Source organism: Trifolium pratense, linkage group LG3, assembly GCF_020283565.1.
Source record: "Trifolium pratense cultivar HEN17-A07 linkage group LG3, ARS_RC_1.1, whole genome shotgun sequence".
Classification (NCBI taxonomy): domain Eukaryota; kingdom Viridiplantae; phylum Streptophyta; class Magnoliopsida; order Fabales; family Fabaceae; genus Trifolium; species Trifolium pratense.
The window spans coordinates 43,152,125-43,222,569 of NC_060061.1; the positions used below are offsets into that span (position 1 = coordinate 43,152,125).

The following is a 70,445-nucleotide window of genomic DNA, read 5'->3' on the forward strand; positions in this document are numbered from 1 at the left end:
ATGTGTTTTGGCCTACCTTGTTTGATTAATCCTAAACATGCAGAATTTAACTAAGTGTAATTCTTAATCATAAACCTAATCGCAGATACTGAATTTCATGGTCTCATATAGGTTGGTTAAATTATCTCTTTGTTTCGGAGTCTTAAATGTGTCACAAGATCCACTTCGATCCTAAGTACTATCAAAATATGTGTGCATTCATATATGAAAGTGTATAAATAAATAAAGATAATAACAGACAATAAATGGATAACAATTGTAAATAGTCTTTTTCGAATCAAATTACATGTTTCAAGCAGTCCTAGGAGAGTTCATCTACTTGACCTAACCCTGAGGGATTTAGTTACTAAATACCATAACAAAACAATAAGGAAAAGAAAGTATAAAGATTACCCCTATGCCTCTGGAGCACCTTGGCCCTCTTTGCCTCCTCCTTATAGTTCTCCTAACTTTTGTCTGAATATTGAATAACTCTCAATATTTCTAAATGAATAATTGTGAAGGAGTAAGACTCTATTTATAGTTTTTAAGCTGAATTTTGGCTTTTTCTGCGCACCCATCATGGCCATGATGGCGTTAAAAATTGTTTCATTGCGGCTATGATAGATCGTATCGTGGCACGATGAAGATTTGATTCAGATTTTGTTGTTTTATTTCATCGCCTTGCATCGTACCACGCCCATTCTCATCGTGGCTACGATGGTGCGCATCTTTTTTGATGTTTTTTTTTACTTCTCTTGCTTCTTGGCCAAGTAACTTAACTTTTCTAGGTTTTTGCGTGCTTTTGGTCCCCAACTGCTCTAAAACTACCCTAAAATGATACTAAAAATATCATATAATCGATTGTCTTCACTTAATGTGATGATAAGTAAGGTGAACTTATAATTCAAAACTAGTTCTATTTATCTATATCACCTTAAGAGAATTTGGACTCTTTTGTTTCAAAACTCATACTTAATAGCTATGATCAAATTTTTATTTTTATATTTATAATAATGCACATTCAAATCCTTCTAAACTAGTTCAACAACAATAACCATGATCAAATTTCATATTTGTAATTCCCATTAAATTTGTCAAATCTCTAGTGCATAAAAATAAAAGGCAAAATTACACCGAAGGTCCTTTATCTTATTTATTTGTAACAATTTGATCCTTTATTTATTTTTGTAACGTTTAAGTCCTTTATCTTTTGTACTACGCACATATAGATCTTTTTTTTCATTTTTTATTTAAAAAATGATGAGTTGGCAGGCCATGTATGAAAATCTTATATTTTTTAATATCAAAATTTTAAAATCCAAAATTCATATGAACATTCATCTCATGTTCATCACCTCATTCATAAAATTAAAATCAATTGAGAAATAAATTCTAGATTTTAACCCAAAAACCCGGTTTTTATGGGTGGTCTGAGCTATTGTTTGTTTCTGGATACTACGTGAGTATAGTTTTGGTTAGGTGGTGCCAAGAAGGAGGCTTGTTGTTGATTCATGTTCCTGGTAAATTGTTGTTGTTACCACCGTTCACCAATAGCATTCCTCGTGATGCCTCTCTACATTTTGATATTATGTGCATTTCATTCTTTCTCTTTATTGATGATTTATTCACTTCACTTGGAAACAATCAATAATCTACCATAATGATTGATGATTTGAGGCCTATTTCTGGGTTAAAATCCAGAATTTGTTTATGGGTTAATTTTATTTTTAGGAATTTTGGAGATTTTGAGAATTGTAGGGTTTAATGAAAATTGGGGATATCAATTTTGTAGTTTAGGAGAACATTGATGTAAACAAAACGCATAGACCATATTAGTCTTTTATCTTTTCAATCTAATGGGGATTTCAATTTTGTAGAAGATTGTTTTGTCTAGAACAAAACATAGAGATTGATAATTTTGGGGGTTAGTTTTTGAGTTTAGAAGAAGACTGACTAGAACAAAACATAGAGGATATTATTTTGAAGTGTATTTGAGAAGAAATTGATTTTGGTTAAGGATAAAAATGATGAATATATGAAGATGATGAAGGTATGAAACGCACATGGATTTTCTGGGTTTTATAATTTTAATAAAAAAATATTTTAAAAAATTAAATATTCTTATGTGGCTTGCCACGTCGGTCTATTTTAAATAAAAAATGAAAAAAATGACCTATATGTGCGTAGTGCAAAAGATAAATGACATAAACGTTACAAAAAAAAAATAAATGATCAAAATGTTATAAATAAATAAGATAAAGGACCTCTAATGTAATTTTGCCAAAACAAAAATATGATGATTGAAAATTCATAATTTAATCATTGTAAAAATAATAATTTATAATCTAATTAATAAAAAATATTATAATTTAGCATGTGTTTGTTTTATCTTTAAAAAAAGTATTTTTTCTTTGTAGTTATAAAAATTATTTTTATGATAACCTAATTAAAATTAGTAAAACTTATTTGAAATCCATCTTCTTATAAATTAAAAGAGTGATTTTTATGTTCAATAATTTACATGTTAAAGATTTTTACTTAAAAAAATCACAAATTTTTAAAAAATGTATCTCTCAAAAAAAAAATTATGATCCAACAAATAAGTTTTGTATCCCCTATTTTAAAAAACCTGAATTTTTTATCCCCATTTTAAATTTTTCTGAATTTTAGTCCTCGAACTCAATTTGATCAAATCAAGCAACATTGACATTTGACACATAACACACAACACAGTAACTTCAGTATCAGCAACCTTAAAAAAATGACATAGAGTTAAGATTAGATGAGTGGACAACTTCTCACGTTAGGGTTTGCTTTTCTTCAATTGTGTTCTTTCCTCTGACTCTTCTCTTCTCTTCTCTTCTACAACACGCATCTCTTTCTATTTTCCAAGATCTCTCTCAAACCCTTCTATACGCTGTCGTTTTGATCCCCAATTTCACTCAAACCCTAAAAATCAAAAATCGTTTTTTTATTTATTTATTTTGGGAAATAATGGATGAAGCTGGTGAGAGCGGAGATCCTATGGATCAGTTTCATCGTAACGAAGCTATATCCGCTGTAGCTGACGAAGAAGATGATGATTACGAAGATCTTTACAACGATGTTAATGTTGGTGAGGGTTTTCTTCAATCGTTACGCAAAAACGAAGATTCAGGTGTTAGAAATGATGTTGCTGATGATAAGAAGGTTCAATCGGGTTCTGTTGTTCAGGATCCGAGTGGGGTTTCGATGATACCTGGTGTCGGTGGTGATGGAGCTACCGGTACTGTTGTTGGTGGTGATGAATCTAGGGTTTCTGGGTTTCAGAATCAAGGGTTTAGAGGTAGTAATTCTGGAGTTGGATCGGGGATTGGTGGTGGTGGTGGTGGGATTAGGGTTGAGTTAGGTCAAGCATCTGGGAAATTGAGTGAAATTGAAAACCAAAGGGGTAATGATGGTGTTGGTGTGCAGCAGGGGATTGGACTGCAGCAGCAACAACAACAACAGCAGCAACAACATGGTGGTGGTGTTGGAAATGAAGGTTTGGTGAGACAAGTTCAACAAGGTGTTGTTGTTGGAGGGGGTAATATTAATAGGGTTGGAGGAAATGGAGCTGGAAATAATGTGATTGCTATAAATAGTGTTAATCCTGGAGGAGGTGAAGGTGTAGGTGGTGTTGGTGGTGGAGGAGGAGGTGGAAGTACTGTATTATTTGTGGGTGATTTGCACTGGTGGACTACTGATGCTGAGCTGGAGGCTGAGCTTTGCAAGTATGGACAAGTGAAGGAGGTGAGGTTTTTTGATGAGAAAGCTAGTGGGAAATCCAAAGGGTATTGTCAGGTTGAATTTTATGAAGCATATGCTGCTACTACTTGTAAGGAGGGGATGAATGGTCATTTGTTTAATGGGAGGCCGTGTGTTGTTGCTTTTGCGTCGCCTTTTACTGTTAAGAAAATGGGAGAGGCTCAGAATAATAGGAATCAGCAGGTGAATCAAACTGCTGGAGGCGGGGTTAACCCGGGAAGGAGGGGGCCTCCTGATGTGGGGGCTAAGCCTGGTGGTAGTAATATTGCGACAGGTGGTAACTATCAAGGTGGAGAGGGGAATAATAATAATAATAATAGAGGTTATGGAAGAGGTAATTGGGGGAGAGGGAATAATCCTGGGATGGGCAATAGAGGACCTGTTAATCCGATGAGGAATAGGGGTGGTGGGATGGGTGGTAGAGGTATAATGGGTAATGGTGGAAATGGATTTGGACAGGGTATTGGTGCTGCACCGCCGATGATGCATCCTCAGTCAATGATGAATCAGGGTTTTGATCCTGGATTTGGTGGTCCCATGGGTAGAATGGGAAATTTTGGAGGCTATCCCGGTGGTCCGGCGCCTCCGTTCTCGGGAATTTTGCCCTCATTTCCTGGTGTTGGAGGTGTTGGTTTGCCTGGAGTAGCACCTCATGTTAATCCGGCCTTTTTTGGAAGAGGGATGCCTGTGAATGGAATGGGGATGATGCCAACATCGGGTATGGACGGTCCTAATATGGGAATGTGGCCGGATCCAAATATGGGCGGATGGGGTGGTGAGGAACCTGGTGGTGGCAGGGCTGCTGAGTCAAGTTATGGGGAGGAAGCTGCATCAGAGCATCAGTATGGTGAGGTTAGTCATGATAGACCTGGGTGGCAGAATAATATGAGGGAAAAAGATAGAGGATCCGAAAGGGACTGGTCCGGTTCTTCTGAGCGAAGGTATAGGGATGATAGAGATCAAGGTTATGAGAGAGATGCACCTAGAGAAAAAGATGCTGGACATGATCCTGAATGGCCAGAAAGAAAGCATCGTGATGATAGAGAGGTGGTTCGTGAACGGTCTCGTGACCGTGGTCGGGAAAAGTCTCGAGATCGTGAGCGTGAGCGTGAAAGGGGGGATCGTGATCGTGAGAGGGAAAGATACAGGGAAGATAGAGGGGACAGATATGCTGATCATCATAGGTACAGAGACCGTGAACCAGAGCATGAGGAGGAGTGGGAGCGGGGGCGATCATCCAGGACTCACAGCAAATCACGATTATCACAGGACGAGGAACACCATTCTAGGTCAAAGGATGCTGATTATGGAAAGAGGAGGCGTTTGACCTCTGAGTAATACTTTCCCTTGAGGAAGGGAAGAATAGTTACTGAAAAATCAGGATTTGTCATGGTTGTTTGGGTTTTCTCTTGGTGCTCCTCTGACCCCAGAAGTTGTTGAGCAGCTGTTTTATTTCATTCACTTGTTCTAGTTGCAACTTATCAGGAGTGTGGTTTTGCTCTCCTGTGGAAATTGGTTAGTTTCAAGACTCCATTCTTTGCTTTCTTACATATGCTTTATGTCTTTCTATTTATGCATTGTGATACCTGTCTTATGTGCTTATTATGATTTAAATAATGTAACCTGTAATTTAAAAGCTTGCAATATCTTATTCTAGGTTAAATATGAAACAAGTTTTTTGCAAGTATAATTGCATTGTAGTTTTCATTTGTTCATGTCTGCTTTTGTTTAATCTAGAATCCTCCTTGCTGAGTTGTTTTTTTGGTTCATTTTCATATATGTATACGTTCAAGGTTTACTTTCATGCTGTTATGGTGCTGTATTTTTATTTTGTCTTCCTTTGCTATGATACCATGGTTGACTTGGAGAGTGAATATTAGTATTTTCCTGATTTATTGAAGGGCTAGCATATCTTTTTGTTAATACCAGGTGACTGTTGGACTATTGATGTCTGGTAAAATTGCAATCCATAACTTTGAATGCCCCCTTCTAGAAAGTAGGATCATGCATTTATCATAGATTTTCCTTTCTTAATTAAGCAAACTAAAGGGATTTATAATCTTGAGTCAGCTGCTGTGTGTATGATCATTCTAGTTATGTAATTTCTACACTTGGGGATGCTAGTACAGTGTAGTTAAATAGCAGCATGGTGGAATGGCCTGGAGAATTTTGTGCTAGCCGTTATAGGCAATTTGTGAAGCACCACCTGTCATGGCAGGGTGATAATTTTGACCATCTGCCGTAAAATGCCATTTAACAACATTGTACTGGTAATTTTCTTGAGTATAATTACCACAGATTTGGCTGGAAATTTTATAAGGCTGCTTCCTTTTCCACTTTCCTATTTGTTGATACAGTAGCTTTCTGAATACAAAACAATAAAATGTGGCAGAAATGCACTTCTTGAATCTGTGATCATAATAATCATCATATCAAAGTCTTATTTGTGGTAACAAGGTTGCCGGACAATTCATTTCAGTTGTTATCTATCCCCCTGTATTAATTGATACCTTGGGAACTAAGCTTTGAACATGGATGTGAAAAACGAGTTGAAAACATTGTCTGCATACTTTCAAGTCATTCATGCACTTGCAAATGATGTCAAGTACAGGAGGATGAGATGCTTGGGTTAGGGCCATTCCCAGATTATTTTTATTCTAGATTTCTAGACAAAAAAGAAATGAAATGCTTTTCTGGGGTCTAAAACAACTGAGTTGTAGTTGTCCAAAGGTGTAGTTTGCTTGTGGTGTTTATGTTTTTTGGTTTACTTTACTCACAATAAAATTAATTTGATGTGCTGTTTAATCCAAAATGATATTAAACCTGCAATTGCTTCTTTTAATGCTATCTGAAGTGCATCTGTTATTGTTATGGGCTTGTATGTTATGTAGGGACATTTGTTTGAGTAAGGAAACTGTTCAATCAAACCACTCGGTTGCTTTGGGATCAAGTGCCATCAATATTGGAAAGCCAAGTCATGACAATCCTTTTTCTTACATTGAGAAGTGGAACTTTTGCTATGAAGATATTCACTTATGATTTGAATTTATGTTTTTATTAGCTCTTGATTAAACCAATGTTGTTGATGTAATGGGCTTAACTTGTTGAGAAGTCTGAATGTTGCAGACTATTTAGAACTTAATTGTTTGAATGATGTACTAGGATTTAGCAGAGGATGTTGATTATGTGCCGTTTTTTTATTGGCTCTTTGTTGTATCATATTTTCCCACATTCCAATTTTTTGTTTTCTCCCTAACAATTAGTTAGTATACCATACCGGTTGAGCATGCCAATTTTGTGTATAATGTAGAGAGCTAACCATTCAATTACTGTAATCATTCTAAGCTGGAGAATTGTATATATCACTTTTTCATGTATATATTGATATGTACTTTTCTGATTACAGTCCATCTCCAGTTTTGTTATATGCTCTTCTCTTGTTTACAACTAGTCAAATGAAATCCAACTGTTGAGAGTCTTCAAATGCATAGATTTTTGGACAGAGTATATTGTTATTCACTCATCATTAGATAAAATTAATTTACTTTTTCTTTTTACTTCTTTTTTCTTTTCCCCCACCTTTTAGTTTTGGCTTTTGAATGTAGGGATTGAATGCATGTTTGATTTGACGGTAAGTTTGGCGGAATTATGTCACAGGGATTTTAAAAAAATTACACTTTGAAGCGTCAACGAAATCATGCCGCCACCATGATTGCCAAAATTATTGTCAATTTAAACATGCATTGAATTTGATCTATACTCCATTGAAATGTGACTTGTTAGTGTTTCTGCAGTTCTCCATATTTTTGCTTTCTTGCACTCTTCTATTGAATAAATATAATCTACTTATTATGTTTTGATATTTCACTATGCTAACCTTTCTTTGCTCCTAGAATATGGATTTGGTTTTCTCTACTAATTGTTCCATGTTTGTAATGGTTTCCAATTGCTTTGCTAACATATAATAATGGTTGTGTGTTTGAGTGGTATCTTTGTGGGGTTTTACTAACAAATTTTCCTTATCTAAGTAGTGCTGCTCAACCGGTTGTTTTAAAACATTATACTATTTTCATATTCTAAATTTGGTTGGCTATTTATTTGAAATTTAATTAAACGGCAAAGTTTCCTAATATTTTCTACATTTACATGATGATTCAATAAAGTTGTAAATGCTTAGGGGTAAATGATATCATTTCTCGCATTGCTTGCTTTTGAATGAAAATATATTTTGCACTCTCATGAGTTTTAAGAGACACACCTCATGAGAATAAAGATAGATTGTCTATTGTCATCACTCATCAGCATGGCCTTCTATAGTGGATGGAAGGCCAACCTAAGTTAAATGACTATGGCTATGGCTATGTTTGGTTGAGTGGTGGCAAATATATTCTTGCTCGGTTGTCCCACCGTGGTTACAAACAGACAATGAAGTCGTGGTTATTTTGCTTTTCGAGATCAAATCTTAGACCTTTTAAAACTCTTTCAGTATTTTCTTACATACCAGCTGAACTGCTTAGACAAAACAGACATACACTATGACTTTTAGTTCTGGTGGAGGTGAGAATGAATTCATCATTCTTCATAGAAAATGCCAACATCTAAAGGATGAAATTCTAATAGATGATACACCAAGCAATCAAAAACTCTTCTCTCAAAAATTTTCATTCCTTATACTAACTCTTCATTTATCCAAAGCCCTTCACACGAAATTTCCAAATAGACTCTTCCAAGCTTGGTATAATAATGAATCTTATGTAACTGGATTTCTAGTGCGTGACATAGCTTTGTTCTGCACATATAATACAATATCCTGCAAAATAAATATATATTTTTTTATCACTTTGATTTATAGTTTTTTTTTATAAGCAAAAATTGAATTATAAGGAGTACAAGGGGTACTCAACCCTTACAATTCTTATTGGGATCATTACATGCTAATAATGCATTTTAATAGATCCTTACAACAATCTGAAAAAACACAAGAAGACTTACTAGTTTTTTTTTTTTTTAATCAGCACAAGAAGACTTATTAGCTATTTTACCTATAAAACAAAACCATGAAATATATAAATAATAATGTAAAATGTTAATAATAATGTAAAAAAAAAAACTGTAAAGTGTTAAGATTAATTGATCTAATCAAAATCAAATAAATTGGGTTAAATCGTAAAGTGAATAGTTACGCTCCAATTTATAAAGTCAAACAAATGAAATTTTTTAAATTTAACAACCTATTAATATCAAAAATTTTAAGAGTATCCATCAAAATAGTCCGTCTATCTTTTACTTTCATGTAACACTCTTAGCATTATCGACATTTTTTTTGGATATATAGAAGGTTGAAGTTCAGAAAAGAAATCACAAAATCAAGCAAGGAGTTAAACTTCAGTTAAATCAACAAAAAAATCCGACTAATGTGAATCATATATTGTTCATAAATCATCACAGTACCACAAAGTTCACATTCTATATATGTTAATGCATATGCGATGAAATTTAGCTTTGCGAGACATGTGACAGATTTCCACTTCCCAATCCATTTCTAACCAATGAAGGATATGTTTCGTCACCCTGCAAGCTCCATACTTCCTCTCCTCTTAGCTTTCAAGGTGTCAACTACCACCTTGGAGTCTACATGAAGGTCGATCGTACAAAATTCCCAAGATCAAACCAACCAAAACTCCGCATAACTCCACAACTTACGCACTACAATTTCTCAAATAGTCAAAGAAATCGCATAACCACTCGCCCTGCTCCTCCCCTTAAAAATACCACTACACCTAGCACTACCGGGACTTTTGAACTCCCCATCGATATTCAACTTCAAATTTTATCTAATCCTTTGTCCATCAATCTATCCAATCCCAAAAAAAAATTTAAAATAAAACACAATACAATTTATATCCAATCCCTTATTTTGTCTAACAAATCAAGTACATTAGTTAATTAATTTAGAATTTTATTTTACTCAAAAAATTAGTCGTTTATAATTTTATTTTATTTTATAATTATTTTGATATCTAAAATTTATTTTTCTAATCAATTGCTAGTTTATAATTTAGACAAAGATTATTAGTTGTGACCACACTCTATATTTTTCTCTCTCTTCAGTACGCACTGTTTTCATCCTCGTTTTCTTTTACTCCAATTTTTTTTTTATCTTACTTCAAACCCTAATTTGAACAAGAAAAAAAAGAGGGAAAGAAAGAAACCCTAGAATGGACGAAGGCGGAGCCCACGGTGATACCGGGGACCAATTCCACCGCAACGAAGCTATATCCGCCGTTGCCGACGACGGTTTCTTGGCCGAAGAAGACGAAGATTACGATGATCTTTACAACGATGTTAATGTTGGTGAGGGTTTCCGTCAATCTTTGCAGAAAAATGAGGATTCAGGAGTTAAAAACGACAATTTTGAAGATAGGAAGCTGCCACCACCGCCGCCACTGCCATTGCCACCGCCACCACCACTACAGCCACAGCTAACAGTTCAAAATGCCGGTGGGGTTTCTTTACCTGGTGTGGGTGGGGTTGGTGAATCGAGGGTTTCTGGGTTTCAGAATCAAGGGTTTATAGGGAATGAGTTGGGTGTCCAGAGGGGTGGAATTAGGGTTGAATTAGGTCAGAAATCTGCTACATTGAGTGGGATTGAGGAACAGGGTGGTAATGCTGGTGCTGGTTTACAGGGGATTATTGGGCAACAGCAACCACTTGGTGTTGGTGGTTTTGTTGGGGGTGTTGGAAATGATGGAGTGATGAGACAAGGTCAAGGTGAAGGCGGTGGTGGAGGAGGAGGAGGAAATGCTCTATTATATGTGGGTGATTTGCATTGGTGGACTACTGATGCTGACCTGGAAGCCGAGCTTTGCAAGTATGGACAAGTTAAGGATTTGAGGTTTTTTGATGAGAAAGCTAGTGGGAAATCCAAAGGGTATTGTCAGGTTGAGTTTTATGATTCTTTAGCTGCAACTGCTTGTAAAGAAGGGATGAATGGGCATGCTTTTAATGGTAGGCCGTGTGTTGTTTCTTTTGCGACGCCTTTTACTGTTAAGAAAATGGGAGAGGCTCAACATAATAGGAATCAACCGATGAACCAAACTGCTGTGGCTAACCAGGGAAGGAGGGGGCCTGCTGAGGTTGGGGCGGCTAAGCCGGGTGGTGGTAATGTTGGGACGAGTGGTAACTACCAAGGTGGAGATGGGAATAATAATAACAATAACAATAGAGGTTATGGAAGAGGTAATTGGGGGAGAGGGAATAATCCTGGAATGGGGAATAGAGGACCTATTAATCCGATGAGGAATAGGGGCGGTGGGATGGGTGGTAGAGGTATGATGGGTAATGGTGGAAATGGATATGGACCTGCTCCGCCTATGATGCATCCTCAGTCAGCGATGAATCAGGGTTTTGATCCTTCATTTGGGGGTCCCATGGGTAGAATGGGTGGCTACGCTGGCTTTCCTGGTGGCCCGACACCCCCTTTCTCTGGGATGATGCCTTCATACCCTGGTGTTGGTATGCATGGAGTATCACCTCATGTTAATCCTGCCTTTTTTGGAAGAGGAATGCCTATGAATGGTATGGGGATGATTCCACCATCAGCTATGGATGGTCCTAACATGGGAATGTGGCCGGATCCAAATATGGGTGGATGGGGTGGTGATGATTTTGGTGGTGGCAAGGTTGCAGAGTCAAGTTATGGGGAAGAAGCTGCTTCTGACCATCAGTATGGTGAGGTGAATCCTGATAGAGCTGGTTGGCCTAATGCTATCAGGGAAAAAGATAGAGGATCAGAGAGGGATTGGTCTGGTACTTCTGAACGGAAGTTCAAGGATGATAGAGATCATGAATATGAGAGAGAGGTACCTAGAGAAAAAGATGTGGGACGTGACCATGAAGAAAGAAGGAATCATGAAGATAGAGAAATGGGACGGGAACGGTCTCGGGACCGTGATCGTGCACGATCTCGAGACCATGATCGTGACCGTGAAAGGGGTCGGGATCGTGACCGTGATAGGCACAGGGAAGACAGGGACAAGTATATGGATCATCATAGATACAAAGACCGTGAGGAACAGCACGACGATGAGTGGGAGAGGGGACGGTCATCAAGGACTCGCAGCAAATCACGATTATCAACACATGAGGAGGAACACCATTCTAGAAAAGATCCTGATTATGGAAAGAGGAGGCGGCTTACCTCTGAATAACATTGTATGCTCCTTATTATATCTGAGTATTTTTGTTGAGTAAGGAAATAACAGTAACTGAAAATTCTGGATTTGTCATTGTTGTTTGAATTCTCTGGTTGTGCTCCTCTGTTTCAGAAGTTCTTAAGAAGCTGTTTTATTTCATTCACTTGTGATGGCTGCTTCTTGTTAGGAGCATGATTTTTTCTATGAGAAAGGTTAGTTTTATGACTTACATGTTTTGTCTGCTTGTTTTATTGGTTGTTCTTTTTGTTGCCTACCTGCTTCCTGTAGTGCTTATTATGGGAATATATAATTTAGTCAAAGCTGAGTATAGAATTTAGAGATTAGGCATACTAGAAGTGAACTATAGCTTATGAGCTACCTGTTGTTTGTTGATGTGTGATAAAAGTTCAGTGTGAAACAGATAATTTTTGTACTTTCGATATTTAATTTTTGTAGTAGTTTTCACTTTTTTTGAGTAATTTTTAGAGGCTTTTGGGACAATTGGGGTGATTCCTCTTTTGTTTTATTGTACCCTTTTTTACTTTGATGTGTTTGTTTTATGGTTTTATGTCTGATTTTACCTTTTGTTTTCCCTCTGCGTTGTGGTATGTTTGGTAGGTACCTTTATGTTTTCTTATTTCTTTAGATATGCGATCATATCAAAGTTCTCCTATTATTCATGAGTGTATCCATTCATCTCTGGTCCTGTTTATTAACAGCCTCGTTTGTTTTAACAGTCTCGTTTATTAAGCACATAATTTATTATGTGATCTATAAATAATTTGTATCCCATGGCTTTTGGAGTTGATAAACTTTGGTTTTCCCGCAAAAAGAAAGGTTACTTTCTTATATTGACACAGTGTATTATGATGTGAGGCTAAAGAGAAAGCAAGAACAAATCGTCAACCATTTAACCCTAATCAAACAAGGGAACAACTAACTTATTTAAAGACACATTAGGAATATTATGGTTTCCTATGAACATAGAATCCTTAGAAATGATTTAACACTGTTATTGTGATCTATTATGCATTATTTTCTCTTTCTAGGGTAAATATTTTGTAGACATTCTATTTCTAACATTAATATTTCCTATAACATTTGAAGTCTAAACTCTTTGTATGGTTTGTGAGGTTAATGCATTCTTTCTTATCTTCAAAATTAATTCCTTTTCTATATTTGCTTTTTTGCTGCATTTCTGTAGTATTTTGTTTCCCCTTTTTAAATGAATTATTTCTTCGTCGTTGTGTTACTGTCATCTGAATTGCAACTACTTTTGTTTTGGGCTTCAGTGTTTTGTAGGGACAATGTTATAGAAAGGCTGTTCTTTCAAATTCTGGTTGCTTTTGGATAAAAGTATCTTCAGTATTGGAGATTCAAAGACATGACAATCATTTTCTTACTCTGAGAAGTGGAACTTTACTAGCCTTATGGATTTATTAGTTTTAATTTGCATTTATGTTTTAGTTAAAGTACATGATTAAACCAACAATGTTGATGTAACTGGTTTAACTTTGCTGAAGCCTGTCATTTAGTAGACTGTTGTAGAACATTTTTGTTTGAATGATGTTGTACTAGGATTTAGCAGAGGTTGTTGATGTTGTGTCCTTTTTTTATTGGCTCACTGTTGTATCATTTTTCCCATTTTTCTTTCAATGTTTTCTTCCCAACATTTTGGTAGAGAGAGCTAACCATTCAATTACTGTAATCATTCATAGCTGGAGAATTGTATATATTGATATATATTTTTCTGATTATGGTTGTACCCAAATTGAAGTCAACAACATTTTTCATTCACAAGAGTGCCATCAACACTCTAACACACTTTTTAAAGTACATGATTAAACCAACAATGTTGATGTAACTGGTTTAACTTTGCTGAAGCCTGTCATTTAGTAGACTGTTGTAGAACATTTTTGTTTGAATGATGTTGTACTAGGATTTAGCAGAGGTTGTTGATGTTGTGTCCTTTTTTTATTGGCTCACTGTTGTATCATTTTTCCCATTTTTCTTTCAATGTTTTCTTCCCAACATTTTGGTAGAGAGAGCTAACCATTCAATTACTGTAATCATTCATAGCTGGAGAATTGTATATATTGATATATATTTTTCTGATTATGGTTGTACCCAAATTGAAGTCAACAACATTTTTCATTCACAAGAGTGCCATCAACACTCTTAACACACCTTTTAACGCACTCCTTCCTATTGGTTAAACTTAAAGAATCCAATAAAAGCCAAATCTACAGCGCACAAGTGAGACAAGTCTTTCACTGTATACAAGCTTGTTTTATGATTGGATCAATAAGTTTCATCATTGGATCAAATGAGATGCATATTGATTCAATGGTGAGAACTAGATTATGAGTCCCACATAAATTGAGTGAGACCTGCATTAATTTCAATTTTCAATTAATTAGAAAGAAGTGTGTTGAAAAATATGTACCAACTAACAAAGACTGTGTTGCTAACAACATTTTTTATAACAGTAGAGAATAGGAGGGCTTTATTTTGTTGATATCTCTTGTCTCTCTTTGTAGGGTCTTGAATGCATGTTTATATTTTTAGTTCAGAAGAGAATGCCTAACTCTTCCATTCTTCCACTCTTGAAAGAAATAACTTTTATTATATTGATTGGTTTTCTATATATTTTTCCTTTGAAAATTCAGTCTACAAACCATTGAGAAATATAGAAACAATACCACTTTGTTATTTTGTTTGCTTTTTCCTTTCCAACTTTAATCTAATGTGATGTCCAAATGATGATTGATCATGCTCTATTTTTGGGTTTTATTACTTTCAAATTTGTTTCATATGCCTCCTATGCGTTATGATTTCTGGTCTGCTTTAAATCATGCTCTTAATAAAGAGATTTTATTGTGTTCTTGTGCTGAAACCATCAGTATTTTTGTGTGACTATTGAACTCAAATGATAAGTAGAAGCTAGTTGTGTTTTGGTTATCTATCATCTTTAGGCTTCAGCATCGAAAGCATGTTACCAAGTTAGAGAGTGTCTATTTAATATTACTTTCCTAATGTAATCATAGTAATAAATCAGTGATTACTGATTAGTGGTAATCCAGGGTGGAATTATATTGGCTTTAAGCCTTATTTTTTTTCTAAGTAATTTTTTTTTGGCAAGTAATTTTTGTTATCTTTGTATATCTACAACGGCAATGAGGGGTCCTTGCTGATTCACACGGGATTCTACGTGCCCATGCTACTTGGGTTAGAATATATGGCAGTTCTGTGATGCTTTTGGCTACTGGACTTTCACCATCTAGAGTGCAATGATCATACTAATGCGAGACTTCAGCTAAAATTTTAAAACATTGCACATAACATCTACGTTTTCATCAAATGTGAAACTTCTAATTCAAAGGGGACAACAAAAAGATGGGTGCATATTAGTTTCAACCTGCTTGTGTTAGTGAGATTTTTTACTTTTGTTTATTTTAGGTTTCTCATACCATTTAAGTATGAGGCATTGTTTGGGTTGCAACTGGTATGTTTATATTCTTCTTCCCACTGTTGGTGAGACCTTTCCACATTTGATGTCTACAAAAGTTTTAACATAAAATTAAAATGCAACCAACCTTAATAATAGTAAGTGGAAACAAACATTGCTAGTCTCTTATCTTTCATATAACAAACACTGCCATATGAGTCTCAAGTTTCAACATTACTTCCACTTATAGAAAACCTAAAAATTCAACTGAAGTTCATTACATAGAAAAAGATTAGACCAAAGTAAATGTGTTACAATACCAAACACTATTTCTGTTGTACAACACTACAACAGTCAAAATTATAGTTGACTTATGAGTGTGACTTACTGTACATAATGCTAATAATCTCCAAATAATATCATAATACATTCCCCAAACCAACCTGTATCATTATTAATCAACTAATAACAATATATGAATAACTAAACCTTGTCACACCATACACATAAATCAAAGGAGCAACTTTCTTCCACCTGAAACTTTATACACCCATTTTTAGAAAATCACACATAATTGTGAAAGTATACATTCAGACAACACAAAAAATCATCATTTGTCTACATGTCTGGTGAACACAAAAATTGTATTTTTTTATGATGTGTACATCCGATGTGATTTAAAGTGGGAAAAGTTTCTCCCTAAATAAAGGGAGTTACTTTTACCGCCTAAGATTTCTTAAAAATCACAGCCATTTAGAAGTACACTTCCAAATGGAAAAAACCACCACTATTTTCTTTTTCGAAAAAGAAAAAAAAAATAGTGTGTTTTCTTTTTTCTTCGGATTTATCCATCTCGTGTAAATGGAGGGCGGGAAAAGAAACTCCTTAAATAAATGTCTATCTGGGCCTACCAGGATTAGATCCAGGCCCAGGATAACCAGGCCCACCCTTACCAATAACTTGAAACCCACCAGAACCGTACACGTGTCCTTGATGCATCATGATTCCACCACCATAACTACCACTCTCAAAGGAACTATTGTTAACACTATTAGAACCTTGAGGCGCGTCCTTGTCACGCGCCACCACAGTTTTTTCACCTTCCATCTCCCTAAACCGTTGAAGGTAACCCTTAAGAGGCTCCACGTATTCCTCAAATCCAAGCGTCGTCATCGCCCAAAGCAAATCGTCACCGTTGATTGTCTTACGCTTCTCACGTTGACACTTGTCGGAAGCTTCGCCGGTGATGAAGCTGATGAACTCTGAAACACACTCCTGAACTGTTTCCTTTGCGTCTTTTGAGATCTTCGCGTTCGCTGGAAGTGCTTTTTTCATGATCCTGCTTACGTTCGCTATCGGAAGGAATCGGTCTTGTTCTCTTGGTGACATCTCGCTGCCGTGAGCGTTCGATCCGCCGTGTGGACCGCCGGAATCGTTGTCAGAGTCCGCCATCGTTGAATTTCCGACAGTTCAGTTAGGTTCGATTCACCTGAAGATTGGAGCGAGTAACGAACTCAACTCGGATCAGTTTGACTCGGTTCAACGCGAAATCAAAGCACTTTATATGGAAGAAACACGTCAGAATTTGAATTTTGAATTTGATTTCGATAATTTGATCAAAATGAATTCGAATTTGAGAATTTGACTTCGGTGATAATAACGAGTCAGAAGCGCGAAAAGAATCGGTTTGACTCAGTTTCCGCGTGAAACTGAAGCGCTGTTTTGAAAGGTGAAGTCAATGAACGTGTGATTTTCTGTGGAACTCGAATTTGGCGTTTGGAGTGTTGCTAGCGGTGGATGACGGCGTCTCCGGCGAGGGAATTGGGTGAAACGGAACGGTAGGAGTTTGTATTTTTGGGAGGTAATGAGCAGGGTCCGTTGGATCAGAAGGGTTAATAACGTTTATCTTTTGGACACGTGGAGCTGTTTGAACCGTTGCTAGTCGATAAGTGAGAGTTTGTACGGATGAATTGGCAGCCCTTGGATTTTGTTAGTGCTCCTTCATCTGGACCGTTGCTTTGGCATCTGGCACATGTTGGGGTGTCCGACTCTTTGACTAATTTTTTTTTCCTTAGAAAAATAATAATGAATCTCCTATAAATTTTTGAAGTAAATAAATATAGAAATATTTGGATAAGGCGTTTAACTACAATCAGGAGGGGCTGAAACCACTTAATGTCAGAATTGACACCCGAATCAGATTAAGCCGGTGGTGGAAACCAAAAAACTCAACTTATAAATTTGTTTTGACGCACTCAACTTATAAATTTGAAAAAAGACTAATTGTGTCCTGATATATATTAATTAAGAAAAAAATTATGACAAAGTTATTTTGAACTTGTATAGTGAACTTTTTAAATAAAAAATGCTATTTTTATCACAATTTTTTTTTGTTTTTTCTAATTAATATCTCTGGTGCATTAATTTTTCTTTTTACGAAACTCTGGTGCATTAGTCAGCGTGGTTCTATAAATTTTAATCTTGTTAAGTTGATGATTTTTATACGAATTGGATTATGAAATTTTCTTGTTTTATATGAGTTTTTAGTAATAGTTGCCACTTTATCAACATCTTATAAAAATAAAATAGTATTTTCTCAAAAGACATCGTTTACCATTGCACGTATGTCAATATATAATTTTGATTACGAATATATTTAATTGTGTATTAATAAAAATTATAAAAATTTAATATTTAAAAATATTCATCGAAACAAATCAAACAAAATCTTATATGATAATATTTACTTTATATACTTTTAGAAAAATATGATCAAAACAAAACATATAAATAGTGCATTAAATCGAAGTGGATTTTATAAATGAGACGGAAAAAGTATTATAGCGGTGGAAAGTGTTGTATTGAACTTTATCAAAAGTTTATAAATTATTATTTTTAATACAAAATTTCTAATATTTGTTTTCTTAATTGTGATTAGTTTTTTTTTTAACAATTAATTACGATTGGTACATAGTGCACAAATGATATAAATATTGTATTGTTCACCGGTTAGTTTTCACCAATAGACAAATAAATTCCACCATCGCCACCAAAAAAAATAAAATAAATTCCACCATTACCAATAATGAATTGGTCTAAGTGTTAATGGTATTTGTCTCTTAAGCATGTGGTCATGTGTTCGATTTATAGTTCATGCATATAAAGGAAATTCGGTTGGGAGGGAAAAATCTTCCTCGTGTGTCCCACCATTACCAATAATGAATTCAGTTTCGTGACGGAGATTAGTGATCGTAATGGTGGTATAAACTTCGTACCAATCTCATGAAAACTAAAAAAAAAAAAAATTCACCATTAAATTAAATTATACTCTTTCTCTTTCAAAATATAAGCAAAAATGAGTCAACAAAAACTAATATACCTGATCTAAATTTTATACTAAATACATTAATTTTTATTGAGAAATTTATATTTTAGAATGGAGGAGGAAGTATATATTAGGACTTATTAATACACATTGATCAATTAATACAAAGTCATTTGATTTTGATTAGTGTCCTTATTGTGACATTTTTACCAAGACCAGAACATTTTTTCCTCTTTATGTTGTGTTTTTTATTATTTTTCTGTGTGGAGGGGAAGAAGTCCCCACATTTAGAAAACCGATAAATTTCATTAAGATTAACTATAGTGACCTTAGAATATTAAGGTAGTTACACAATTTTTGTCTTTATATTAAAATCTCTCGGCAGTGGACCGGATTTAGTCTGTCTCAACTATTATCCTATGAAGCACGGATACGGACACTGATATGTCGACACCGATAAAATTTTGGAAAAATAACATTATTTAGTGTAATCATAAGTGTCGATGTTGGACACGGACACGTGTCCGACACGACACGCCTAATCTGAGAAGTGTCGGTATGTTCTAGCTCTTATGTGACTAATTAAAATAATTTATAAAATAAGCAAATTCAATATTGAAATTGTAATTCCTACTCCTTACTCTACCATATGTGTGAAGATATGTTAATATTAGGAATTTGGTGGACACCACTAAAGGTGTATACATTTTGAGAGATAAAAAATAGAGTTGCTACAATGTGAGATATATAAAGTAATGGCACTTGCAAATAAGAGATAAATATAAAATAAGGTCTTGAATAAATATATTTTTGACTTTAAAGTATTAATGAATATTAAAATTTACAAGGTGTATAAATATCAGTTATTTTTTAGTGTACATTTTTTATGGTTATTCCTCCCATGTGCCTATAGCATTTAATTTGAATTTTTCTTTTGGTGCAAGCCATTTAGTTTGATTTTTTTATTTTTTTTTTACTCATTTAGTTTGAACTAGTAACTAACATATAAATTTCACAATTAATATATCTAAAATAAGAAGGTAGCACATTGTTTTCTCTTCAATCTCTGGTATCTTAATCATAATTGACCAGGTACAATTCATTGATTGATAGAAAGAAACTTTCTAACTAGTTCATAGAAGTTGATTCAAACATCTTAAAAATGTGCCCATTGTAAAGAAAAGATGTATCCCAAGAAAAGAATAGAAAGATGCACCAATCATTCTTGTAAAAAGAAATGCAACAACTCATAAATAGTTAAAATTTGCATTTTCGTTGGGAATTATAAAGTTTGAGAGAAGTTTTTGTGTTGTAAAAGAAATTACACCATGTTTTTTGGTTGTCATATGAATTCTTAGTATGATATTTGTTTATAGTATTTTAGTTGTTCAGATGAATTTCCTTTTAGTTTTTATGCAGATAATAATAATTAAAATTGAGAGATCCTTTCATCAACTTTTGCCTTGCGATGTCTGTACTAAAATCTATGTTGTCAAACTTTTATCTGCAGAGTTGCATTTTGATTTTTCAAATTTGAGCGTTTTTTTATATGCTAAGTTTTTCTCAACTCGGTTTATTTTATTGCCATAAATAAAATCTCAATGCGAGAAATGATTCCTACCTATTCAAGTTGGTTTGAAAATGGAAAGGTCCCAACATGAACCGTTCTTTCTTTGGAAGTAGTTCATGGGAGACTTATGACTAATAAGGGGACACACAAAATCAATATGACAAATGACAGTAGTTGTCTTTGAATTATATCAAATGAGAGTCCCCTCCTGCGGGTATTTCTAAGTTTATAATATTGATGGAGCACATAAGAAAAGGAATGACTTCTGAGCTTGTTGCGGATTACTTAGAGATGCTTAGGTGACTTTATCTAAGGTTTCTATCGCAACCTTGGTCGCAATAATTCTCAGGGTGCTAACATGTGGAGTTTACTTCTTTTTTGCATATTGCTCTACATCTCAATCTTTATCGTATTATTTTTTAAAACAGATTATACCATTGTTGCAATTGTTGTTCTTAATCGTTCTACTATCATCTCATATCTCAAACTTTTTTTTAGAAGATGTTCTTAATTTACTACATCTTCAAGATTAGTATATCACTATGCAACATTGTTTTGGAGAAACCAACTCATACGCCGACTAATTATTAGCAAAAAGAAGATTTGATGTATGTATAAAAAAAATTGATGTTCATTTTTGCCCATTTTAAATTACTTCTTATTGTAATTTTTTATATGCACGGTTAGTGTTGGATTATTATTAAAAAAAATTATTTTTGGCGAACAGTTTGTTTTGAAGTTTGTATTTAAATAAAAATAAACAAATATTTATTGAGATATTTATGCAAAATTACATAATCACTTAAAAAAAAATAGTATAATCATATATGTTTCCTATCATATTTATTTCATTTCTAAGTTCAAACATCAGAAACTAAAAATTAGTTTATAATTAACTGAGTTAGTCTTAACTTATTATAGCTATATAGTGAGTGTGGTCACATGCATAGTGACATTGCATATAGGCAACTTGCAAAGGTGCCAAAGGTAGCATTTATTTCATTAATTAACATTTTCAATTGCCAAGTGGGTTACCGACCAATGGACCATTGTTTTAAATTGTCATGTTAATGATGTGATATGGATGATTTTTCTTTTTCACTTCATCACTCTCTTATTTTCCTAAAGCAACTTTTTGGTATATACCAAACACGAGTCACGAGTGTGATAGCTTCATTCAAACAAGCAAAATTTTATTGCTCAGGTTTTCTCTTCAAAATAACTCTCATGGATCGCTACAACTTATAAAATTATTATTAAAAAGTAATCGTAAAAAAAAGTGATTGTATTTAAATGGTTATAAATTATTATTTTTTTTATATAAATTTAGGGTGAGAGGATGGTGCAACAGTCCAAGACAACGAAGATCTTAGGGCTCTTAGAGCACTTACAATTACAAAGGTAAAAACCTTACCTCTCTCCAAGAGCACTAGCGAGATTCGAACCCAGGACCTCCCGGATCCAAAACCGTCTTTTTACCGCTAGACCAAATCCTTAGAGTTAAATGGTTATAAATCTTATTTAAGAATAAATTATTTAGATCATTTGAGTTCAAACTTTAATAAAGGAATCTGGACGATAGGCTATAGTCAGTCGTTGATTATGGACCGTTGGTGGTTGTACCCCGTTGTGAAGGGGGTTGCTAGTTGATACTTGTACACAGTCCAACGATAAAGTCACTAAGTCAGTAGTGCCGAAGGTGAGAGGTATTTAGAATTAGATAAGAAATACTTGACCAAACCCATAAGACATGTTTATATAGGAGAACTAGGGTTTTAGGGTAACCTTCTCCTTTTTCTTTTTTTTTTTTTTACAAAAGGGTAACCTTCTCCTTAACACCTGTCTTGTGGACATGTGTTAGTTGATGGCTAAGCGGAAGGTGCCCCACATGTCCTAGTAAGTGATAATCATATGTGTTTTAGGGCGTGTCCATCGTATGATCCGTCCAACTATGTATGATTGTGATGACCTGATCCAGCTCACAGATGAACTTTAACCCAATTCAAAACAATATATACGCATAAACACAAGTGGAATAAAGAGTGATAGTAACATTCTCTTTTGATCGCTTTTGAAACTCACGTATCTACTTCCAAAGTAAAAGGTTCACATTGATTTAAACCAATTAAAGAGTGTGTGTTAGAGAAAGTGTTAAAAGAGAGTGTTCTACCATTTCTCACTTGGTACACTTAGAATCTCTCTTTACTTATAGGGGCCGTAAATTTATACTTTGTAATTTTAAAATTAAGTTGTTAGATTGTTAAAAGTGGTGTTACACACTCCCTAAAGCATGTAAGACACATTGATCAAATTCCACCTCATCTCTCCTTTGTGATGCACACTAGCATCACAATCTTCTAATAGAATTCCAATACTAAATGACTTTCTAAAATTTGCATGGCAAAATATAATAATGTATTTTCAAGCATCAAATCTTTAATGTATAGAATAGGCTTACATTATTACTTTAACTGTCCAACCTAGTGTGAAATAAATACCCTATTTAAACCTTGATCTAATAAAGTGTTTTTTTAGGTGTCATATTTAATGTCTAAAATGGGTCTAAAGTGTTCCACCATCCAAACAAAATAGGGTTCTTGTGTAGGTGTTTATAATTGGATTTGTTGGTGCTCCACTAGTCTTGGTTGAGAAGGTTTGCACCAAAAACCTTTTTGACTTGCTCCACTTACATGTGAATAATGATGCACTCCTACAATTTACGTTAGAATTAATTGACCACAAACATGATTCCTTGAGAGTGTTCTTCACTACTAACAGTTCAGAAAACAAACATTTTCAAACTCCCTTGAGTACCATTTAGGCCAAAGGCAAAGCAAATAGGGATGTCAAAGGTGTGTGATGGGACTGAAAGTCTTTAACTCATTCTCATTTATCAACTTAGTTTTTTTCTCTCTCTTTGAATACACTAATTTTACAAAATTCACTGTTCGAAATTGAAAATTATTTGATATGTTAAGCTTGGATCTCAATAACATATCAAATGATTTTCAATTTCTTTAAAAAAGAAAATTATGAATGATCTATATGATATAAACTTTTAAGTTTCAATCCAACGGTGAATATTTTAAAATTTGTATTCGTTATAATGTTATTTAATACTTGTGCACTAGACACCACTTGAGAGGCTTGTGCGTGTTAGACAAAGCCAATTTTAGAATATGTAATATTTTTTTTTTTAAGTAAATTAAGAGCATTATAAAACATCATGACTAGTAGACATCAGAGTAACATTTAGTAACACTAATCCTATGTCTCTTAGCTCATGTAGAATATGTAATATATAGAACTAAAAAACATTTTAGTTTATATTAATAACAAGAATTGCATAACTTTTGGATTAATCATAATTTATAAAAATAAAATAATTAAAATACATTTATAATATATAATATACATGTTTATAAGTTTTATTATAATTTTATAGGAGATTGATATTTAGTGTCTAGAATATGATTCCCATCCTTGCATTGCCGTTGGGGAGATATTTCTCCCTGTCACCATTCATGTCCCTACAGAGGAAAAAAATTTCACATGCAGGGCTCCAAACAGGGGAGCCCCAAGGGGATTATGACATACCCAAAAGGCCAAAAGCAAAGGATAATCATGCATGGAAGAATCAAAACTATCTTGCAAATCCAAGGATGAAATTGAAGTTGTAAACAAATAAGATAGGATAGGCAGATAGAGACATGTGGACCTGCACACTAAATGATACAAATGGGGTGTGGTAGCCTTGGCCATGACATGAATCAAATATTTAATCAAAAGATAGAGACTTAATCACCCAAAATCAATACATAGTTATCAATATGCACTGAAAGGTGTCAACTTAAATGTTAAATATTTATAAATAGACAGATTGTTGAAACTAGAAAGTAAAAAAGGCTCAACAATTGTGATGATGTGTACATAATAAACTACATGCGGGCACCCAACCAAAAGGCAGCACTAAATTATGGCAAAATACAAGTTTGATATCTTAAGATTGGAAGGATGTTAAGAACTAAGAATAAGGTACAGCCACCTCTACACAATTTAAAGTGTACATGAGAATTACAGTATGCATTGCTAAAAACCTAACACCAAGCAGTAATGTCTAATCCACAGTCAGGCTTAAGCCTTCTGGCCCGAAGACCGGCCTTCATTTTTTTTCGGCATCCTCTTCATCTTCCTCGGATTCATCTGCTTCTTCAGCTAGTTTTTCCAGCTCTTTCTGAATCATGAGCTTAATATCTGCCTTTTTTGGGGTGAGATCCACATCAAATTGTTTAGCTGAAAAAAATGACGAGCAATTTTTGTTAGTTTTCTGCCCAAAACTTATCCTTCAAAACTTTTTTCCCCCTCACATAGGGCAAACATGTTTGAGGCACAATCAAGCACTAAATGAGAGCATCTCTCCTAACTGAGATTTGAACTTTGGTGCACCATTGTGGGAGACTAAACCCAAGCTAGACCTGACCTCAGTTGGTCAAAACGTTAAATTTCACCTAAAATAAAAAACATCCCAAACTTTTCCACCTCATTAAACCCCGAGTCCCTAACCATAATAATCCTACATAATCTTTTAAATTTTATGAAATTTTCAAGAGATATGTGGCTTATTGTAAAAGAAAGATTTGTGGCTTGACAAACTTCGTAATTATTTAACATCACAAATCCATCATAAACTTTTAAATGTTTAGTAAAAAAATGTAGTTTTGCATATTGTAGATCAAAGAAAATCAATAGGACTACAGATAGAAAAACAAATTGAGGGGACTAAATTCAAGAAAAAGTATCAAGGACCAAAATTGCATACTAATGATATAAAAGAAACTAAAAGTGTAGTGCAGCCTAAAACTACATATCCTAGACTTCTAAGGAAAAGAGGTACTGCAAATTATGCCATTCAGCCAGTTTCAGGTTCAAAGGATAACCAAACACTAGAAAATGAAAAAACCACGAACAGGCACAAAAGAAGTTTGCTCTTAAAAGGCATAAATGTTGCACTATCTCATAGTTTTAACTGAAAAAAGCTACTAATATTGTGGAAAAAAATAGTAAAAAAAGAATAGAAAACTCACCGAGTAGCTTAAGAATGTCGGTAAATGTGGCCTGCAAATGAGAAAGACACTTTCAATTTTGGAAAACATAAAACATTCAGTAGATACCAAGTTTTTCAATCTACCAACAAACAAAAACGCAAATAGAAATAAAATACTCCATATTACATCATTTAGTTTTGTAAATTCCACCAATGTGAAGGAATCATATAGTTGCCAAAAATAATACAAGGTTAGCATGTAGCAAATCTGCTGCTAAATGCCAGCCTGCCAGAAATATACTGCATGTTTAATCATCCAATTTGCTAACTTTACGATATTGTCACCCCAATTACCCACATGTTACAAGTCAAGCTATATGATATATCCATACATAAATTGGTGGAAATTTAAATATCATTTGTAGTTCTAGTAACATCGAAATAGAAAAGGTAAAGGCATCTTAACCTAGGCTTTTTAGTCAAGCTATCAAGGAAAATTTTGACATCATTCTAGTCAGTAAAATAATTTATATATCAAACAGAAAAAATTAACAAGCAAAAAGTAATATTTTAATTCCAACATCTTACCGTATTGAAGTCAACTTCTTTAAGAATGTCACATATTGCATTGCGCAACTGATCGTCACTGGGACCTGAGGACTTCTCTTTCTTCTTGCCTTTTCCCTTAGTAACCTTTTCTGCTTAGTACACGCAGTAATGATGATTACTTATACAACATATCAGTTTTAACTCATGAAAAAGAAAAAATTAAAATGCTTCACTTCAGCTGAAAGTTATTACTCTCAACCGAAACACAATAGGTATTCAATTCAGAACGTTCGTAAATGAAATAATGACAAAAGGGGGAGGTGGGCTCATGGTATCTACCAGTTTTCTCTTTCGACTTAGAGGAAGACTTGGTTGGAGTTGGAGTTGGTATCTTCTGCTTTCCCCCTTGCTCATTTTTCTTCTTCCTAGAGAATACCTTTGGACTGTCATCAATGTCATCATCAGACTTTGGTCGGGTATTTGATGATTTCTTAGGTGTTCTCTTAGGTGGTGAGCGAGATGTATTTGTGACTGTAGTTTTCCCAGTTTTGCTTCTTCCAGAGGACTCTTTCTTTTCAGATGATATTTTAGAGGGTTTTTTCTTTTTTTTCACATCTTCAGATTCGCTCCCAGAATCACTTTTATCTTCCCTTTCAGATTTCTCTGGTATTTCATCTTCAGACTTCTCGTGAATATCATCTTCTGCTTCATCCTCGTTTTCTTCATCTTTCTCTTCTCTCTCTGATTCATCTTCTGTGTCAGTTGTGCTCTTTTTCTCCACTCCTGAAGAATCTTCATTTTTCTTCTGCCTCTGAAAAATATACAGGCACAAGTTCAGAACTAAGAAGAAGCTTCCAATAAAAACAACTAAAACTTCACATATTGCATACATTGATATTTTTTTAAAATAAAATGTAATACAAAGAACTAATATCAATTAATACTAATGATTACATTTAGTACCAGTACGATCACTTAAGGTTGTCAAAATCAATATCCTACGAAGGATTTAGTGTGATTTCAATATCAAAATATTATAATTAATTAAATACACTTCCTAATATTACTAAAATTCAAATATTAGGAGTTTTGAATGATGAGTGCTCCAGGGTGGACTTTGGTGAAGATGATTCATATGATGCTCTAATGAGAACTGGAGTGTTCGCATCCAGCAAGTTGTAAGGGAAGCTAACAGGGTGGCTGATGGTGGTTTCGTTATGTTGGATAATTTTTTCTTAGCACTCCCCACTGAGTTTTGGATAATCCTTCACCAGTTGGAACAGCTGTGATTTGCTGATTTGTTAGGAGTTTTTAATCCATGTTAGCTTCTTCTGTGTAGTTCTTTCTTTCTTTAGGCTTCCACCCTCATTTAATTTCAAAAGCAAAAAAAAAAAAAAATATACAGAGTAGAGAATAAAAACCAATGCAGCGGTTACAAATAAAGCCAAAAACAATAACAACAACAAAACTGAGTTCAAAAAAAGAAAAATAAGAGCCAGATGATGTGACCGAAAAAGTCATCGGTTTTGGCCTTCGCCGCTGCCAAAGTGGCAAGGATCCTACTAGTCTGCAATTGACCTACTATGAAATGGCAGAGAGGAAGAATTTTGAATGAGGAGACCAGAGGGAATTTTGACAAAAAAGGAGGGCAGACAGGTCAGAAATATTCGGGTGACCCAAGGAAAACCAGATTAGGCCAAAATAATAAGAATAGTTGTTTTTCAGATCTGGATCATGCACCCAGCAGCTTGGCTCGTGAATTGAAGGATTGACAGAAATTGATAATGTCATGATTGTACACCCTTGCCTAGTGAACCCAAAAACCCAGTAAACTTCCAAAAGATAAAGTTAAACATCAATAAATAACAATCAAAGTTAATTATTACTAATATTCAACTTAGAGTTTGACTGATATTGCTGCTGGGTCTGTGGCAGCAGAGAAGAGGTGGATGAGTTGAAGTAGCAGAGGTTAGACTTTGAAAGGTTGTGGCTGCTATGTTTTGTCGTAGGAGAGAGAACTTGGCTACTAGATTTTGTCGCATGCAGAGAGGAGGAAAAAATTGGATGAATAAGATTTAGTATCTCCTCCAATCAATTTTAGTCTTTTCAGGGATGAAAAGTCCCAAAAAAAGAAAAAGGGCTATTGTGAAGAGTATTTTTGGGTTTTTGTGGTATCATCATTGTAGTGGCTGGTTTGACTGTAATTTTGTGTATTTTGGCTGTGTTTTGGTCTCAATTTGGGATGCTACACCTGTAATGCTAAAATTCCACACAGTGGCCATCTCTGTAATGCAGCCCCTATGCAGCTATGCTGCAATTGCAGCTGATAAGGCCGCTATTGATAACATAGAGACTAATAACCTAGTATTCATTGAATACTTATGAAAAAACAAGTTACGTTAAAGCAAATGATGTCACATATATGAAATGAAAACAAAAATGGAATTTCAATTCACTTTCCTAGTCTCCACTACAAAAAATATAAACATGATTATTAACCAATACACAGACAAATTAATAATTGACAATTAATAGTACAATTATAACTAAACAAAATAACATTCAATTAATTATGGGAGGAAAGCACCTAGTCATTTTGAAACACAACGTAGAGAGCAAAACAGGCATGAAAGGCACTCCACTCACATATTAAATTTAGCTGCTAATATCACTTTTTCTGCATTTAAAGTAGTGAGATAATACCTTTGCAGAACCTCTTGGAGTATTAGTCCCAGATCTTGGTGTACCCCGTTTTCCAGAACGGTTGCGCTTCTTACTTGACTGATGCAGGTAAACCATAAAAACTATGAATATGTTGCGCCAGAAACTATATTCTTAGTAAAAAAAATTACCATGACATCAAGAAGAAAAAATTGGAATACAAGAAAGGAAAAATGTAAACCTCTTTTTCTGCAAGTAGCACAGTTGTAGTTGCATGAGGGGCAACCAAAAAGTCTATCAGCTTAGCAATAACATCTTCCTGCATAGGCAGAAATTCATTGGCAATCATAAAGGCGTGTTAAATGGTATCAGTCAACAGGGTTCTCTTTGAAGATTGGAACATATATATACATAGCATTATGAATATTATCATAAGAAACAAAGATTATTCATAACCATTATGTATACACATAACAAAGCATGAACATGTGGCAAGATTGACACATTTATTTCATCAACGACAAGAACATCAGTAATGGTAAACCAACAAACCTTTTTTATTGTTGACTTATTAAATGTTATGTCAAGAAAATCACAGAATTCCAGTAACTTCTCTTTATTACACCTGTCCAGCTTTTCTCTTACTTTATTAATTTGCTTCTCCTGTAGAAACAATATCAGGATTTTACAACCTTTGGCAGACAAGGAGTTAAAACAAAGGCAAGTCGGTAAAAGAAAATACTACAAATACAAATAAACAAAACCCTTCATTATTTTATAAGATATAGTTGCATGTGCGCGCACACACACATGATCTCAATCTTGAAAACATTGGTTATGAGTATTACATTTGGTACTTTTTGGGATAATAATATTACCTCATTATCATGCCATACAAAACCAGAAAACCTCAATATATTACTCTTGACCTGAACTGCCTGCAAAGGATAAAAAAAGAGTCACATGATGTAACATGAGTCTGACCTGTAAAGTCCATAACCCAAATATCACAGGTAAGTAAAAATGTTTAACTTTTCAACAGCACAGGCCTGCATTATACAAAATCCTGAACGATAGAACCGGAATAACACGAAAAGCAAAAGAAAACCAATAAGGCATTTTGAAAATTGTAACAGAAAGACAGATATTTAATGAACAAAATCATACCTTCCCTCTCCTTCCAAAGAGTATTGTATGGAGCAACTTGAGACTATCGTCAGTCTTCCTTCTAGATAACTTAAATGACACTAAAGAAGCAAAATGCAAGATTCAACTTATTAGCTATTCGGAAGAAGCATAGTTATGCATCCAGTGTAACAAATGTAAACAAGAACAAAAACTAAAAAATTCCCGCATGTCAACTTTCACTTAAATATATGTGTAACATGAACGCCTTCTTTTACTGCTGAATTAGGGTAAATTTGACAGTCCATTTATGTTCAGTCATTATCTCGAGTCCTAAAGATTCCAAAGATCCGAATTACAATTGATCTTCCGATGGTCCCAAAAAATCAGTAGAAGTGGATGGAATATCTCCAAGTTTTGCCACTATTACTAAATCAGTAGAAGTAAGACCCGCATTAAATTTTTGCCTTTAATGGGAAAAGGCAGGCATAAAGCCTTTTATGAAAACCCAAGAGTTCATTAACAGGACAATTTTTTATTTTTTTTTTTATAAGTAACAGGACAATTAAATCAGTGCAAACTAATGGACTTTTAATATCATAATCAACATAACTGTTTAAGCTGTAAATCTGAATCATCAACTTGTGGCAATATATATTTTATCTATAAAAGAGTAACTTGAAACATCCAGCATCTACTCTGGGAATGGATATATATAGTAATATGACAAATTAATAGCGCCCATTTAAGTGGTTTAGAGACTGGTTAAGTGGTTTCTGAGCTGTTTTCATGCTTATTTAAACGAGAGTTGACTTTGTCTCTCTGTTATATAACTTTATGCAAACATAATGCAAACTGGTACTCGGGAACCAATTTGTGATTCTCTGGCCACAGTAGCAAATTATGTGGCTATGGTATATGCCACAGCTTTGAATGGGTATAACAGTCTCGTCAAAATACAGTCTTGCAACCTTTTGATATTAAAGTTAATTTATAATAGCATTAGCATATAACACCACCATGATAGCTACAGAGCATGCTGGCAGCCACGTGCCACCACAATCAATCTAGTAGTAGAAGCATGGTATGCATAGAAGGAAAAAGAAAGAGGCATATGTAAATTTTAAAAATTAAAAATAAATAAATAAATAAGACAGCCATCTCACTTGACATGCCCTGTGTGTGTGTGTAGTAAAAATTAAAAAGAATGGACACGCACAATTATTATTACAGTAAATTTTATATTATTTTACTTGTGTTGTGAATTGACTATCAAACAATATATAGGAGGAGGAGTTGAAATGTGAAGCAAGTGTTTGTGACTTTGTGCTATACTATTTTGCTTGTACCAAGTGTTAGTGTGCATCAAACATACCCTCGGTTAACTTTTGCTTACTATAGAGTATATAAATAGAAGGGCATTCAAACACGATTACTGATAAAAGAAAAAAGAAATCAATCAAAGAGAAGTATCATACCATTGGGTATATCTTTTAAAGGTGTACCACGACCCTGCAATTTGAAAAGCAAACTGTAAACAAATTAAGTTATAATAAAAATGCATAATTAAGGATAAATACTTCAAATGTGATATTGAAAAACAAATACCTTTTCAATATGTAATTCTTTGGATGAATCTTTATCAATTAATGCCACCAACCTCTCAACTGATTTCCTTTCTCGCACTGGGCGATCACTAGTTGGAGTCTTTGGCTCTGGCTGCTTCAGTTCCTTTCTTTTATCTTTCACTTTCTCCTCATTAACCTTCCCTCTTGAACGCTTTTTTGATCCTTTCTCACCCTTACTATCCCCTGCCTTATCTTCTTCTTTTGGTTTCTCAATATTATCTTCGCCATCCTCCTCCTCTGTCTCAGCTTCAGTTTTCTCCTTTTCATCACCCTCTTCCTTCTCTGTTTCTGCATCAGATTTCTCCTGTTCATCACCCTCTTCCTTCTCCTCTGTCTCTGCTTCAGTTTTTTCCTCTTCATCACCCTCGTCCTTCTCCTCAACGCTACCCTCTACTTCCATCAAGTCTGCTTTTTCAGCTTCTATTTTTTCCTTTTCTTCTTTACCTTCTGTAGTTTCCTTAACCTCGTCATCAACATCCATTTTCTCATTCTCAGATTCAGTAACATTTTTGTCATCCTCTTCTATTTCTTGTACGTCATCTTTCTTATCCTCCACTGCTTCTTTCACACTATCAACTTCCATGTCCTCTTTTACTTCTCCCCCTTCGATTTCATTATCTTTCTTTTCCACCTTTACTTCTCCACCGTCAACTTCCTTATCCTCTTTTACTTCTTCCACACCATCATCTTTCTTCTCCTCTTTTATTTCATCAGCCTCATCATCTTTCTTCTCCTCTTTTACTTCTTCCACACCATCATCTTTCTTCTCCTCTTTTACTTCATCAGCCTCATCATCTTTCTTCTCCTCTTTTCTTTCTTCCACCCCATCATCTTTCTTATCCTCTTTTACTTCTTTCACCCCTTCATCTTTCTTATCCTCTTTTACTTCTTCCACCCCATCATCTTTCTTATCTTCTTTTATTTCTTCTACCACGTCAACTTTCTTATCATCATCCCCTCCATCATCTTTCTTATCCTCTTTTACCTCATCAGCCCCATTAGCTTTCTTATCCTCTTTTACTTCGCCCACCACATCATCTTTCACATCCTCTTTTACTTCTTCCACAATATCAGCTTTCTTATCCTCTTGTACCTCTTCCACACCCTCAACTTTCTTATCTTCTTCAACTTCTTTTATATTATTTCCTTCCACCTCTTTGACTCCATTACTCTCCAAGACTTTCCCTCCATCAGCTCCCAAGTCTTTCTTCTCAACAACTTCACCTAACGATTTCACCGGAACGCTACTTCCATTTGAATCAGTCTTAGAAACTTCAGTCACTGGTCCTTCCTCACCCATACCGATCTTATTTAAATAGATCTATAAAATTACTCTAACATAAACACACTTGCCGCTACAGTCTGTTCAATTGAAATCACTTAGCATAAGTACAACAAACAGAAAATTTCAAAGAAAAGCGGTAAAATAAGATTATACGGAATTTTTATTTTATTTTTACCAAGAAGATTATAAGAAATTGTTAAGCTTCCATAACTAGAAGTCTAAGAACATTTATAACCCTAGCACACCATTTAAAAAGTAACAGCTTTGAAATTAATTAGCATAATAAATGAATATATTTATCTCATGACAATTAATTGCAATGAGAGCATGAAAATTTCCCCCACCTCACCCCCCCCAAATCACAAAACAAACAAAGCAATGCAGTTAGCAAATCAAAAAGTCAAACATCACTATTTATTTAGCTTAAATTGAGAAACAATTAAGCAGACAGAAAACAAAAAATCTCAACTTTAAATACTCTTTTAGCATTAATTCCATAGAAAAACCACAACACCCCTAAAAAGATCAACCCTAAAAACACAAAATCCTCAACAGTAGAGCAAAGACATAGCCACAAACTATCAACAAAACATCATAATACTTCATATTTACAACCTAAACAAACCAAATATCCCAAATCAAATCTTCATAATTAAATTAAATCAAAACAAAGCAAGCTCAAAAAAATTTGGGAATTTCGTTTCAAAATTGAAAGCCCTAAAAATTTCAACACTTAAAATCCATCAACAAGACAGAACAATTGACACTTATAAACATCAAGATACAAACTTTTTGACATGAAACGGTGCGTTTAGAGGAAAACGAAGTGGAAACTTACAGATTCGGAACTTTGGAAGAGAAAGAACAGAGCTTCTTCACTCTCTCGCGTATGTTTTTTCTTTTCTCTCCGAGTCAGTGAGAGTAACAACAAAACAAGAAGTGTCGAGGTTATTAAGGTCATTTTATAGTGCGGACTTCAAATGCGGAATTTAAATGTAGTTTAATTGCCACGTTGGATATGCACCTCGTTGAAAATTCTTATCCGATGGATCACATTGGATTTTCGTGAGGTACGTGGGTAATTAACGGTTGTGATTTGAAATTCCATGCGTTGTGCATGTTTTGAAATTAATTAATACCGGTATTATCCTTCTTTGGATTTAATTATTTTTCGGTTTGGGTAAACTTTCAATTCAATGTAAAAAAAACTGGAATTTTCTTAGTGGGAAATTCTTTTAATTGATAAATAAATTGGATTTAATTGATATGCACCAACGGTATAAAATAATTTTACACTGTCAATCAATATCAACCATATTTTTCGCCACATCACTCCACTTCACCCCACTTTCTTAACATGACATGACAAAATGATGGTTATTTATTGGACGATCGTGTAAAACTATTTTACACCGTCGTTGCATATCAATTAATTTATTTATTTTTATTAACCATCTAATTCTCAAGGACAAGAATCCATTAATCAAAGTATTTGGCCGCGAAGTAAGTAAAATTTAATAAAAAATGTTCAGAAACTAAATTCGGGTTCACCCATGAACAATTCGTACTAACGGATTTTTAAAACAAAATCCAGAATAATAAAACCAAAATTCTTTTATATTTCTCATCTTCTTTTTCCCTCTTCATCCCTACCACCATGACATTACCAACAATAACAACTAAAAATTCGGAAAGACAAAAACATCAACAAGAGCAATTCATCACCATGTTGATTCCTTTCCCAACAACAACATCAACAACTTCTATAAACCCATAATGAGGGAAGATAGAACGATGGTTGAACCGAGTTGACCACTGGTTGAATGGTGTTTGAGCGGTGATTGAATAGTGGCACATGAAAGATGAGAGTTTACTATGGGTGAAGCATTTATATGGCACATGGGAACGTGAAAAACTGATAATAGAAAAGTTGAAAGTTGTTGTGTTTTTAGTTCATTGATTAGATGAATGAATAATCATTGATAATTGTTCCTGAAGATAAAGATTAAAGGAAGGGATGAAGAACATTTTTTTTTTAAAAAAATAAATGGATAATATACTTATTTATATTTCACTTATTAAATTAATCAAAACAAATTAAAAGCCACGTAAGCATGTCACTTCATTAGCTTTGTCCATTCAAGTGCCAACTTGTCCAATGAGATGCTAAAACGAGAAAATTTTCATATTACAGGAGAAACTATACATTTATTTTTTACGAGGGATAAATCAAAGTGCAAGTCTCTAAATTAACTAAAGTTAATACTTTTTTATTGAGACTTTCCTTTCTAAGGATGACTTATTTTCTAATGTGAGTTGAATTTGGATAAACTGTTATCCGTATTTGATCATCGATTTTTTTGCCAAATATCCTATTGACTAAAACTTTCACCTTAAAGTTGAATAAGTGGAGTGTTCGAGGTTCGAACCTTGACTTTTGCATATATAATGTGAATGTTCATACCAACTGAACTAAGTTCATGAGAACTATTTAATCATCAATTTTACAATTTTGCAAATCACCAGTACTCATTTATCTATCCTGAACCATCAAATTAGGTTGACTCGGACTGGTTTGATCAATTTTCATAATCTTTTTCGATCCATTTACACCCCTAACTCTAGAGACTAAAAAGTAATCAATTGAGTCGAATAAAATTAATAAGGTGTTAATAAAAGAGTATGTAACATTTTCTTCAAAAGAACAATTTGAATTTGATTAGTGGAGACTCTATTTGACGGGAAGTTCTACTCTATATTTTGTCTCATTATCTTGATTGTAAAAAAAAATTAGTTAAAAATATTTTTTATGCTGTTTTATATTTATTAGCCAATTCAACAATTAATTTTATTAAATACATCAAATTCAGTCAACCGAACTAGTTTGTCAAGGTTCTCTTGTCTATAGACGACAAACACTATCAAATACTCATACACATTTCAAATTTGAATTCAAGTAAAAATGTTCAACCGAGTTAGGCCTTCCAAATTTTTTTAATATGTAGACGAATAACACAGAGATGGTTGAAACCACTTGATGCAATGACTGACCACAAAATCAGATTAAACTGACGGTGAAAGCAAAAAAAAACTCACCTACATAACTACGATGTTCTGAATTATATTCCGATAAAAAATATTCAACCTAATAATATCAAATTAATTATATCTTACAAACTAATTTGTTACGGAACATAGCCTTCATCACAATAATTCGTTGAACTGTAAGGGAAATGCTAAACAGTGCCCCTGGGGCATTGATTAAGCATATTTAAAAGGAAATTTTATCTCGGAACTTGTGCATTCAAAACCTCGAAAATGTAAAAAGCTATGTTTTCAGTGTTAATTTTGTCTTTTATTTCTTTTTTTAGCATGCTTAACAAGTGTCTGGGGGCACTGTTTAACATGACCCTTATAGCTATAATAATTTATTTATGATTACATATAGGGATGGGCATGGTTCGGTTTTGGAAGAAAACGGAACCGAATTGAACCAAAGTGTTTTCAAAATTCATAGTAACTGAACCAAACTGAACTGTTTGTCTTTCGAACTGAACCAAACCTAACTGTTAAAGTGGTTCAGTTTTATGGTTTTAAACCAAACCATAACTAATTTTCACTAAAAATAACTGAACCATTAAATCAAATTGAACCGAACCAAACTGATAATCATCAACCGGGTTTTGCATCAATTAATCAACAAAATTTCAATGGAAGAAAATGTTCAATGCATTTCTAACTGAATTCAAGATGCAGATTCCATCATTCAACTCATGAGGCTTTACCTAAAGCTCTATCTCTTCAGATATAATAAGCTATAGTTTAATATGTACTCTATTTACAAACACCTTAAGTATTTTTATTTTCTGCGAAAAAAAGTTTTATTTTTTACTTTTTTATTTTCTTACTTGCTTTATTTTGGAATTGACCTTTCCTATAATTTGGAATTGGTGTAAGTCAAATTTTATTTTAAAATTAAATACAAGCTTTAGTTGCTCGAAACATCTCTTTAGCTGCTGTGTACTCTATTTCTTTTATACACATTACTTTCGCCGTCTCAAAATAAGTGTCACATTTAACTACTCTCTTAAGACATTGTAGTGATTATTTCACCTCTTAACTCTTTCACCTCAACCACCTGTTCTATATTTTTAATTAAATAATTTATTTTAAAGTTATTTTAATATTATATAATTATCAGTATTATTATTATTAATGATTTGTTAAAGGTGGTTTTAATTACTTGGTCAATGCACACGTTTTTTCTGTTACTATCTTACCCATTTATTCCTACTTAATAGGATTCATGATTTTAATTGAGAAAAAGGTTTGGTATGTGATGATATATAATATATATACATGGTCGTGGCTCAAGAATGAGAGCGTGTACATACATTCTTCAATTGATATATAGTTTGAGCATAATTCAATTTGATTACTTCTAATAAAAATTGAGGTATTATCTTCCTGGATTACATCACCGGTGTCTATTAATTTTTGTCAGTTTTGTCACCTCAGATATGATTCATATCCGGGAAGGACATGTTGAATCATGGGGATTTGCGCTTACGAAGCAGATAAATCCTTAAGGACAGTGCGATCAGCACGCCTCATGTATTGTTTCATGATTCACTATTTTCAGGTCATCCTTGTTTGTGACTCGGTTGTTGTTTACTATGCGGTTGACATCAAACTACTACACTCACGAGAGATAAGTTTCTATGAACTCTATTTTAATTTATTCTCTATAATATTTGTTGAGTTATTTAAATTTATGTGGTTTATTATTCTGAGTAGGTCTAACTTTTACAACACCACCAAATTACGTTGGCTCGGATGAAGAAATTTATCGAGGCTTTGTCTAACATGAAAGAGTGTTTTAAGTGGTGTATGATGCACAAGTGATGAATGAATAACACCGTAACAAATACAAATTTTACAAAATCGATTTAAAGTTGAATAAACCTTCAATTTGGTCCATGAACTATCAATTTCTCTCCAATTTAGTCGCTAAACTATGGAAATATACTAAATAGTCCTTAAACTATTAATAATCAATCAATTTAGTCCCTATATTTTTAAAATAATCAATTTAGTCCCTATATTTTTAAAATAATTGAGGGACTAAATTGATGTATTAATAATAGTTTAATGACTATTTAGCATATTTTGATAGTTCAAGGACTAAATTGGAGAGAGATCGATAGTTTAAGGACTAAATCGACGGTTCATTCATTTAAAGTTTATATAGTATGGATCATCCATATTTTTTTTTAGAGAAATTGAAAATCATTTGATATGTCAAATCTTAATAGGTCTCAATAAATAACATATCACTTGATTTTCAATTTTTCTAAATTTTTTCATGTATAATCTATATGATATAAACTTTCAATCCAAAATAATGGATTTTATAAAATTCGTATTTGTTATAATGTTATTCATAACTTTTATATCATGTACCACTCAAAATACCCTTTCACGTTAGAAGTGGCTATTTATTGAATTATCAATGTATAGTACTATCTATTTATGGAATTTATTGCAAGGATAAAATGTAGAGTACTATTAACTAATCTTTGTTCGATGAAAGCTTTTTCACCCTTGCTCATGGTGAAGGAATTAGAAGAAAGAAATGGTGTGAGGAGTCGATCAACAGAAGATCTTCAATCAAATCAAAGAAACTTTGTTTTTTGTTTTGTTTACAATGAGCGGGGGATCGAACCCAGGACCTATAACGTACTATCCAAACCCCTCACCACTAGACCAAACCTAGTGGCTTATCATTCAAGTTGTACATCACTGTCGAGGACAAATCACTCAAACAGAAGATCTTCGATCAAATCAAAGAAACTTTGTTGAATCCATTAGTGTTCATGCAACCAATGCTATGTAAATTATTCAAGTTGTACATCACTGTCGAGGACAAATCACTTAGCTTTGTGCTGACAAATATTTGAGAGAGCAATGTACTACCTTAGTCAACAAATTATGCATTATTTAGTTTAGCAACTCAAAAACACTTAAAATTTGTAGTTAACACTCTTTGGGGAGATAAGGAATTTATAGCTGATGATGGATAGAGTTCTTTTCTTGACGTAATCTCTTAAACAAAGAGAATTTCAAATGAGAGCTATTAGTTTGTTATAACACAAAAGTACTTAAAAAAAATGAAATAAACCACTAAATCGGTTTCCGATTATATAAGACACTCTAAAAAATGTAATCAAAATTTGACTTACCTCGAAAATTTACTCCAAGGTATTGCGTTATTTTGTTAGGACTACAAATAGTTTTTTACTTGCAAATTAATTTGAATACTGCTTTCGTGGGAAGTGGATTTGACACAATTTGAATTGTTCCTAACCATCTAATAAAAAATGAATGATTGAATGATGCAAAATTAACTCCACTGATCTGATTAATTGGAGCCATTAGATTTGTTTTATACAGTTAAATTTGTGAGGACACTTATAGTAGGATGCTTGTTTGCTTACATACTAATAAAGTAAAGTAAAGCTTATTTTAGTTGGTGAATATTACATTATATATATCGGAGCGGGATTCGAACTCTGTCGGTTATTCGCGGTATAATTTCTAGGACAAAACTTATGCACATTCCTTAAGTGCAGTTTTTGTTGTTCCCTAATAAAAAAACATCACCTGTATAATTATTCCAAATCACCTACTCGTTTTGTTAACTACATTTCGTCTCTCTGTTTCGTGATCCTTTTCAAAAAGTTGTGAAAACATTCAGGTTGATGTATAATATATGACTATGTGTATCGACACTTTCAATTGAAGATGTGTTGGATTTTCAACACGTGTCAGTGTTGGTGTCAGTATGCGACGGACGTCGACCCGTGTCGGTGTTAGACATTCACCCGACACCGACATATGTGTTTATGTTCAATAATTAAATTTTCTCAAATTAATATCAATGTCGTGTTTGATATGTCTAAAGTTCGTCTTACTATAGATATAAAATAGCTTATTTGATACTCTTAGCTACTTTCTTTGGTAGTGGAAAGTTTATCGGAAGACCATAACAGGTCATAGTGGCTCAAGGAGAGTGGTTCTTCTACTCCAGTTCATAATGCACAGGAAAATGCTACTGGTGCAAAGACTCTCAAATCCTTACTTGTAAATTGAATTGAACTTGCAGGTTCAACCTTTGATAATTGACAAATTTCTAGTGTTGATAAAAATGTCAATTTACTGCTCTCTTATTGTAAATTATTTTTAACTTGGATGTGCCCATTTTAGTAATTTATGCATCCAAAAGAAATTTTATTCTAAACTATCCAAACAACATCTTTAATATAAATCACTTTTAATTTTCATCACTGCATAACCAAACACGCACTTAGTAGTCGACTTTGTTGCTTATTTGTATTTTTAAAACAATGATATCTACTAGTTGGAAGATGCACATTCAAATTAGTTGGTGCACATTGGTGCAGTCTGCAGAGAAATGATCCATTAATAAACTAAGTTATTGTCTTTCTCACTGTCAAACCAATTACTTTACTCATAATAGTAGGCACTAGTCACTAGTATACCTTCCCCTACTGAACAATGATCTCAAATGCTCAATAAAAAATTAGAGGTTGCATAACTATTTTCTTTGAAGCTAAATAACAATATGACAGTGTCTAAATCTCAATTGATACACAAAAAAATAAAATAATACATGTAATTTGTAGCCGAACATCTTCCAATTAGTGTGGAGAATCATATCAGTCGGTTGCCTTGTTTCCGCCCCAAGATGCTAAGCCATCATGTCGGCTAAATTCCTATACCAACAAAAAATGTACTACTGATTAGATGAATTGGTTGTAGTGAGTACTAGTGACATTGTGACCAACATTAAAGTATTGAGTGGATGAAAATATCGAAGGACTTGGTTGAAGCTCTGTAGATGGTACCTCAAGCTCTACATTTGTTGAGTTAAACACTAGACTTTGACTTGAATGCTCTCGCCCTTGATAAGCACAAGTAGAAAGTGTCATACCCCAATTTTTGATTTAAGATCCCACCTCATATTCTCATTATCATTCCAACAAGATTAAAGGAGAAAGGTTTGTCATTGTCGTGATCATCAAAGTACATAGGTTAACATTGCTAGGGTTCCATCAATGTGACGCATCAGATGAAATCAAGTTATAAAAATTCAAGGTCATTGCAATTTATCTTTCAAAGCCTTTAAATGGTTCTCTCGTTCGAGTGAACTTCCTGTTCATTTTATATTTTCTTTACAATTTATGCTTTCAAAACCTTTTACAATTGTTTGCATTTACTCTACATCCTTTTCTGTATTTAATCTTGTCAAACACAATAAATGTTTATTTCAATGATGAACATTCAATTTTTTTCATAATCAATGCACAAAACATGCCCCAGGATTTACTAGTTGGTCCTGCAAGTAATTAATTTTAAACTAGCGGTTGTTTACCAAAATCCAGTGTAAACACATACGAGTGTCGGACACCGCGACACGCCTAATCATAGAGGTGTACGTGCTTCATAGGTTCCGCTACTTAAGTAGTGGATAGGGATATTTTTGTAATTTTGTAGGGCGCGTGAGAAAATCAATAGGATGACAAAAGTAAATCTCTTTTATTTGTTTCGACAAAGTTTCTTATTTGATCATAAGAATTAAGAAATATTTTCTTCTTCCATTAGAGAGGAGAAAAAAGTTGTGACAATATGATTAGAAGAGAGGAGAAATATTTAAAACATGGAATTTTATAGCTGAGGGTGAGAGATATAAGATTCTGATCTAAAATTAGAACATATTATTAACATGAAATTGCAATACTCACTCCAATCCAAATTGAACCCCTTTTTTATCAAGAAAAACTTTTGAATCCCTTTCAATATATTAATATTTCTTTATATTGAAATTGACTACATATTATTTTCATCTCCAACAATTCAAATAACCACATTGTAATAATAGAGAAGATGATCTTCTTGATTCCAGGATATGATAATAACATGGTGATACTACAGTACTAGACATGAAAAAGGAGAAAGAAGATGAATTTCAATTCCAAATTGGATACTCTGGTCATCACACTTGTCCAAAAAGTGGAAAAAGATTAATTCACAATGCTCTAATACCAAATTATGCATTAAAGATCCTAGTTTCACTAATGGTTCTATGAAAATAATGTCTCATTGAATGAGCCAACCACTAAAAACACAATAGCAGTAGCAGCAAGAGGCCCAAGAATGAGAATGCTATTTCTGGTTGCAAATGTAGCAACTGGTTCAACAAATATCCAGAGACAACTGGCATAAGAAAACCGGTTACCGGAATGGACAATAGAAGAATCATAGCAGAGTTAGGGGCTATTCCATTTCTTGGCAGAACATTATTTGACTGCATTTTTCAAACTATCTATCTATAACAAGATTTTGATCATAGCAGTAGGAGCAGTTGACAACATATGTGAAGTACTTAGAATCAGGAAACACTGTGTATGGTAGCAAGCAAAAATGTTGCAGCCAGAACTATATAGCTTATATATGATAGATGATTGTAAAGCGCAAATTGGAGCAAGTTCTATTGCATTATTCACTCTTGCAGTTTGTAGTTCTATCTAAGGTAAGTATTATAAAAGCTATATTAGTGAAAACAAAGTGTCTCACTCGTGAAATTAAACATATCGAAATTAGACAAGAGTGCAAAGGCAAATCTTATTCCATTTTCAAATTAGCAAACTTCATAATCTATAATAACAAAAGTATATAGACCCAATTAATCTAGTTCTTTAGAATCTTCATCTTCTACCTAACAATATTCTTGCAACTAGGGTAGCCATTAATACATACTTTTCAGCACTCTCTAGTTTCTATCCATTTAACATATATATGTGGACCATTAACCATTGAGTGGGAACAATGTAGATATTAGCATTAGGCAATATCATAAACTATAAAGTCCTTAATACTAGAGAGATAAAGCAAGCTATATATTGTAAATTAGACACATCTATAGAGAACTGAGACATAAAAATGAATGCAGAAGTGGAAACAAGAGTAGCCACTCCATCAAGCTTAAAGGATTTAAGTCACATGTGGGACAACAAACTATTTAGAAGAATAATTCCATGGACCAAGGACAACCCTGCAATGAGAATCAAAGCTAATGCAGTTCCTGCTGACAAATAAACAGTTGGGAAATAGCTAAGATATAGTTCTATTCTTTGTGCCTACTACTCCCTACAACACAGAGATAGCATGCCATTGCTAGATCCTTTTTATATCATGCAACATGAGACCCTTGAGTGGTGAAAACATACATGTATTTTACACACCGGTTGTTGGCCGATAATTAGGGACATGTAAGTATAACATTGTCCTATAGGCTATATCTTACATTTTCCGATTATTTCTTCAATCGGAGGACAACCGTTTGCATGTCAATCAGTGTGTCAGCAGAAAATTAACATGCCACCACATTTTTAATACCATGGGAATTGAAATAATATTAGAGCCAAATATGTACCAAAATCAGTATCACACAGGGACACAATTAAAGCAGGAAAAATGAAGGCTAATTAAAAATTGGAATTTAGCATACATATACCCAGAAAATATGATAACAGTTGATCTAATTGAAGTCATCAACAAGACAAGTACTGACTCAATCACATAAAGACCATTTTTCCTGAACATGCGCAACAAGACAAGGTCATGACCTAAAAGTAGCTCAAAATTCAAACCACCAAATCCAGCAGTTGGATGGTTGAAGCTAATGTAACGACAAGCAGGATGGGGACAATTTTCTATCTAACTTATATGTTATCAATGCACAAAAAGTTGACAAGTTGCAGAGGCTTTCGGGCATGGGGACAATTTCTCTTCAATTTCAGACTTTTTTTGCATCCATCCGCTCCAGACTTTCATAGTTTGTAAAATTCTTGCATTCTTCAAAATAAATGTTGGTAAGATAAGCTCACTTTGTAGGCCTCCTATATCCCGAATAGTGCAAGTTTTAAGGCATGATGAAACACATTCTGGAACTAACTCTGGTTCTTCCGCCGAATTTCCTAGTTCATCTTCTCTGACATGTCTTGAGCCCTATTAATAGTACACATAAATTAAAACAAAACATAAAGGTGTGATGACGAAAGATAAATCAAATGTGATTCTTACACTTAACAAACCTTGGAAAGTTCAAGACTTTGAAGCTTAGGGCAGTGATGGAGCATTTGTACCACCAAACCCCAACTATTTTTGAACTTCAAGTGGGTCAAATTATGAAAGATAGGAATGTCAATGTAAGTGCGCTGCCGCGGATTCTCCTAAATTATACAAAAAAAAAAAACTATCAAATCATGGCAAAACTACCAACAAAAATTATTTAATATAATCACTTGTGTGTTTGGTCATATCATATTCATAATAAAACAGACCTCATCGTCGTCTTCATCGTCTGTCTGGTCATGTGTGTTCAACTTCAATGTATCTAAGCTAAGAGACTTAACAGTTGAAAGTGCTTTCAGTGGAAAATGAGACCACAAAGTCTCCATGATTTCAGCTCTAGTCAAATTGGGTAAGGTTAAGCTTTGAAACATTTGAATAGCCTCAGAATCTTGTCTAGAACTCAAAGTTTGACAACTATTCAATAATTGTAGATCCTCAAGAACCGGACATCCACATAAAAGCAAAACAAAATTTCGACCACAACCGAAGTAAATAGTATCGAAATAAAGTGTTTTGAGACAGGGAAATCCAAATTCAACTTTAGAAACATACAAAAGACCCTCCACACTGAATCGACTGAGTTTAAGACTTACAAGGGTTCTACATGTGAGAATGCTCGTAGGCAATTGGGGTAAGTAAGCATCTCGTTCAGGATCGTAAGTATCTGGTTCATCAATGTCATGATTGAGATTAAGATGCTTCAGATTGCGTCGAACAACGATGTTGATCCATTTGACTACATGTGGAAAACTGCGACGATAAGCAAAGTGATGATTAACGTATTGAATGTCGAGATGGAAACCGTCGAGATCATAACCGGCACCGTCACGAGAAGCTAAAACAGAGTAAACAGATTCGTTAAATTTGTTATTGGATTTGATGCTATCGATTGTGATGTTTGTGAAGTTGAGATTGGGAACAGAGATCCAGAGATGAATCCATCTTTTGGATAAAATGCTTGTTGTAACGGCTTCTTTGGTGGTGAGGAAAGAGAGAATGCGGTGTAGAATCTTGTCCGGTAATTGGTTTATCCTATTCCGCCGCCGCATTTCTTCTTCTTTTTCAAACGGTTAGGGTTTCGTTTCACACTGCGTGCGTATGTACACTCCATTTTCTTTTTCTACCCTTATTATATGTGTACGAAAATTCCCGCCAACAATTCTTTTTCCCTCGCAAAACTCTCTTTATACTCCCACAATTTTATTTCTTTTTTCCTATTAATTAATTAAGAATTACTTAAATTATGTTTATCTATCTATTTATTTATTTTGACAGCACGTTTCTTTATTTGTTGTCCAGTGGTATGGGGATGTGTACGGGTATTTTTTTCAATCCGCGGGTATGGGTGCTCTAGGACCCTACCCATACACTACCCATTGTCATCCCTAATACCAATGCTAACGAGTCCATCCTTAAGACCTTAATTAGTAAGTTTTTTTATAGAATTTTTATAAAAATGCGTAAAGTCGCAATGGAGATTATAGTGTTTAACTTTTTGAATAAAAAATTTATTTAAATAAAATGCTTAAAGAGTGTCTCGAAGCACTCGTTAAAAGACCCTTAATTAAACTATATGGAGTATTTTTTATTAGTTCTGTAGTCTAATAACTAATGTTTCTTTTCATATAGTACCATTCATTACTCTTAAATTATATGTTTCTTTTGACATTGTACCATTACCATTCATTACTCTTAACTTATTTCAATTATTCGCAGATTTCTAACAAAACAATTCAATTAGTGACAAAAACAAAACCCAAATTAATCCCTGATATTTTTATACTAGATGTTAATCCCTCTATTATAACGAATCATGTATTAGTTTCTCTCCAATATGCAAATGTTAGACTAATTTGAGTCTTTTTTTTTTGCCAAAGACCGAATTGGCCGTCAAAAATTTGCGAAAGATCAAAATAAGTCGTCACTCTTATTTTAATTAATGAAGGATAACTTTGTAGAGTTAAAGACTAATTAATAGTTTAACTATTTAGTTTTAAATTAGTATTGATACATCATAAACTACAAGCCTGGATTTGCTGCAATAAAAAATAATGCAATCACTAGAATAATAGAATAGAAATGTTGGATAGTTTATCTTTATTTATCCAACTAATCTTAGCAAAAGAAATTCAGAACACAAAAACTGAATAAGCAAAGATGAAATTTAACTATAGCGACTTCATTATTTCCAGGAAACAAATCAATTACAATTAAGGATTACTAGAACAAATCAAGTACTCTATCACAGATGATGGAAAATCCAGTAAACAATTTAAGACTGTTTAGGCTTTATGAGATTTGAATCCTGTGGTCTTCTCTGTAAAACATTGCTCCATGTTGTTCAGTATCAGTAATGATGTGCAGCTGCAAAATCTTAATTTTCCACGAACAAAGATTTACACTGCTTTATGGTATCTTCAGGGCTGGTAACTGAAAAAACGACCAATATTAACGCGTGAGGTTCACATGGACAAAAAAAAATTAAGCTGCATTCATTTGGTTTAGTTTATCTATTACAAAGAAACCAAAATCTTCTCCATATGATGTTACAATATAGAGCAACATACCTGTGTGACCAACAGTCCGTTCAGATTCATAGATTTCATGGTCATTTCCACCCTGCTCAGTGAAAATGAAAAAAGTTTAGGTAATTAATTAATGTATTTCAGCTAATATCCATAAGCAATGCTTAAGGAAGCTATAAATCATTCGGCGAAATAAAATGATAAATGTCTTGCAAAGCGTGGAACCGTCCTAAACTAACAAAAAATTTGGAGGTGATGTTTCACCATTATGTTATTAATTATCTTTAGAGTCTCCTTTAAAATGAAGGGTACACTTTAAAATATAATGAAGTGCGGTAACTAAATTAAATTGCCACATACATTCTAGTTACAACAATTTATGCTCCAATTCATTTCCATGATTTTCATGAAAATGATCGTATGTCAAACCGGTGGATGAAAGACAGGTGCTAAAAAATCACGACTCCGTAAAATACAAAAAATTGCTTGCATGCAAAATGCAGGGAGGTAGAAAATGTAACAAAATATTGATTTTGTAGTTGTTAGACCAAACAAGTACTGCACAATAAAAACTTATGTACTAACCTTGTAAGTTTTGTCACCAAAAAAGTGGATTTCCTTGAAATCATCAAGGTATCTCAAGCAGTATGTTTTGTCCCAACCTTGAGGGAAAACCTGAAATATAGAAATCAAGACCTGTTGTTGGCTACTTAACCAAAAAATAAATTCACCATATTATTATGAAGATCATCACTTACATCAAAGCTTATCTGTCCTCCAATGGAAAATGTTAAGTTAAGGTGTGCAAACTTCTCGCGAAGTATAGAAACCATTGTTGAGCGGATGTTCTGAACCTGAAATCATATTGTAAATTTTCAGGATAAAATTATACCCTTAGCATTTCAAATTATTAAAGAGAGTGAAGAGTTCTAGTGAAATGGTAAACGAAAAATTAACCACCTTGTCATACTTCTCAAATTCATCTCTTTCTTCTTGGCTACAGTTTCGCCCAATCGGCGACACATTCAGCATCCCACTACGGAACTCTATAAATGTTCCCCTAAAAGTATTCATATATCAATTAGGATTCAACTGTTTCCTATGACAAACATGTGATTAAACACTGAATCTCACTAACCTCTTAATAGGGATATCCAAGTCAGCAATGTAATGAAGCGTAAAATTAATAAATTCCTGCAAAATACCCTATGTCAGTATTGATTAATCATTATTATTTACCAACAGGAAGTTTGTTATTATAATTTTTTTTATATATTAATTACATTATTCAATTTTACAAATGGAACACAAAAGTATATTCTTCTTTATTCACATATCTTCTAAGTAAGACGTCTTATAAATAAATGGAAATATGGGCATTACCTTGAGCTTTTCGTCCCCAACAAATGTCTTCAGGCTCTGAAAAGAGAAAGTTCACAATTCATCACGGGGAGTCAGACAAAAAGTTTACATTTCTAAATAGATGGAGAATGTGTTTGTGTGTGGGGATTGGGAGAAGGTGTTTTACCAAAGTTTGTATCTAGTAACATTGAAGGATCTATCTAGTAACTACTAGCTAGTAGTTTCTCTAAATACTTTTGCATCTAAGCAACATTGAAGGATCTATCCTGCAACAATTTGAGTCACAAAGCTGTACCTTGTGGTCCTAGAAATTTTAACCAATAGACCACGGGAGTATTGGAAGTTATGTATGAAAGTTGTATATTGGAAGTTACCAAGATGCTACTTTTATTTTTTCATTTCATTAGCGTATTCAAACCTATTGCTTCTGCTTTCACGTAAGTAATAAATTGATAGTCACAGTGCTTAGCTCTGCCATGGAAATTAATCATCAAATTATGTTACAGCCATAAGCTTATTGCATCATTCTAGCTACTTTCAAATATATTCTCTAACTGCATAAGTTCCTTTTAGACTCTGCATTGTTAATAATTTCTTTGTTTTTGATAGAAACATGGATCATGAAGTGGGCCTTGACTTTAGGCCCAAACCTAAGATATGGAGAGCATGGCTATATAAGTTGTTTCATAGAGAGAAAATGAGGCATCTAAGAATTCTATTAGAAAGAATGGGTCACCATCTTGGTGATTGAGGGAAGCCTAGTGCTTTTGGGGCTGATAGCTACTGCTATCAGTTTGTTATCTTTTCCATTACTCTTTCTCTTGTAATTGTTCATCCATTCTAATACAATTACAGTGTTTTCATTTCTATTCTACACATATTACTGTTTTCATTCATATTATTCATACACGAACCCATCAGTTTTATATGGAGACTTTGATGGGAACTTGAATGATGATGGAAACTATAGGAGCTTATGTTTCTTTACCTGAGTTCCAATGAGCTTTCCTTGCTTATGAGCCACAAGACCATTCTCAGAAAATACATAATCATAGTCATTGGTAACTGCAACAAGTAAATAGTGACAGGACCATCAACACTCAAGATAGTAAATTATCTAAGATTTATGTTTTTTTCGAAGTTGAGAAAAAGAAGAAAGTAGGGAATGTAACAATAATTATCAGCTTAGATTAGAACACATAATTTCATCAGAATACAACAAACAAGGACAAGAAAAAAGAAGAAGATAGGAATTCATTGGTGATGAATCTAGAAAAACCAAAATCAATTTTCACAAAGTGGCTTCTTAGTTCCTACATGATTTAAACACTGCAGCATCAGAAACCAATGTGGTACTTATATTTATAGCTAACCTGTCTGGCCAAGTTGCTCCGATATCTTCACAAGATCGGAACCCCCAACAACTCCAACAGTTACAATCTGTGTGACCAAACAATGTCAGATCCAACAACATAAACAGCAGAAAAGAACTTTAAAAACAGGTTTATGCATGATGCAGTGGATGAAAGTTGGAGATAAAAGACAACAAAAAAATAAAATGCATGTAATATAAGAAATAAAATCCCGAATAACGTACCTTTCGTAGTTCTTGTATGAATTTCAACATCTCGGGAGTAGCCCCCTAGCAATTGAGTAGGCAACAGTAAATAGATGTGATAAAAAGCCAAACAATACGAAATAGTAAATCCACATTTTCTAGTTTTGTTCAGCAAGGAGAAATCATGACATTTTATGACGAGTGAACTGATGAGTAACATTAGGTACTTAACAACAATTTTACCAATTGCGGATCGCGGAAAATAACAGTTTGTTCAAATTCCACTATGTTATTATCCTATAACGCCACTATAACCATGATTTAACAACACTCAATACTAAATAGCATATCATGGAATGATAGCGATTTGTTCAAATTCTGCTACTCTATATCGCTATAGGCCAATATTTGACAATACTGCTTAACAAACAATAGATCTAATAAGAAGTATGAACCATATGAAATTAGTGCATTGCTACATTGATTGCAACAAAATAGCTATACTAATAGATTGTCATTATCTCCATATAAGAATGAAATACCTTCCTAGGAGCAGTAAGAGTCCCATCAACATCAAACAAAGCAATGACACCAGGTTTGAGAGCAGCCATTATTATAACTAGTTAATCAAGCACCCAAACCTGCAAAATTTTGAACCTTTTCATCAAATTTCAAGCAAAAATATGTACACACTTGCAAATAAATAAATAAAATCCAAAAAGTGTTTTGCTTCATCAAACAATCAATGAAAAAAATATTAAATTATAGAAGCAGAATTGAAAGTTACCTGAGAGGAGAGTGTGGAAATAGAGGAGAAGGAAGCAGAGATGGAAGAAAATGGATCTTGAATGGGTGGGTTTATATAGATTGGATGAGGTGTGATCTGTGAAAAAGTGAAAGAGAAGGTTCACAGTGGGATCCACAAAAAAGTGGAAAATAACATGTGCTTACGTTATGAAACGTGAAAGAGGAAGATTCATAGAATAAAGTTTGAGGATATTCGGAACTTTATTACAGGATGCGTGTAACGAAGTGGAAACTTACAGATTCAAAAGTACAGTACTGTAAGTTGGAAGGAGTGTAGCTTTGCTCCTTTTCCTAATGCTCATTTTCTTCCTTTTTCTTTTTTCTTTTTATTGATTGAAGACATGTGGCAAAATTAAATTGAATGGCTGAGATTAAAACCTATAATTAAGTAATTGTTTTGATAAAAAAAAAATAAAGGGAAATAGCGTGTCTTCTTCTTCATCTTGTTTCAGAGATACAACCATCATCTCATCCTCACCTCACCACCTCTTCCTCATGCCGCCGCCCCTCCCCGGATGTCATAACGGCGGCGTCCATCCACTGACGGCTGGAATTTAAAGATTATACTTACATATTTAAAAATTAAAAACAAATTAAAACAGAAAGTCTTTTCATCTTTACCTCATCGCCATATCTCCTCCCTGTTCCTCTCGCCGTCGCTCCACCGCCGCCACTACCGTTCCTCACAGTGACGGTGTGTTAATTACTAAAATTTATTTTATGAATAGATCGATGATGAATGAGAGTGGAAAATCAGGATGAAGAAACTGGAGAACTATAGTAGATCATAGTCTCTGACAATGTGTTGCGTTTGTTACTGGTTTATTCAATTTCCAGTGGCTTGTATTTAAATGTTATGTTATTTAGATTGCTATGTTTGTAGAGATTGCGGCGGTGGAACGGTGAGGTTTGGCGAGATAGCAAGACGGCGAGTTGGTGTGTGGAGAATAATAGTGGATGGACGCCGCCGTTATGACGGACGGGGAGGGGCGGCGGCGTGAGGAAGAGGTGGTTAGGTGAGGATGTGAATGGTTGTATCTCTGAAACAAGAGGAGGAAGAAGAAGAGGGAGAAGAAGAAGACACATGGCCACACGCTATTTCTTTTAATCAATCTTAGCCATTCAATTTATTTTTGCCACATGTCTTCAATCAATAAAAAGAAAAGAAAAAAAAGAAGCCTAGGAGCAAAGCTGCACTCAGTTGGAAGACAAGAGTTCAAATCTGCTCAAAGTGCCTCTATGCTCCAGTTCTCCAGTTCCTTAAACAGATGACCGACACGTGGATAAAAAATTAAATCAACGGTTCAGAATTAAATGATTGTTTTCCAGCATTAATAAATAAAATAAAAGGAACAAACAACCCAGACGCAAACACAAAACGTTCAGTCATCTTCTTTAACAGCGAAACCCCGATCGCCGCTGTAAAACTTTGCAGATCTGAAATTGAATCTTCAGCTTAATATTAATAATATAGAACAATATCCATACTAAAGCGTCTGAGAAATTGCATTGCGGCTGCGACAAATCGAAGTAGAGGAAGCTTTGTCGAAGTTTTGCCAATGGAGTTCTGAAATACAGTGAGAGAAATATCGATGAGCAGAATAAAACTTTTGAGAAGATTTGCTTTAATTTTAAATGACGTGGCGGAAACTACATCATTATATTATTGTTTAACTCTTATAGATATGTCTGATACGTGTCCAAGAAAAATATAAACAAAGGAAAAACAAATTTTTTTTAGGATATTTGTTTGACACGTGTTGTACGAGTATCGGACACCGATCAAAAGAGTGTCAAAGTAAATGAAAAATTGAATTTTTTGAACACCGGTATGAGCTATACGACACGTTCCGTATGAATGTTATACTGTTATCTCGATTTTTTGACCATATGCATTTAATGCAAAATTAGTGCATTTTGGAAACACGTATTTTAAATGAAATAAAATACTGTATATCCATAAAATTCCAAGATGAACACATTTATTAAGTTAATAAAGGACACCATGAAAGGTGATTTATTCACCTATTTAAGGTCTATGTTTATATACTTTATTAACAAAGAGGTAAGAAAAATGATATAATTGTTTTCTTTAAGTCTTGCCTTCGATTCACATGTGCTTCGAATACTAACATTCGAAAGAATGATGTTTTTTGGACTGTTGTTTTCATTTGAGTATGAGGTTTCGACTAAAGCAGCAGTTAGATTTTGTGCAGAATTTTGAGGGACAAAATCCAAAAATTTTAAAATAGAGGGGTAAAATTCCAAATTTTAAAATAGGAGGGATAAATTCTGATTTATTCAAAATAGGGGGTAAAATTATATTTAAGCCAATTCAAAATAAGGTGAAGGTAATTTAGTAAGTTTGGGGTAAGAACAAACATCAATTTTTTAAATATAAAATCCTAGTCCCGGAAGGAAAGTACCGTTAAAATAAAACACTTTTTTGACAAATAAAATAAGAAAGAATCAATCAATCAATCAATATAAGAAAAGAAAGAAATAAATAACCACGCTTTAGGTTTGTTTCACTTTCATTATTACGCGTTTCTATTCTTCACATTCCTTCAATCTTGAATAGAAATAAATAACCACCATCACGCGTTATGTTACAAATGATTCCGACGATTGGGTAAACGTTCAGATATGACGCTTTAGTTCTCCGACGGTGGCGTTTGGGTCAAATAGGTTAACGAATGTTGGCGTGACGGTTAATTGTAGCGATCGCGATCATTGAAGAGGGATGAATGGAGAAGTGAATCGGCATAGTATTTCTTTTCGACGGTATTGATTCATTTACTCTGCAATTTTAGTATTCTTGATTATCCAATAACCTTTATACAATTTTCGCATTCTTGATTATCCAAGAAAATTCTGCAATTTTCGTATTCTTGATAACCCTAAAGAGAAGTTGTATGATATTTTTTATTGCATGATTGGAATTCTTAATGTCAGCTTCTGCAATTTTCTTGTTCTTGATAACCCTAAAGGAATTTGTTCTTGATAACCCTAAATTGTCGCTCAGAAATAGTCTAATATTGGATGCCTAAATGACCCAAAAAGGATATTATTTGTAACATCAATGTTGTTTTGGATGCCTAAATGATACTTTACTCATAATGTACAAAGTTGGATGCGATATTGATATGAATTTTTTATTCGATCAAGTATTAAGAATACTTCACTTGCAATATTGATGCCTAGATGATTCTACTGGTGCCTTGAATTTGCTTCCGATATTGGGCCTTTGTATTTGCTGATTTACAGGGAACCTACTCCAAGGGACAGTCACACACTTCTAGTGTTGTTTGTCATAAACTATTTGGGGGATATATATCCATTTAAGAAATTCTAGCTAGCAATACACTATTTGATGCACTCTTTGTTATGGAAAATTTTATGTGTGATATGATCTACTAACCTAAAAACTTAGGTCCACACTCTCTGCCCTCATATAACATTTATCTAATAATGAAGAGTGTGTCAATAGAGAGAGTATGCTAAAATGTGTGGATTTTAGCTTAAGTGGGTTGATCTTTGATATTGATGCCTCAATGACCCTAATGATGCCTTGAATTTACTTTCTATATTGTTGCCTCAATGACCCTAATGATGCCTTGAATTTACTTTCTATATTGTTGCCTCAGTGTCCCTAATGTTGCCTTGAATTTACTTGCGATATTGATGACTCGATGACCCTAATAAAATGAAGTATTATGAATACTTCACTCAAATGTAAAAGTTGCCTTATTGCGATACTGAAATGAATTTTTATTCATTCATGATGCATCGATGACCCTAACTGAAGTATTATGAATACTTCAGATGTGATATTAATGTTTGGATGATCCTAATGATGCCTTGAATTTACTTGCAATATTGATGCCTCGATGACCCTACTTGATGCCTTGAATATTCGTGAGATATTGTTGCCTCGATGACCCTGCTTGATGCCTTGAATATTCTTGAGATATTGTTGCCTCAATGACCCTAATGATGCCTTGAGTTTACTTGCAATATTGATGCCTCGATATGACCCTACTTGATGCCTTGATATGACCCTACTTGATGCCTTGAATATTCTTGTGATATTGTTGCCTCTATGACCCTAATGATGCCTTGAGTTTACTTGCGATATTGATGCCTCAATGACCCTAATAAAATGAAGTATCACGAATGCTTTACTCAAATGTAAAAGTTGCCTTATTGCGATATATTGAAACAAATTTTTATTCATTCATGATGCATCGATGACCCTAACTGAAGTATTATGAATACTTCAGATGTGATATTAATGTCTGGATGATCCTAATGATGCCCTGAGTTTACTTGCAATATTGATGTCTCGATATGACCCTACTTGATGCCTTGAATATTCTTGAGATATTGATGCCTCGGCCCTAATGATGTCTTATGTGGGATCTACTAAACTAAAAACTTGGGTCCACACTCTATGTGTGTCAATAGAGAAAGTATGCAGTCCCAATTATGCCAACACTTCGTATTTATGTCGAAGGAAATTATGGGAAGATCTTACTCGGTTGCAGTCCCAATATATTGCTCCTTGGTTATTTCTTGGTGACTTCAACACCGTGTTGGGAGCTCATGAAAAGAGAGGTAAGTGTCTGCCTCCGAAGATATCGTGTGAGGATTTCTTGCTTTGGACTAGCGCTAATCACCTGTCCCATTTATGTTATTGGAGTTCATTATACTTGGGCGAATGAGAGGTCTGGTAATGAATAATATGTTGCGCTACGCTTAGACCGAGCAATTTGTAATCCTGCTTGGCTTCTTCATTGGACTTCTGTTCATTGTTGTGCTTTATTTAAAGTATGCTCTGATCATCACCCGCTTGTTGTCAGTCAAGAAATGTCTGGTGTTTCCCATGCGCTGCCTTTTAGATTTTTTAAAGTTTGGACCACCCATGATGACTGCGCCAGGGTGGTGAAAGAGGTTTGGTCCAATCCAGTTTATGGTGCACCTATGTTCTGCCTGCAGCAGAAGCTTAAGAGATTAAAACCGGAGCTGAAGAAATGGAATAAACTGGTTTTTGGGAATATTGACAGTAATGTTAAATTAGCAATTGATGAGGTGGTCCGCTTTCAAGGTCTTATTGATGCTAATGGCAACACTAATGATCTCTAATGTTGTGATTATAACGCACAGTTGGTGCTTACCAAAGCTCTCTGGAGTCAAGACCTCTTTTGGAAGGAGAAGGTCAGAGTCCAAAGTATTCTTCATCACGACCGTAACACCTCTTACTTCCATCGCTTGGCTAAAATTAAATCCTCCACCAAACATATTATCTGCTTCATAGTGCTGACGGTCTTCTTTTGGATCCGGTTATTCTTGAGGACCATATTATTTACCTACTATATTTTGTGGTGCTTCTAGTGTTCTGCCAAATGATATGATACAAAATTGCATTCCCAGTCTCGTGTCCGCTGATGACAATGACATGCTGATACGACTGCCCACTTGCCAGGAGATTAAATCAGCCATGTTTGAGATGAATTGCGACGCTGCTCCTGGCCCGGATGGCTTTAGTGGTTATTTTATTTCTACCAGTTCTTTTGGGATATTATTCAGCATGATGTGGTTGCTTCGGTTCAGAGTTTTTTCTTGACTGGTAAACTAACTCCAAATCTTATTTTCTAATCTGCTCATCCTGATACCCAAAAATCCAGGTGCGGACACTATCGAAAACTTTCATCCTATTGAGCTGGCTAATTTTCAATTTAAAATTATTACGAAAATTTTAGCGGACACGTTGTCTCTCATTGCCCCTATAATCATTTCTAGGCATCAAAGAGGTTTTATCCCAGGTCGAAATATATCATACTGTGTTATTGTTACGTCGGAAGCAATCAATGTCTTATCCAAAAGATGCTTTGCCGGTAATATTGCTATGAAAATCGACATCAAATAAGCGTTTGACTGGGTTTTCCTTCTGGAGGTATTAAGCACATTTGGGTTTGGTCCTATTTTCTGTGGCTGGATATCTGAGATATTGCATTCGGCTAGGCTTTCTATCCTCATTAATGGGAAATCCGTAGGCTATTTTAATTGTGATGGTTCGGCAGGGAATTTAACTGTGAATTCAAATGTGGCAGATAAGATCAAGCCATATATCTGCACGGCCGCTGTCACCGCTTCTTTTTTGTATTGCGGAAAAGGTTCTGAGTAGGGGTCTTTTACGAGCACTTGAGACTGGCAAGCTTCAGCCCATGACCCTTTCTAGGGGCATTCATATCCCTTCTCATGTGTTGTATGCGGACGACATCATGATTTTTTGCAATGCTTCAAAACGTAACATACAAACTGTGCTTGCTATTTTTAAGGACTACGGCCAAGCTTCGGGTCAGCTGATCAATACACAGAAAAGTAAATTCTATGCGGGTTCGGTATCAAATGCAAGACTATTGATGCTCTCTAATCTCCTTGGCTTCAATTCAGGTGTGCTGCCATTTACATACTTAGGTTGTCCTATCTTCGTGGGAAAACCAAAGAAAATTCATGTTCAAGCCATCGCGGATAAAGTCAAAAATAAGCTTGCAACTTGGAAGGGCTCGTTGCTATCTATAATGGGCAGGGTGCAACTTGCGAAGGCAATTATACACGGTATGTTGATTTACTCGTTCAATATCTATCTCTCGCCATGTTAAGAAACATGGCGAGAGAAAGATATAATTAGTAACTAACTATATCTTTAACACGCCACAATCTCTGCTGAAGCAAATGGATACATGGATCCGCAACTTTATTTGGAGAGGTGATGTTAATGTTCGGAAAATATGCACGGTTTCTTGGAAAAAGGTATGTTCGCATTATTCTGCGGGGGATCTCGATTTGCGCTCTTTACTTGACATCAACTCATCTCTTCTGCTGCATTTATGTTGGAAATTTCTCTCCTTGGATGATGATTGGGCCAGGTTATGTCGAACGCGTTATCTCCATGGTGGTATCCCCTCCACGAGTTATTTATCATCATCCATTTGGCCGGGGCTGAAGACACATTTAAATACAGTTACGCAAAATTCTCGGTGGATCATAGGCACTGGTGAGGAGAAGATTCGATTCTGGACTGATACATGGCTGGAAGCCCCTCTGGTTGAGATGTTACATTTACCGCCTGCTTTACACGCTAGTTTTACAGCCCTGGTTTCTTCATTTGTTATCAATGGAGCTTGGCACGTGTCGGGCTGCATCAATGAGATTAATCCCGTGGTTTCACAACAGATTAAGCAGGTCATTTTGCCGAAAGCACCCCTTTAGGATCGACTGCTTTAGTTCAATTCAAAAGACGGCAATTTATCTGCAAAACAAGCTGCTGTGTTTTTATCTGTCACTGCCACTGTTCCGTGGTCTGTTTGGCTATGGAAACAGTCTGTCCCGCCATCGAATTCTTTTGTTGTATGGCGTATCATTCATAATAAAATGCCAACTGAACACTCGTTCCTTAATTGTTCCTTTGCACTGAAGATTTGGAATTGGCTAGGTGGGTTGCTAAATCATGTCTTAAATACCACTTCAATCATGGCTTTATTTGAGACCCTTCCATCTAGTTGCAGTGAATTCTTACTTGGCCTTGCAAGAGTAGCATTCATTCATGTTCTTCATACGCTTTGGATGGGAAGAAATGGAATCCGCTTCGATAATTCTATTGTTTCTGTTCATGCGGCGAAGACAAAGATTCTTACGTCTATTACTACAGCGCACCGTTGTTGGATGGTCTACTAATTCTTCAACAGAGCTTCTCATCATTTCCCGCTTTCAGATTCAGCCAAAAGTTACTACTCCGCCTCGTGGTCGTTTGGTTATTTGGAAAACCCCCACAGCTTGGTGGCATAAAGTAAATACTGATGGTTCAGTGATCAGTAAGTGTGCTTGATTTATCATTAAAAATAAGGTCTGGAGTCGGAAATTCTAGACAATAGTGAACTTCAAAGTTTGCTCAATAAATTGCATATATTCTTTTTAACTTGTTTATGCATCATAATTAATTGCTTAAACGGAATACCTACATTTTGTGTAGGAGTGGGATCAAGTAGAAAGTATCTGGCTTTGATCTAGGTGATGCAAGAGATTTTTATGCTCAGTTATTGTAAAAGAATTAAGTGAAAAAGAAAATGAACATTACTATATAATTTAACAACCAGACTCACTTTAAGCAGAAGGTTGCTTGTTCCCTGAGCCAGGCTCTTTTTTTGTTGTTGGAGTAAGCCAAGCCATTGAAACCGTCCTTAAAAGCAAAAAATGTGTGTTTAATTTGTTGTTGGAGTAAGCCAAGTTTTCTTTCTTTATTGTTTTGGATTGATGCTAATTTGAACAGGTAATGGCAGAAGAAGCCAAGGAAGCTTTATGAAACACTAAAGTGAGCCTCTAAGCCATCATATCTGAGCCGAATCTGAAGTTGAATATGTAAAAGTTACATGGAGGTAATATGCTGTTATAAGGTTTATAATAGTATCACTCACTGACCAAATCATTAATAGAAGATAGCAAATTGACTCTAAAGTGTCATTGAATAGCGAAGAACACTTGCAGCATATGGCATTAATTGTATCACCAATATAATGGTGGATGGTTCTTTAAGAACCACAAAACATGAAAGGTGTTGACAAAAAGAAAGAACTCCTAGATGTGAGTTTGGTTTGAAAAAGTTTTTTGGTTCTCCCACACTTGTATGATAATAAATCATCTTATATGATATGACTGACATTTCTAATTTAGTTTTATTAGTGATGCAAATTAGTAACTTGCGAATTATACCCCGTGCAACTCTTGGGGTACCATATTCATACATTATATATTAGGATCAACACTGTGTCAAGTAGGCCATAAACACATAATTTGACAGCAGTGTTCTTGTCAAAGAAGGAACTATCCCTTCTCTTATCAGCTCAATCTTTCAGCAGTTGTTGTACTTGTGCATAAAACGTATCTATTGTGGACTCTGCCATTTAACTCCACATTTTCTCTTATTTTCCCTCATACCATTTTCCTCCCATTTTAGCATTATTTATTTGTAATTTTAGTACAGTTGCTTAATATTTGCGAGTACAAAACACAATGAGTTTTCAGAGTCATTCTTAGTACAGTTGCTTATCATGTGATTGTCACTATGAGTTTTCAGAGTCATTCTTCAATTCTCACTGACGATGAAGGAGCAAGTATTCACTTCAAAAAAGTGGAAGTGGGAAACTACGAGCAATTCATGCTCATAAGAAGGTTGGGGAATTACAGTTGCGCAAGTAGTACCTGAATTTTATGATTTTCACTTCTAATCTTGTTTATTAATCTTCTGGTTGGACTCACACTGACATGGCTAATGGATTGCACAAAGCAATGCAGAAAGAATTTTGAGGCATATGGAAACTGAAATCGGAGTGGCATATCGACTCTGAATATTGCCACTCTGATTTCCACCCAGGTTATCACTGAACTTTTAAATTGTTTTCACATGAAATGCATTTGAGATCTCATTTAGATTATTCATGGAAGTAACATAATAATCATTTTAATATGAACATATTTATGAATTAAGTCTTCACATGCACATCGATTGGCTTCTAAAAAAACATGATGCAACTCGGAAATGCAAATCTATAGAATTATGTGTTTATTAATCGAAAATTGAGCAGAAGTGAAAGGTAAAATGTGTAGAAAGAAGTGACTCCAATCTACCCTAGAGCTACGCTCCTTAGAGAAAGAGAACCCTCTTTCTTTGCCTAACCATAATGGTGCCAAGTAAAATTTTCCATAATCCTACGCTTCCCTCACCAACAACTCTCATTTTGAGCTTTCAAATCGTTGAATCTCACAATCACACAGTTGCAAGTGATCAAATTGAGAATTTCTTTTAGGCCCACCGGGCTTCTCGGGCGCTCTTCTTGTTTTCAATTATACCCTTCCACTACTTAAGTAGCACATTATAAAAAATGATAAATTTTTGAGAAATTTTGAAAATCCCGTCCGCTACTTAAGTAGGAGCTTCCCAACATTATGATTGAAAATGGACTTTGTCTATTCTGTTTTTTGGAAACTAGCTAGGAAACACACTTCTTGCTTGGTAAATCATGTATTTCCTAACACACAATTGCGAAAACTACTCACTAGGGCCGAGTTGGACCATATAGACAACAAAGCGTTTTCTCTAAAGTTATAGGTTGAATTTGAACTCATGATCACCGGTTAAAGAGATCTGGATCATCACATCAAATTTTTGTAGGTTCAACAACTTAGGTTTGTTTTAATAAATATGAATCCAACTTAAAATATACTCACTCCGTCCCAAAATATTAGAAAAAATTGGCTAATAAAATTTGATGTATTTGGTGTAAAATTTAGACCAGATACATTCATTTTTGTTGACCCAATTTTGCTTATATTTGGGGTGGAGGAAGTCCATAAATGTTATCTGCAATGTATTGTTTGGTTTGGATTTATAACAACTGCATTTGGGGATAACATATTCTAGATTAGAGTTTCACAAAAGCACCTCATAGTTTAATTTGTAAGTGAAGAAACTTAAAAATGTCAAAAAAATGGTAAGCAAGGAACACAATCTTGCTACTACCAATTCCTCTGAATCAAAATGTCAAGATAATAGACAAACACAAAATCTTCCTTAGGAACACATTGATTTTCTAAATATTCAAAACTCCTACTTCAATCTCAAATCTTTACTATTAATGGATCACACGGAAATATCAATCTCAATTAAGTTTTGATCATCCTCATTCATCTCATTCATTTCTGCTAAAAGCTGCATGAGATCTTGCTGCTTGTAAATGGATTCTGAAAGGAAACTTGAAAATTTCGATTCCGATTTTTGCTTATTAGATTCTTCAGTTAAGTTAGACAAGTTCCTGCTTGGAAGGTCGATTTCAATCAAGCTATCCTCCTCTTCCTCCTCCTCCTCCTCATCGTCGTTATCATAATCATCTGAAGGATTGAACATATATAATTATTATCATAGATACAAATTATAGAATACTAGATACGAAGAGATAGATAAAAAATTACATACCTAAGATAGGATCGACCGAAGGAAAGTACGAGAGTAAACTGCTATCTTTGCCATCTAGATTATAAGTTGTATCTACGATCATTCCGTTAAATCCTTCATCTTGATCATCATAGTCACAATCATAGTCTTCACCATCAGTGTCAGAAGTTAAGATATCACGACTACTCATATTTTGACATCCATTGTGATCAATCTCAAAAGTTTCCCCGATGATTGACCCGTTACTTCTTTCGCTATCTGATGGAAATGAAAAATTTGATATCAAATCATCTTGTTGCTTATTTTCATAAACATTGAACTCAAAAGTTTTATCCATGACTAATAAATTTCTGCTTTCAATATCCAATTGTGCTTCATCTTCCTCCTCATGATTCTCACCAATTTCACTTTGTTGGTTCTTAAGTTCAGTCTCACTAACATCAAATGAGGGTTGTAGCTTCTCTTTGAACAGATTATCTTGAACTACACTTTTATTTTTAGATTCTTGTTTCTTTTTCAATATGACAAGAAACAAAGTGGATACAAGAGCAATTGGTATTGCAAGAAGGAAAGTAAATGAAAAGAAAAATGACAAGAGGACAAGAAGGATCAGCATGATAGGTAGAAAAGTGCTTATATTTGAACTCAGCTTAAAACATGAATTTTGCTTATTTGCCTTCATCATGATCATTGACTTGCAAGAACTACTGAGAGGAGAAAAGTATAATATATAGAACTATATGAAAGATTGAATGCAAAGTTTTATTGCTAGCTGTTTTCAATCAACATTATGTTACCCAATAGCCCTTAGATGAGATGACGCGAGTCTTTTCTAATTTAATCAAGGTTATGGGTTCGATCCAAGCTCGAGCATGCAACAATGTTAAAACTCTTAAGGAGAGTTTATCGTCCATTTGAATCTCACAAAACTCGAGAGATTAGTCTCTGCAGTTACGCACAAAGGATATCTGATGTACGGAAAAATAAAGTCTTGAAATTGCTAAATGCATGTACCAAACATATCTGACCCCCCTAACATGGCACTACATTAACCACATCAAAACAAGACAAGTATGAGTAAGACAAATCCATAATGTAGCTGAGAATTTCTTCTCATGTTTCATACTTCTGATCATTTCAAAACATGACAAGACACTTGCAAAAACTCAATATATACCAAACTTGGCAACAAATTTTTTCCAAAAGAAAATTTTTTTTCTTCCCAAAAATGTAGGCACATATTTTCTATGGAATCAAACACAATTTGAGCACTTTTATGACTATTTTTCTGGACATGATTTCAACATATACATAATAAAATACCATTGAAATCAAGGACAGGCTTTTGTGGCAACTAACTGATTGAGTATTAGTGACAGTAAGACTCAACAACGTTGGTCATGTAATTTATGAGAAATGAAAATTATTAAAATGAGCAGTGCCGGAAGTTATGATGACCCCTTTTCTATTGTCTTTAGCAATTCAAGCTCAAGCAATTACTCATTCCATGTGTGTTGCAACTTGCAATTGATTATCTCACAATGATTAAAAAAATGATAAATGAAAAAAAAAGATGATTTTACACAATTGTTCTTATTAATAACTATTAGTGTATTTAACTTTAACCCACTTGGATTGGTCTGGTATTGACTTGACCTGTGAGTGTGCTTCTCTTAAGATCTTAGGTTCGATTCTCTCTAGTGCTAATTTGGATGGACTAATTTAGTTTCTTAAAAAAAAAGTGTATTTATATTAGGTTTAATCGCAGTTTTATTCCTCAATTTTCACTCCAGTGGAAGAGGGGTGGGCTATGAAGCACGAACTCCGACATGGACACGAAGACACCGCCAATGTAAGAAATACAGGACACCGACACCGCTACATATTTATAAAAGATATAAATTGAGAATCAAAATATATACATATAAATTTAAGTTGAGCAAGTTATTTCTTAAAAAAAGTTTTAAAACAACATATGATAGTATTTTACCTTCATGTAATGTCTTCAATTCCTCATCGATCAATATTATTGTTTCGACACATCGTTAACTCTGGTAGATATCTCTGATATGTGCCTAAGGAGAGTATAAGCAAAGAAAAACAATTTATTTTGGGACACGTGTCGCATGAGTGTCTTACAGGTGTCAGACACCGATCAAAGGAGTGTCAAAGCAAAAAAAAAATTTGAGTTGTTTTGGACACCGGTCTAAATCCAACACATGTCGTATGAATGTCATATGAGTGTCGGATACCGCAACATGTCTAATTATAAAGGTTTGCCTGCTTCATAGGGCTGAGGGAAAATTCTATTCCCGGATTGGAATGGAATGAAACCCCACGTTTTAGAGTAAAATTTCTCTTATACCCCTATTTCACTTTCACCCACATGTTCTTCCACTCTAATTTTTTTTCCCACCTTCTTTATAATAATCGAAAACTGCTTGCATCATGCTTATATTCATCTTGCTCCATGAGGTGTGAATGTGACTTTCTCAAAGGCTGCATTTTTGTGACTATTTGGTAAGTCAAATAAGCGAGTTTATAGTTTATTGGACTAGTTTATAAGTTTATTTGATGAAAATGTACGTGTTTGGTAATAAGTTTATCTAATTAGCTTGTAACGTTTTTTGAGATACTATTTCAAGTAGCGTGTGAGATTATAGCTTTTTATATTTTATTCCATATTTACCCTATTATTTTCATTTATTATTATTATTTTTAAATTATAAGAACTATCCACTAACCATGTACTTTTATGTTATTTTGTACTCCCTCCGATCTCATATATAAGCAAAAGTTGTTTTTTTAGATTCATTGAAAAAATGATGTATTTACTCTATATTTTAGATTAAATACGTTCGTTTTTCCGTGAATCTACAAAAACCACTTTTGCTTATATATGTGGCCGGAGGGAGTACTTATTACAACGGTTAAATTTGTCAAACACTTTAATTTTATTTTATTAGTTTTTCAGCTAAGTAGGGATGGCAACGGGCGCCCATGGGTGCGGGTTTGACACTTACCAAACTCACACCCGAAATCATCACCCAAACCCAAACCCAAAGGCTGTTCGGGTGGCAAAACAACACCCACGCCCACGCCCATTGGGTTCAGGTTTTTTCCACCCAAACCCAAACCCGCAACACATTTGAAAATAATTTGCAAACTTAAGAAATTAAATTCCAACATAGACTTTGAATTAAATTACAACTAAAATTAAGGTCTTCTAAGGAAATTCAAACATAGACTTTCAAGAAATTACAACATAAACTTTCAAGAAATTAAATTACAACTAAAATTTAAGGTCTTCCAAGGAAATTGAGGGAGACTATGGGGATAATTAGGTAATTATAAAATATTTCGGGTGAGTGTATGGGTTTCGGGTGTGTTTTTTTATATTATCCCGTGAATAAGATTTCAACCTTTATGTTTTGGGAAACTTAATCCGAGAATAAATTGTATATATGTGAAACAAACATCCCTTTATACAATGATATGTACACTGAGAAAGAAAAAAATGTGATGGGTAAAAGTATCTTTTTTGGGGCTTAATAGACCCCTAAAAAAGTTATTTTAGGGCATAAATTTGGACTTAATTTTTAGGAACTAAGACGGTCGCATAAATTAGTGTTTAGACAAAAAAAAAAAATTGATCTAGCTTCAAAGAACATTCACAGAAGAATATACATCGAAATCCTCCAAAATAGTCCTAGTGAAATTCGAACCTAAAATCTTGCATTGTATTCATAGTATTGACCATTTTGTTTCCATTTTGTGTAACAACTAATGGGTCTTTGTAGAAATTATATTATGCAGGGGGACAGGATGATAATGGAAACGACAAAGATCTGTTCATGGATGAGCCTCCATTAGGTGCCTTCATAATCACATGTAGAAGCAAAAGTGACCCACATAGATAAGGGTTCTGATTTATTCAAAAATTTTGGGTAATGCTATTCTCCCCTCAATTTACTCAGAATTGAAATTTGTTTGAAAATATTTTTTGATAGTATAATTTTTTATTTGAAAATATATTTCGAAAGTGTAAATCTTACAAAAAAAATATCTTCCAATAATATATTTTTCTATGTTAGCAATAAAATATTTGAAAAATGTGTTATTTACCTTAGTTAATCCTTTTTTGACTCAATTTACCTTAATTAATCCTACAATAATTAATATCATAAAAGAGAGAAAATACATTTATATTTCTCAATTGTAAATAGGTGTTTTATCATTTAAAAAAAAAATCAAATGTGTTTTATTTTTCTGTTAATAAAAGTTGGTCCAATTGATAAGGACTTGACTTATATTCTACGATAATCTGAGTTCAATTCTCAGCGTTAGAATCTTATTGGTGGATAATCTAATTTGTCACCTTCGGTATATTGAGTCTTTGTAAGTGGCTTATGTTTGGTAATGAACAAAAGTATGAAACATAAAAAGGAGCGCAGCTATGCTCCATTTTGGAGAGCTCCTTTTATTCCTTTTCACTTCACTGATAGATGACATGTGGCAAAAATTGATCAAAAGGTTGAGATTTAAAGTTTGTTTTAGTAAAAAATAAAAATAGGAAGCACAAAAACATCTTCTTCCTCAATCAGTGGAGTCATGGTTGCATTTCTTCTTCCTCCGCCGCAGTCCCTCTCTGGCCATCTCAATGGCGACTTTCTTCATCCCTCCCCAAACCATCCTCCATCTTCTCCTCGTCCTCTGTTTCCTTCGCCACCTCCTCTTCATCCCTCACTTCAAGAAGTTGAAGGATCCTTCTGCAAATCCTTGGCAGATCCGTTTTGAAAATCTAACAAAAATAAGATCGAAATCCATATTCAACTAAAAATCAAAACGCAAAACATGAATTGACAAAAAAAAAGCGTGAGGGGGAGGGCATTCGACAATTGCCGGCGGCAGTGGAGGTGGTGGTGACGGCGGCGGTGGTGGAGGTAATGATGGAGGTGGTGGACACTCTATCACTTGTGGAGGTGGAGGTGGTAGAGGTTGACATGGATTTTCACACTCAGCACACATTGTGCATGGAACTTGGTCTTTTGCTACTAATGAAGAAGCTCTGGTGTTAGATGAAAATGCAAGTATGAAAGTAAGCAAGAAAGGCAAAAAATTAGCCTTTCTTTGTGAATCGAAAATCAGATCGAGATCATCCTTTGTGAAATTTGAAGAAGGAAAATGGAGTTGTCGTATATAAATTGTTTTGGCGGAGAGGGACGGTGGCAGAGGATGCGGTGGAGAAGTGGTTGCAGCTCCATGGACCATGAGTGATTGAGGAAGAAGGTGATGTTCTGCAAATATTTATTTTTACACTTTAAATCTCAGCCATTTGATATACCTTTGCCAAATGTCATCCATCAGTGAAGCGAAAAGGAATAAAAGGAGCTCTCCAAAATGGAGCATAGCTGCGCTCCATAAAAAGAAGCAATATCATTCTTAAGAATCTCAAGCACATTATGGATTTCTTTTCATTCATCACTTTCCTTCTTTCATTACCAATTGCTCTTGTATTCACTTTGTTTCTTGTCACATTGAAAAAGAAAAAAAAGGGTCTAAAAAGAAAGTGTAGTTCAAGATAATCCTACTCAAAGAGAAGCTACATCCACCATTTGATGTTAGTAAGACTTTGAGGAGTGCTAGCTAACAACACTCTATCTTACACATATTCTCTAATTAGATGAAATTCATGTGAATCTCACCATTATGTGAGACTTATTTCAAAAGTGACGGACTCACATTGATTTCAACTAATTAGAGAGTGAATGTTAGAGAGATTGTTGAAAGCAGAGTGTTCCTAACACTCCTCTACTCACTTTACACTATGAAAAATGAATTGCTCACTTTAGAGTAGCCGAATCTAAAGGGTGATATGATCTCCATCAAAATCCCAGAGGACGAATATCAAAGAGGAGTACGTAGAAGGATGAAAAAATAATCTACACCCAAGATTGATCATACCGAATGGAATAAAGTTAGTGACGACAAGTGAGTTGCATATCAAGTTATCTAAACCGTGCAAACCCTTAGGTTAGTTGAAGATAAACCCTCTTGGTAAGGGTGTATAGTTTATGAGGTTGATGACACTGATTCTTTTGATCAGGCTAGTCAACATTTGTCCCTTAATCATATCTCATGAAGTTATCAATGATGGAGGATAAATTAGAACTCAACAATGAACACATATTGAGAGAAAATGAAGGAAACTATCTTTGATTATTGAATTGAATGATGAAAATAGTGTTACAATGAGTATATATATACATAGTTGTGTAGCTAACTACTCTAACAACTTGTAACAGAAAAATAACAAACTAACTAACTAAAACTCTAGGATAGCTAAGCTAGTCTACATCACACACACTATATTTACAATGCACCAATCTCTTGTTACACAAGTAACTTGCAATGTAAGCAACAGCAGGTTTAACAATATCATTGTTACATAGGACACAAATTTATTTATTTTTGAATGGCAACATAGGACACAAATTAATAGCCTGATAATGTAATAAGTTCAATAGCCTCAGAGAATTCAATGAAACGAAATCAATTTTAACATAACAATTTCGGTTGAGGGCCTTTATTTCACTTTGTAAATATCATTATATTATATATTTTCTTATGATGTTGGAACATGTTTGAAAATGGAGAGAATTTGGTTAGAAGTTGGAAGAATAAATACCAAGTCGTTGTAACTTAGAAATAGTGAAATGTAAATTGAAAAAGTGGGATAAGTCCCACATTAAAAATGACATATATACTCATTATTAGTATTAGTAGTGTTTGTGGGTCCGTTTGAATTTGACTTATTATTGAATTTATGAAAATAAATAAATTTTTATTTTAATTAAATTACTTTTTATCCTATTCTTTATAGTATATTTTTTTCTAGTTTTGTCCCAAACAAACCCATTTTAGATTGACTTGAGTTTGAGTAAAGAAATAGAGATTGTTACTTGTTCTCGTCTTGCTGCTTGCTAATATAAAGTTGTTGTTAGGCATGGTGGAAAAATACCATGATGAGGCAGGTACGATCCAAACGTGTGCATTACTCAGAATCTGCTTCCATGACAATAAAAAAGTGTGAGTTAACAAATAATTTTATGAGTTTGCCTATTTTCAATACAATCATCATAATAAGTTGAACAGAAAGAAATAATAAGATTGATCATTCCTATTGTTATTATTTTATTAGCTTACATCTCAAGGCTCAAGAAATCAACTACAATGAATTAGCAAAGTCTCTTGGATTAAATTCTAAGCAAAAATTAATCAAATATATGGTCTAGAGTTTTCACAATTTCACCTTTCCAATCATAAATCATAATCACACACATGCATAACAATTTCGGTTGAGGGCCTTTATTTCACTTTGTAAATATCATTATATTATATATTTTCTTATGATGTTGGAACATGTTTGAAAATGGAGAGAATTTGGTTAGAAGTTGGAAGAATAAATACCAAGTCGTTGTAACTTAGAAATAGTGAAATGTAAATTGAAAAAGTGGGATAAGTCCCACATTAAAAATGACATATATACTCATTATTAGTATTAGTAGTGTTTGTGGGTCCGTTTGAATTTGACTTATTATTGAATTTATGAAAATAAATAAATTTTTATTTTAATTAAATTACTTTTTATCCTATTCTTTATAGTATATTTTTTTCTAGTTTTGTCCCAAACAAACCCATTTTAGATTGACTTGAGTTTGAGTAAAGAAATAGAGATTGTTACTTGTTCTCGTCTTGCTGCTTGCTAATATAAAGTTGTTGTTAGGCATGGTGGAAAAATACCATGATGAGGCAGGTACGATCCAAACGTGTGCATTACTCAGAATCTGCTTCCATGACAATAAAAAAGTGTGAGTTAACAAATAATTTTATGAGTTTGCCTATTTTCAATACAATCATCATAATAAGTTGAACAGAAAGAAATAATAAGATTGATCATTCCTATTGTTATTATTTTATTAGCTTACATCTCAAGGCTCAAGAAATCAACTACAATGAATTAGCAAAGTCTCTTGGATTAAATTCTAAGCAAAAATTAATCAAATATATGGTCTAGAGTTTTCACAATTTCACCTTTCCAATCATAAATCATAATCACACACATGCATTCAACTATATTAATTTATTGTGAACACACAATTCTTCATTTTTTTCTGTAGATAAACAAAATGACAATAGTCATTGGAAATTCGCAAATGGAGGAGTTAGGTTTCGAACATCGATCACAACGTAGGCCTAACAATTTTGACATTATTATCGGTTAATAAAAATTTATGAGATTATTCCTATTTTTTTTTTAATTTGGCCAAAAATATTCATTTTCTAATTAGTTGAAATTCAAATACATGTCACTAAAATTACGCGCATCTTCCATGATTTAGTGAAACTCATTTAAATTTCAACAAATTAACTCACTTGTTTTCTCTTTCCTCATGCAAGCCACAAGTCCTGAGATTTTGTCCTAAAAATCTTAAAAACCATCGGTTGATATGTCAAGCTCAAAACAAGTAAACAATGAATAACCATTAATTTGTGGGACAAATAGTAACCTAAAATATTGGCTATCTGGCTATATCCCTTTCAAGTAACAATCATCATTTATAACAAAAGCCCTGAATAGTAGGTAATCTTTGTAACTTGGGATAAAATCAAACATATGAATTATACTTCATAATAATTTGCCAACCATGGGTATTTTAGGAAATGAAAATAATAAATTCTATATGAATATCTCAAGTCTAAATTCCCCAACATTATATATAAGGAAACCTTCTTGCCTTTAAAAATACACCAAATCCCCATCTATTATAAATTATCCTCAATTTAGATCCACTTTCATTCTATACAATAAAGTGGAAAATATGAATCAACTCAATTTCCATAAAATAGCATTTTTGACTCAAAGCATAAAACCTCATAACTATCTAATTAAGCTTACTTCAATAATATTGTTAGTTTCATTATCTTTGTTTCCTTTCATATTTTTTCCTTCTTCATTAATTTCTTTCTTCCATGAATTCAACTTCTACTTCTCTACATTCTCTCTTCAACTATTTACTCACACTATAGACAAAAATTGCATGTTCCTCCTATGCAATGGTCTCCTTGTTTTTGTTGGAATAACAAGATCTTTATCTTGGTCTAGTAGTGTTGATGAATCTTCCAACTTTGATAAAGATGGTTCACAATCACTATACTCAAATGTTGAAGCTATTAAAGAGTCTATGTTAGTAGAAGAAAAAGTTAAAAATATAAATTTGGAAGTAGGAAAAGGAAGTAGCATATTAGTTTCGGAACAAGAGGAAGAAATTAGCCTATTTGATGATGGAGATGAAGACGAAGACGA

General features: G+C 34.1%; 9 protein-coding genes across 13 annotated transcripts in view; 3 read left to right on the forward strand and 6 right to left on the reverse strand.

Moving 5' to 3' along the window:
* The first annotated feature begins 2,693 nt into the window (after positions 1 to 2,693).
* On the forward strand, positions 2,694 to 7,173 carry LOC123912910 (uncharacterized PE-PGRS family protein PE_PGRS3-like). The gene is made up of 2 exons (XM_045963502.1): positions 2,694 to 5,283; positions 6,660 to 7,173. The coding sequence occupies exon 1, from the start codon at positions 2,977 to 2,979 to the stop codon at positions 5,104 to 5,106; it is 2,130 nt and encodes a 709-aa protein (XP_045819458.1). The 5' UTR covers positions 2,694 to 2,976; the 3' UTR covers positions 5,107 to 5,283; positions 6,660 to 7,173.
* Positions 7,174 to 9,839: 2,666 nt separating this feature from the next.
* LOC123912911 (cleavage and polyadenylation specificity factor subunit 6-like) lies at positions 9,840 to 13,645 on the forward strand. 2 transcript variants are annotated; one of them, XM_045963503.1, is made up of 3 exons: positions 9,840 to 11,982; positions 12,096 to 12,175; positions 13,256 to 13,645. In XM_045963503.1, the coding sequence occupies exon 1, from the start codon at positions 9,987 to 9,989 to the stop codon at positions 11,976 to 11,978; it is 1,992 nt and encodes a 663-aa protein (XP_045819459.1). In that variant the 5' UTR covers positions 9,840 to 9,986; the 3' UTR covers positions 11,979 to 11,982; positions 12,096 to 12,175; positions 13,256 to 13,645. The 2 variants fall into 2 exon arrangements, with proteins under 2 accessions (XP_045819459.1, XP_045819460.1); XM_045963504.1 differs by having other exon boundaries at positions 9,870 to 11,982; positions 12,099 to 12,175.
* Positions 13,646 to 15,574: 1,929 nt separating this feature from the next.
* Positions 15,575 to 17,532, reverse strand: LOC123912912 (nuclear transcription factor Y subunit B-3-like). Its single transcript, XM_045963505.1, has one exon. It carries the CDS (start codon positions 16,861 to 16,863, stop codon positions 16,309 to 16,311), a length of 555 nt encoding a protein of 184 aa, XP_045819461.1. The 5' UTR covers positions 16,864 to 17,532; the 3' UTR covers positions 15,575 to 16,308.
* A 6,617-nt stretch (positions 17,533 to 24,149) lies between these two features.
* LOC123912913 (DEK domain-containing chromatin-associated protein 4-like) lies at positions 24,150 to 33,559 on the reverse strand. The gene is made up of 12 exons (XM_045963506.1): positions 33,437 to 33,559; positions 31,294 to 32,675; positions 31,164 to 31,197; positions 29,728 to 29,807; positions 29,439 to 29,498; positions 29,113 to 29,223; positions 28,802 to 28,879; positions 28,603 to 28,680; positions 26,239 to 26,710; positions 25,939 to 26,048; positions 25,391 to 25,421; positions 24,150 to 24,599 (listed from the first exon to the last, which is right to left on the reverse strand). The coding sequence occupies exons 2-12, from the start codon at positions 32,611 to 32,613 to the stop codon at positions 24,469 to 24,471; spliced, it is 2,505 nt and encodes an 834-aa protein (XP_045819462.1). The 5' UTR covers positions 32,614 to 32,675; positions 33,437 to 33,559; the 3' UTR covers positions 24,150 to 24,468.
* A 9,610-nt stretch (positions 33,560 to 43,169) lies between these two features.
* Positions 43,170 to 44,925, reverse strand: LOC123912915 (F-box/FBD/LRR-repeat protein At1g16930-like). The gene is made up of 3 exons (XM_045963508.1): positions 44,025 to 44,925; positions 43,776 to 43,913; positions 43,170 to 43,689 (listed from the first exon to the last, which is right to left on the reverse strand). The coding sequence occupies exons 1-3, from the start codon at positions 44,862 to 44,864 to the stop codon at positions 43,414 to 43,416; spliced, it is 1,254 nt and encodes a 417-aa protein (XP_045819464.1). The 5' UTR covers positions 44,865 to 44,925; the 3' UTR covers positions 43,170 to 43,413.
* A 1,048-nt stretch (positions 44,926 to 45,973) lies between these two features.
* LOC123912916 (phosphomannomutase) lies at positions 45,974 to 51,109 on the reverse strand. 4 transcript variants are annotated; one of them, XM_045963509.1, is made up of 13 exons: positions 50,689 to 51,097; positions 50,048 to 50,143; positions 49,803 to 49,901; positions 49,300 to 49,344; positions 49,076 to 49,142; positions 48,691 to 48,767; positions 47,724 to 47,759; positions 47,479 to 47,534; positions 47,301 to 47,400; positions 47,099 to 47,194; positions 46,926 to 47,015; positions 46,383 to 46,434; positions 45,974 to 46,245 (listed from the first exon to the last, which is right to left on the reverse strand). In XM_045963509.1, exons 3-13 carry the CDS (start codon positions 49,869 to 49,871, stop codon positions 46,190 to 46,192), a joined length of 744 nt encoding a protein of 247 aa, XP_045819465.1. In that variant the 5' UTR covers positions 49,872 to 49,901; positions 50,048 to 50,143; positions 50,689 to 51,097; the 3' UTR covers positions 45,974 to 46,189. The 4 variants fall into 4 exon arrangements, with proteins under 4 accessions (XP_045819465.1, XP_045819467.1, XP_045819466.1 ...); XM_045963511.1 differs by lacking the exon at positions 50,689 to 51,097 and adding an exon at positions 50,305 to 50,567; XM_045963510.1 differs by lacking the exon at positions 50,048 to 50,143 and having other exon boundaries at positions 50,689 to 51,109.
* A 9,445-nt stretch (positions 51,110 to 60,554) lies between these two features.
* LOC123912917 (RING finger protein PFF0165c-like) lies at positions 60,555 to 61,929 on the reverse strand. The gene is made up of 2 exons (XM_045963514.1): positions 61,100 to 61,929; positions 60,555 to 61,014 (listed from the first exon to the last, which is right to left on the reverse strand). Exons 1-2 carry the CDS (start codon positions 61,767 to 61,769, stop codon positions 60,767 to 60,769), a joined length of 918 nt encoding a protein of 305 aa, XP_045819470.1. The 5' UTR covers positions 61,770 to 61,929; the 3' UTR covers positions 60,555 to 60,766.
* Positions 61,930 to 65,735: 3,806 nt separating this feature from the next.
* On the reverse strand, positions 65,736 to 66,349 carry LOC123915162 (WASH complex subunit 3-like). Its single transcript, XM_045966309.1, has 2 exons — positions 65,981 to 66,349; positions 65,736 to 65,879 (listed from the first exon to the last, which is right to left on the reverse strand). Exons 1-2 carry the CDS (start codon positions 66,347 to 66,349, stop codon positions 65,736 to 65,738), a joined length of 513 nt encoding a protein of 170 aa, XP_045822265.1.
* A 3,539-nt stretch (positions 66,350 to 69,888) lies between these two features.
* Positions 69,889 to 70,445, forward strand: part of LOC123912918 — a 944-nt gene continuing 387 nt past the window's right edge. Inside the window, exon 1 of the mRNA XM_045963515.1 lies at positions 69,889 to 70,445. This exon is cut by the window's right edge and continues 387 nt beyond it. Within this exon, the coding sequence (XP_045819471.1) occupies positions 69,961 to 70,445 (485 nt within the window). The 5' untranslated portion in view covers positions 69,889 to 69,960.

What these genes read in the sequence shown, in the direction of transcription:
- LOC123912910 (XM_045963502.1), top strand. Translation starts at nt 2,977, where the DNA reads ATGGATGAAGCTGGTGAGAGCGGAGATCCTATGGATCAGTTTCATCGT.
- LOC123912911 (XM_045963503.1), top strand. Translation starts at nt 9,987, where the DNA reads ATGGACGAAGGCGGAGCCCACGGTGATACCGGGGACCAATTCCACCGC.
- LOC123912912 (XM_045963505.1), bottom strand. Translation starts at nt 16,863, where the DNA reads ATGGCGGACTCTGACAACGATTCCGGCGGTCCACACGGCGGATCGAAC.
- LOC123912913 (XM_045963506.1), bottom strand. Translation starts at nt 32,613, where the DNA reads ATGGGTGAGGAAGGACCAGTGACTGAAGTTTCTAAGACTGATTCAAAT. An exon ending in TTGTATGGCATGATAATGAG is followed by an intron (nt 29,224 to 29,438) that starts GTAATATTATTA and finishes TTGTTTCTACAG; the next exon opens with GAGAAGCAAATTAATAAAGT. An exon ending in TGCTACTTGCAGAAAAAGAG is followed by an intron (nt 28,681 to 28,801) that starts GTTTACATTTTT and finishes TACCTGCATCAG; the next exon opens with TCAAGTAAGAAGCGCAACCG.
- LOC123912915 (XM_045963508.1), bottom strand. Translation starts at nt 44,864, where the DNA reads ATGCGGCGGCGGAATAGGATAAACCAATTACCGGACAAGATTCTACAC. An exon ending in ACGATGAAGACGACGATGAG is followed by an intron (nt 43,914 to 44,024) that starts GTCTGTTTTATT and finishes TGTATAATTTAG; the next exon opens with GAGAATCCGCGGCAGCGCAC. An exon ending in AAAGTCTTGAACTTTCCAAG is followed by an intron (nt 43,690 to 43,775) that starts GTTTGTTAAGTG and finishes TACTATTAATAG; the next exon opens with GGCTCAAGACATGTCAGAGA.
- LOC123912916 (XM_045963510.1), bottom strand. Translation starts at nt 49,871, where the DNA reads ATGGCTGCTCTCAAACCTGGTGTCATTGCTTTGTTTGATGTTGATGGG. An exon ending in CTCTTACTGCTCCTAGGAAG is followed by an intron (nt 49,345 to 49,802) that starts GTATTTCATTCT and finishes CTCAATTGCTAG; the next exon opens with GGGGCTACTCCCGAGATGTT. An exon ending in AATTTGAGAAGTATGACAAG is followed by an intron (nt 47,195 to 47,300) that starts GTGGTTAATTTT and finishes ATATGATTTCAG; the next exon opens with GTTCAGAACATCCGCTCAAC.
- LOC123912917 (XM_045963514.1), bottom strand. Translation starts at nt 61,769, where the DNA reads ATGATCATGATGAAGGCAAATAAGCAAAATTCATGTTTTAAGCTGAGT. An exon ending in TTCGGTCGATCCTATCTTAG is followed by an intron (nt 61,015 to 61,099) that starts GTATGTAATTTT and finishes TCAATCCTTCAG; the next exon opens with ATGATTATGATAACGACGAT.
- LOC123915162 (XM_045966309.1), bottom strand. Translation starts at nt 66,349, where the DNA reads ATGGTCCATGGAGCTGCAACCACTTCTCCACCGCATCCTCTGCCACCG. An exon ending in CACCACCTCCACTGCCGCCG is followed by an intron (nt 65,880 to 65,980) that starts GCAATTGTCGAA and finishes TATTTTTGTTAG; the next exon opens with ATTTTCAAAACGGATCTGCC.